At 40.4% G+C, this 72,089-nt stretch overlaps 4 protein-coding genes across 6 annotated transcripts in view; 3 read left to right on the top strand and 1 right to left on the bottom strand.

Moving 5' to 3' along the window:
* Positions 1–3,340, top strand: part of ehd3 (EH-domain containing 3) — an 18,496-nt gene extending 15,156 nt beyond the window's left edge. Inside the window, exon 8 of the mRNA XM_040017448.1 lies at positions 940–3,340. Within this exon, the coding sequence (XP_039873382.1) occupies positions 940–1,467 (528 nt within the window). The 3' untranslated portion in view covers positions 1,468–3,340. The remainder of the gene's footprint in view (positions 1–939) is intronic.
* Positions 3,341–15,014: 11,674 nt separating this feature from the next.
* LOC120724950 (C-C motif chemokine 3-like) lies at positions 15,015–16,098 on the top strand. Its single transcript, XM_040017488.1, has 3 exons — positions 15,015–15,186; positions 15,578–15,689; positions 15,807–16,098. Exons 1-3 carry the CDS (start codon positions 15,114–15,116, stop codon positions 15,916–15,918), a joined length of 297 nt encoding a protein of 98 aa, XP_039873422.1. The 5' UTR covers positions 15,015–15,113; the 3' UTR covers positions 15,919–16,098.
* A 5,829-nt stretch (positions 16,099–21,927) lies between these two features.
* On the top strand, positions 21,928–42,812 carry stum (stum, mechanosensory transduction mediator homolog). The gene is made up of 4 exons (XM_040017486.1): positions 21,928–22,849; positions 33,933–34,115; positions 37,072–37,080; positions 38,893–42,812. Exons 1-4 carry the CDS (start codon positions 22,639–22,641, stop codon positions 38,925–38,927), a joined length of 438 nt encoding a protein of 145 aa, XP_039873420.1. The 5' UTR covers positions 21,928–22,638; the 3' UTR covers positions 38,928–42,812.
* Positions 42,813–45,817: 3,005 nt separating this feature from the next.
* Positions 45,818–66,089, bottom strand: coq8aa (coenzyme Q8A, genome duplicate a). Of its 3 annotated transcripts, none has more exons than XM_040017435.1 (17): positions 65,935–66,089; positions 62,487–62,586; positions 60,366–60,445; positions 60,033–60,280; positions 59,758–59,950; positions 59,573–59,639; positions 55,622–55,696; positions 53,704–53,832; positions 51,413–51,498; positions 51,123–51,263; positions 50,788–50,869; positions 50,513–50,606; positions 49,221–49,362; positions 48,927–49,034; positions 48,748–48,813; positions 47,759–47,845; positions 45,818–47,578 (listed from the first exon to the last, which is right to left on the bottom strand). In XM_040017435.1, exons 1-17 carry the CDS (start codon positions 65,974–65,976, stop codon positions 47,282–47,284), a joined length of 2,037 nt encoding a protein of 678 aa, XP_039873369.1. In that variant the 5' UTR covers positions 65,977–66,089; the 3' UTR covers positions 45,818–47,281. The 3 variants fall into 3 exon arrangements, with proteins under 3 accessions (XP_039873369.1, XP_039873370.1, XP_039873368.1); XM_040017436.1 differs by lacking the exon at positions 65,935–66,089 and adding an exon at positions 65,544–65,916; XM_040017434.1 differs by lacking the exon at positions 65,935–66,089 and adding an exon at positions 62,705–63,461.
* Between the last annotated feature and the right edge of the window lie 6,000 nt (positions 66,090–72,089).

The raw sequence follows: 72,089 nt of genomic DNA, 5'->3' as shown, positions 1-72,089 counted from the left end.
TGATGAGGGAAATGTTGATAATTGGTCTTTATTAACTTGTTGTTGTTGTTATTATTATTGTCATATAAGATTGATCTTAATCCTTACTGCACAGAGAACTGTCAGCCTCTGATGTTGTGGGCCATTTTGTACATTTCAATAAGCTTCTCATAACGTTGTATACCACTCTGTATTTTGTGTTTCTCTATTTTCTTTTTTTGATCTTTGGAACAATACTCGATTTTCCTTTATGTACTTTAAGATATTTTGTGGCTACAAATGGGATGAAACAGAGTTCCATTGAAAGTAGAGTGCTAACTGAGTACTTTAACTCATGTACATCACTTGTGCAGCTATCAAGCAGTATGTCGGTAGATTGATCGCCAGCTCCTCCTGAAGTATCCTTGGGCAAGATATTACATCCATCAGAGTATTTTTGAATGTAATCAATCAGTTTGTCAATCCAATCTTTGTTTTGAACACATAAATAACAAGTATCAATGCACTAAAAATAAATAAACCCAAAATCATTGAAATCCATCAAATTCACATGGAAAAAACATAAAATGTTGACCATTTTATGTTTGAAAAGGAGAAGGAGGAAGTAAGGAAGTAAAAGTGTAGAAAACAAAAAGGGTATAGATTAATCTGTGTGAGTGAGGCTTGTAGTAGAAAGCACTTTGAGTGCTATAGTGATATAAGTACCAGGCTATTTACTTGAACTGTGTAATGCTTACCTAATTGTACTTGTAAATATTACTAAAGTGAAACTTTTATTGAAGCATATTTTATTGTTACTTCAGTGACTTAAGTAATTTTATAGAATACTTCTGGAACATTTGATTGACTACATCAGCATTCTTTACAGATGTGTATTTTAAAATGATCTTTATCTGTGCTGAGGGTATCGTTTATATATAGATTATAACCTAACTTGAGACAAACTTGTGTTTTTTCCAGGACCAACTCCAAGCTCAGGATCTCAACAAATTCCAGCCTCTAAAACCTAAACTCTTGGAGGCGGTCGATGACATGTTGGCCAATGACATCGCCAGCTTAATGGTCCTGGTCCGACAAGAGGAAACCCAGCGGCCCAACGCAGTAGTGAAGGGCGGTGCGTTTGACGGCACGTTGGACGGCCCATTCGGTCACGGGTACGGCGAAGGAGCCGGCGAAGGCATCGACGAAGCGGAGTGGGTCGTCGCTCGCGACAAACCTGCTTACGACGAGATTTTCTACACGTTATCTCCTGTCAATGGGAAGGTGACCGGAGCCAACGCCAAGAAGGAGATGGTCAAGTCAAAACTGCCCAATACAGTGCTGGGCAAGATCTGGAAGCTGGCAGATATCGATAAGGACGGCATGCTCGACGATGAGGAGTTTGCTTTAGCCAATCATCTGATAAAGGTGAAACTTGAGGGACATGAACTACCATCAGAGCTGCCTGGACACCTGGTGCCTCCTTCCAAGAGGAAAATAGCTGAATAAATGTAATTCAGATTACCCGTAATGACCTACTCAGCCCTAGAACCCATAGGTAGCCCCCTTCCCCAGAGAAAATGTTCTTTAATAGAAAAGGAGTCATCCTGTAGCAACAACAAGAACAAAGACAAAACAATTTAACACAAGTAGAGCTCATTTCAAGTCTTCTTCCTGTTCTGTTGCTGTTATCGTCTGATCTGTAGTCTTAATTTCCTAATTTAAGCTGCCAATGCATTCAAATGTATCTTCACGCGACTGAGACTGTTAGCATACTGGCTGCAAGCTTTGAGTAACAAAAAAATAAAAAACAAAGTGCGTTTACCTCTTCATTAGGATTAAACCAGATAAGATTAATTTTATAAAATTAAATAGCTTTTATTAGTGTTTCAAGAATGCAAACCATGGCTCTCAGCTTTACAGAATTAAAGCAGAATACTTGTTGGAGTAGGACAGGAGTTAGACATGTGCAAAAGAAGAAACACTGGAATATAAAGACATATATGTACGTTCAACTAAACTACTGGAAAAAGGAGAAATATTGCAACAATGTGAAGACAAAAATAAAGTCTTTTTCTGTTAAAACTTTACCTTTGGTCAAACCGATTTATTATTATGATGATTATTAGTATTCAGTTTACTCTAAGAAGTAAATCCAAATTAAATTACGTGTTTTTAAATGTAAACCAGAAGATTTTACATTCCTTGTACTTTGAGATAATGCGCACATACAGACAACAGAATGAAAACGACATCCTAAAGAGGAACAGGCCTGCGTTTCGTATTAAATGTGACGTGCTGCTCGACCTTTTGCTTTGGACGAAGGAACCTGTATGATTCCCATTAACACGTGCTGATACTGAGATTATAATAACAGACCATATTATGGGTGTTGTTTGGAAACTAGCGCGACAGCATGCTCTGAATAACCGCTTTGGTCGGACTTTCAATTTTGAATGGACACGCATCTATTGTTCTGTGTGGACACATCCTGGTTATTGTATGTATGTACAATGGTATCTGACCACATGTTATCAGTGTTATTATTTGTAGTATATACAGTATATATTCATAAGAGAAACATTATTAAAACTACTGAGGGTGGAGTATGTTAGTGGGTTATCAACTGAAAACTGATCAGTTATTCTTCACCTTCCTAAATAATGTAGTATAACCAAAAGTAATAGTCTGAAAGCACCGTTTGTTTTTATTGTGATGACACTAATTGACACATTTAACATTGTTCTATGTGTTTTTGCTGGAAACTTTCCATGTCACACATTGAAATTGTATACATGTAATAAATGTAATTCTTCTTTGCCATGTTTCCAATCCATCACTCTATTGACACACCGGTACCTGTGTGTGTGTGAGTGTGTCTCCTGAAATATAGCATGTTAGGACCATGTTCATGTTTGTTAACAGATGTTTTATTGGGTGTATCATTAGATAACCCAACTCAAATAAGTAAAACTGGATTCCCACATGGCAACAAAAAGCTTAAGCATGTCTTCATCGAAATGTTTCCAGCTCATGGCCGTTTTCTGACCCTCGTGCTTTACTGTGAATCAAATGCACATAAGAAGACTTACTGCATTCCATTAACTCGAGTTGGGAAATCGCACAGGCGTTATCCCGTTACGGCTCAAGTTTCGGAGGTGTGCAAGATTGGACTGTGGGGAAAAAAAAGACTTGGATGTGGATTCTCGTCAAATTCACAAGTTGTTTTCAGACCCTGTGTAAACACATTAAGTGGAAACACTAGCGTTACGGTATTTTGGCTGTTTTTATGCTGGTGATGCAGTACTTAAGTCTGTCCTTCACTGCTTTTCTGTCAATGTAAACAGGCCGACAGTGTAATAAAACTCATGTGTAACAACTATCTAAGTGTTGACTCTGTTTTCAAAAAGGAAATCATGTGCAGTATATATTTTGCACCCGCCCACCCAAGAAACTGAGGAAAAGATTTGGAAAAATGGCTATAAATTATTTTAGTGCAATTATAGCTGCAACACTGGAAGCCAGAAGACTCTGACATCATTTCTCTGATTTGCAAGTCCTCAGATTAATTCTAGTAAACTGAACTGTAACCAAACACGTGTAGATTTTTAGAGGAATTTTCATTTCAGAGGAAAAGTAGATCCTCTTTCAGGTCTAAGGTTCTGTGTATCAGAACATAAAGAAATAAAAAAATCATCTGGTCCTTATCAGGTATGGAAATGATTTAAATACAACTCAGAGGAACAACAACGCATTAGACTGTCGAAATACAGAAGGAGGGTGTGAAAAACAATGATTCATTAGCTCGTAGAACCACCTTTAACAGCGACAACTTAAAGTCATCGTTTTCTGTATGACTTTCTCAGTCTCTCACATTGCTGTCAGGGAATTGTAGACCTTTTTATACAGTTTGCAGGCATTTGTTTATGCACAGGTTTCTTGTAGTTGATGACTGGATCATTGCAACATCTTGATTCGTTTCTCCTTTGGCCGTTCTGTTGTAAATTTGATGCCGTGCTTGGGATCACTGTTCTGTAGTTAAGATCCAGTTTGGACCAGTAACATGTGATCTGTTTACTGGCCAACAGATGACATACTTTGGTCTACAGAGGAGTTCATGGCTCACTCGGTAAATGCAAGGCACCCAAATCCTAGTTGCTGCAAAAAAGGCCCCAAATCATCACACTTCCACCACCGTGGTTGACAGGTGGTGTGAGGTGTTTGCGCTGACATGCTGTGTTTGGTTATCTCCAAACGTGGCGCTGTTCATTATAGCAAAACAACGTCACTTTGGTCTGGGAGTCGTGTGGTTTGTTCAGACGCAGCTTTGCAAAGCTACGCCGTGTTGCCACGATGTTTTTAGAGAGAAGAAGCGTTCTCCTGCTAACTCTTCCAAATAAGTCCTACTTATTTGGTGTGTTTCTAATTGTACTGTCATGAACTTTAACAGGTAACATGCTAACCGAGGCCTGTAGAGTCTGGGAAGAAGCTCTTGGGTTTTTTTGCAGTTTCTTTGAGTCTTGCACAATCAGTCTTGGGGTGAAATGGGTGGGGCATCCACTCCTAGGACTATTAGCATCTGTCTTGAATATTCTCGACTTGTAAATAATCTTCCTCACTGTTGAATGATAGGTTTGGAAATGCCCTTATAACCCTTCCTAGATTGATGAGCACTTGCTCTTGTAAGATCATTGCTGATGTCTATCCTCCTTGGCATTGACTTAACACACGCCTGAATGCTTCAGTTCATCAAACTGTCAAAACTTCTACTTTAATCGACGTGCTCACACTTGCTGATGATGCATTTTTATCCTTTTCTAAAGCATTAATAGGGTCAGTATTTGTTGAATAAATAATATGGCCTGATAAGTATAACCTTTAAGAGGGTTTGCTTTCTTTTTCACATACGTTTTTCCAGAAACTTGAAAGGCTGATCTATGAAATGCATTCAAGGAATTCTATGAATGTACAAAAAGCATGTTTTTTAAGCCCCCAGCCAATAAAAAATAGGGTGGAAGAAACTGTACAGTATGGAAACTGTCTTTCTTTTCTCCAGGGGCTTGTTCTTATCTCGGATTCAGTTCAGGGAGGTTTTCCCTTCTATGTAACACCAAACACATGCTTAACTGGTGATAATGTCTTCTCTGACTAAATTCTTAAAAAGATTTTGTGCGGCACATGAGGGCACATTTCCAGATTGCTTTGCAAGTGTATCTGACGTGGACCACAGCGTGAGACGAGCTCCAAGTGACAGGAAACCAAGCATGGGACCACAGACATTACTCTATTATCTAGAGACTTCCATGTGTATGTATGTATGTATGTATGCGGTTTATGTTTGACAGGAAGCCAAAACATTCCTCTGTATTATGACTTAAATTTCTCCTAAAAGATACCACACACACACACATGCACACGTGCGCACACACGCACGCACATATACATATACCACATAAAGTGAAGATGCAGCTCTCTTTTCTCGCACACAGGAAGTTCTGTTTTTGTCCCCCATTTCCTGTCTGTTGCACCTTGACCTCCATCACTCTCTCCCTTTCTTTCTCATGCGCTCACACACACACACACGTGGATCCTTCACCGTAATATGTTTTCATATTAACATTATGTGTGTAGCTTAGTCTTGTAAGCGTTAACTTTTTACATTTTATCACCTTTAAGTACCCAGAGGGATGTTTCATGTTTAATAATGCAAATCAAACTGCATATGCTCTTTTTAGTGAATATTTTTAGTGTGTGAGAAGCACCCCTAGATCATGAAAAACACGTAATATATGACAGGCAAAAATTTGTGATCAGAAACATAAATAACTCTGTGTAGCCTATTTCAAGTCCACTATTTTTCTCTTTCCTGCAAATTGTGGACTTCTACGACTGGCTGATGGATGTGAACCAGAAATAGACATAAACAGGCAGGAAGAAGGAATCCAGTATTCCAAGAATGGCAAAAACATGCTGAAATGTGTTTGTCTCTGTTTTTGGTTCATTGTTTGTCTTTTTAGCAGGAAAGAACAGCGTATTCTGAGCTGATTCCCCTTGTTCTACTAAACATGGCGCATCTGTCAGCGGTGATGTATGAACATGCACCTGTGTTTGAGTACAGTGGATGCGCGTGATTGATGCCTATGTTTATCTGGTGGAGAAGCACGCATGAGGAAGCCGTACATCAGGATTCATTTCATCCACTCGAGCAAACCGGAAGAGCATTGGGTGGGGGTGATGCTCTTTATCTCATATGTCACAGAGGATGGTGATGTGAGAATTGCAGCCTTAATGTGATCTCTACTAACCAACATCTAATGGTCTTTAAAAGAATTTGACTCATGAAGACAAGAATAAAAAGTTATTAATAAATACTGAGGACTAAATGCATCATGTGCAGTATGCACATACAGTCTGAATACAACCAAAGTATATCAAATAAATATAAAGATGATACAATATTAAATAATGCAAAAGGATAACATAAACGCAAAGACATAACATAACATAACATAAAGACTACACCAGGTGCCACTCCTGTCAGCTAAGAACAGGAAACTGACGCTACAGTGCGTATAAGCTCACCAAAACAGGGACAACATAAGTCAGGAAAATATACACTGCTGTCTATCAATGGTTCAGGCCATTGATATTTTCATGGCTCAATTTGGGCCTAACTGCGCTGCAGAGTAACTGTCTTCTGATGGCTGCTTCCAGCATCACATCACCTCAAGCTGGTTTCTTGAACATGACACCTTTGGGATGAGGTGGAACGGGAGATTTACATCATGGATGTGCAGCAAATCTGCAGCAACTGTGTGATACTATCATGTCAGTATGTGAATAATTAAGACAGCTCTGAATGCAAAAGGAGGTCCAAACCAGTGCTGGTAAGGTGTACCTAATAAAATGGCCTGTGTTCTCCATGTTCATCTCTGAATGATCTCATTTTAAAACGCTACCTACGACTCTTGAGGTCAGAGGCCAAGTGCTCCTCGTTTCTGAAGGTTTGCATATCCTCTCACTCCTGATCTGAGCTGGCCTGGAAACAGGCATACTCATGGTAGCTGCTTCTTTTCATCTGCCAAGCATGAGATTCACCATGAGGACGCAACTTGTGGAAAGTTCACACTGCTATATCACACTGCTATATTCATCATCTCTTTGACCAGCCAATAGGAGTCACTATAGTGCTGTGACAGGGACATGATGTGTCACTGTTTCCACTGGCAAACAATGCTAATTTACAAACTGAAGTGTCTCAGGAAGCGTCGGTGCTGCTCAACAATGAGTATCTGAGACTCTGTTGGAGGGAAGCGCTCTCTAACACATCGGTCATTGTTTCCCATATGGTCAGATGGAGGCCTTGGAAGAGACCAAAACAGAAATCTTTCATCACCTTTCCCTGTAAGTGAACCAAACCAACAAATCACCAGATCCCTTAGGGTTCAGGGCTTCGGGTTTTTCCTTCAATTCTTTGATAGGTCACCTTTCTATAAAAAGGACCGCACCAGGGATCTCCCACTGTATCTCTCCAACCCTTTTTAGTTGGCACATCCACTTGTGAGTCATGCAGTGTGAGTGTGGCAGAGGGTGTAGCAGTCACCGGGTCGGCCGAGTGGTGACACCCGGCTGCTAATTGCGTTCGGTGTCCATGGGCACAAAGTGTGAGAAGCAAAGGACGACAGCAAAACAGAACACAGCCGTTCAACTTCGTTTTTGTTATTACTGAGAGTATTTTATTTAAATTCATTTAATTAATACAGGAAATCTTGTCTTTAAGCCGTGTGTCTGTCAGGTAGTGAATTTAAAGTAGTGATCACAGAGTCAGACATATGTACTGCCTGCATTCAGTGCCTATCTCTAACATAAAGATAAGGATGCACCAAAGTCTGTGAATGGCTTTCAAAAATACAGACAATGCTCAACACTTTAAATGATTTGATGTCATGTTTGTCCGTCACATGACAGTTGGTGTGTGAGTGTTAGGCCATGTCCACATTTTCGTTTGAAAACGCATCTTTTTCTCTCCGTTTTGGCCTTCTGTCCACACCGAGACGGCGTTTTCGGTCAAGTAAAACGCAGCGTTTTGAAAACGCTCTCCAAAGCGGATACATTTGAAACCGCCTTTCCGAAAACGATGACACATTTTAGTCATGTGATGCAGTCAATTGACCAATTAAACTAAGATAGCTGAGGGCATCACACAGCAGTTGTTTTGTTTGCTCTCGATTCTGACAGCCCTATTAAAGATTAATATCAGTCTGTACATGCTCCCGATAGCTTTTCTTCAAATTCTTTAATTCTCACTCGCTTTTGCAACTTTGTACTTTTGTGTTACTCGCAGCAACAACTCCACCTCATTATTAGTCCATTTAAAAAACTCGGTGCTTTTCCTCGACATTTTGCCACGACGTTTCAAAGAGAAAGTAAACAAACGACAGACAGAAATGAGGCAGGTCGAATCGTCTTGCGTTTCACGCATGCGCAGTACTGGAACGTAAGCGATTTCAGCCGTTTCAATGTGGACGTACAACCCTGTGAAAACGACTGAAAACACTAGTGTGGACGCGGACGCGTTTTCAGACGGGTAGTGTGGACGCAGCCTCAGTGTTATATGCATGCATGTATGCATATATGACTCTATGTGTGTGAGTATGTGTAGAGTATAATCCCAAATCCTGGTGACCATTCCTTGAACTCCCCCTGGCTTAAAACTGAAGCCAAGGACGGGGTGGACATCCTGTGAAAACAACCACACGCATGCCTTTTTTTCCCAAAAAATCTCTTCACGAACAAGTCTGACCTTTGACCTCAGAATCCTTTGGCCCTTGTGTTCCGGTGGACAAACAGCGGTTCAATGCCCGGCTCCTCTGGTCTGTATGTTGAAGTGTCCTTGGGCACAGGTATCAGTTAGTTATCAGTTTCACATTCTTTTAACTTTCCCAGGATTTCCAGCCCCAAACAATTCCCTTCCAGGAAGTTTCTCTGTGAGAATCTTAGATAGAAATGGCAAGGTGCGACTAGAGTCTTCTTGATCTGACGCGAAGCAGGACAAACCATTTTTAGCTTTGACATTAATAATCATAATGCCTCTGGCGGTCAAATACGAGCTAAATATGATGGCAAGTATGTAATAAATTCATTGATGTGGCTAAATCTGTCTCTCTGTGTGGAGATCTTGTTTCAGATGCGTGCCCACCCAAACTGTCTGTGGAAACAAAGGTTTGGTCAGAGTTACATAAGAGATGTCAGAATGAGGAATCCTCTGATATGATATCAGGGAACGTTATGTTTTTCAGAGACAGCAGGCACCAGACTGACTCAACTGCTGACAGCAGGTCTTATTTATTCAGGCGTGGACCGCAGCTAAACATCAGTATTGCAGTCACTTCTCACGTTCAGACAAGATTTAATGCATTGTGCCACAGTAATGTTTCAGTATTCCCACAAACTCAAACACATCATCTAAAGGCAGATATACACAGCTCCCTACAGATGTTTCTGATTCAGCTACTTTTACAGGCAGTTATTCTAATCATAACTTACTGTGTGAGAGTCGTATTGGCCGACTGTTTTTACATGTTAAGTAATGCGATAAAAATAAAATTCTTGCCATCTTTAGACCCACGGAGGTGTCTCCTGGCACTGCTTAGGCCTAAATTTACCTCAGAGTCACTTCCCACCAGTCGTCCCCGCCGCTCCACTGTAGTTCTGATTTATCCTTTAATTGTCTCATGGTGGGTTTGATGTCTGAGTGTAAAGCAGAGTGGGATTTCTTTTTCTTCCTGTAGGCAGACTCGTTGTCGTGGAGCACCACTACGCTGAGGGAACGCCGTATCCTTTGATAAATGAGCATCCGTTATCTGAAGCGGTCAAAGATCACCGTGACGAGAGGAGAGGATGTGCAGAGAGGAGAGGGTGTATGCTGATTCTTAAATGTTTTTTTTCCTTAACAGAGAAACAGGATGTGCACTGGGCAATCATACAGTAGTTTGTAATAAAATTACAGCATGGTGGTGGTCAGGGCCCGGTGGCGCCGGTGTCCGGCAGCCTCGCCTCTGTCGGTGCGCCCCAGGGTGGCTGTGGCTACAATGTAGCTTGCCATCACCAGTGTGTGAATGTGTGTGTGAATGGGTGGATGACTGGATGTGTAAAGCGCTTTGGGGTCCTTAGGGACTAGTAAAGCTATACAAATACAGGCCATTTACCATTTATTTTGAATGACTGAACTTTTAGCAGACCAGTCGCATTAAGTACTGACAGAAGCTCCATCGTACCTGTTAGATCTGCTTCTTCCAAATACAATAAAAATACAAATGTAGAAACAAAAATGTACAGTACTGTGCACACGTCTTGAGCCAGCCCTCATTAAATCCATCTAAAATTTTCTCTTCTTGACTGGGCTCATGTGTGTCATTCTTTCTATTTGTAAACACGATAGCTCACAAAAAATCTTGAGTTAATTCTTATAAAACTTTTGCAGAGGTGTAGAATGAGGTCATGTTAACAATCCATTAAATTTGGATTACATCCATTGAGGTCATTAAAACCAGCTTAATGACTAATTGGTTGTCATTGCTTATAACTTACATCGAAAGTACGGCGTAAAAAATTTAAAATATCTAGATATATTACTTTGCACCTCTGACCTCTTCTTCAGGGTCAAATAAGTTCTCATTTTCATTAAATTTTCATTATTTTATTTTTCAAACTTTTATTTGTATTATATTATTGTATTGCATTACAGTAACAGGTTATAACTGTTTATAGACATAACAATTTGAATAAATGTACAACTTTTCTGAATACATTTATTTTCTGTTTAAAAAAACACTATTTTTTAAATTGTCATTGTTTGTTTTACTAAACAATTAAATGAATTCTACAAATATACTAGATCCACATAGAAAAAAATATATTGTACTAAAAATAATAACACTACGTCAAATTATGACAAGTATATTAAAATGAGTTTCAATAATGTAAATAACAGAACTTTTTTTTTTTACTGCACTAAACATTTCTTAAAGTACCTTTTAAAATAGAAAAAAAAAATGAAATTATACAAAATACCCTTAAAAGTAAATACGGTCTTGTATTTATTTTTAAGATAAATACCATTGTTAGTCAGTGGTGCTAGTTTCAGTCATTGTGCCTTTTATAAGGTTGGGGAAACGTGGAGTCAGCTAACAGTGAAGAAGTCGGGTTACTGCCAAAATGTTTCTCCCACTTAAAACACGACATCCAGATGAACATAATCAAATTTCAGGGATTTCCTTACCTGAGTGATAATTATTTATCAAGACTTGTTTCTTTATATTTTGCTACTACTAACAAATACAATGTAAAATTGGTTCTTTGATAAGTTATCTGTTATGTGCAGACACAACATCGGTTGATCCCTTCAGTTTGTTGCCGTTTTGACGTTTGAATGATTTACAGGTCAGTCTTTAGTTGGAGGGACTGGACTGGAAATGAGTGAAAAATTAGCCAATGTCCAAAGACAAACTTTGAAAGGCTTTCAGAAAACCTGAAGAACTGTTGCCCAAGAGCACTTGAGCAATAGAAAGTTTGGCTTCTTGGAAGAAAAGTATAAACAAATGAGGGGTGGATCCGGACTTTTGGACAGCACTGCGAGCTGCGTAAAAATGTAAAAGAGCAAAGAAAAAACACCTCTACATATCCTCACTGCCACCTAATGGTCAGCAACACATCTTATTTTTAAGATAGGCGTTTATATATTTAATTCAATCCAGTTTTATTTATATAATGTCAAATCAAAACAGCAGTTGCCTGAAGCCAAGTTATAATGTAAGGTAAAAACCCCAACAATGAAACTACACATTCATCTGTTTTTGGTTTTTTTTAATTAAGTTTTTTTAATACAGATAATTTTTTTTAAGCAATCGCTTTCATTTGGATAAAAAAATTAATGTTCCAGTTTGAATGAAGCCAAAGGAGTCCTGGATTGTTTTTAAGTCCTGGTGTGTCGCTGGTGTTTGACTGTGTCGGTGTATAATACAGCAATGTAGTGGTAAAAACTGAATTTGGTGTGTGTCGTTTGGTGGTTTGCTTCTCTGAAAATAATTTGTATCTCAGGCCAACTGAGAACCCACAGATAATTCAGAGCAGGATGTTTGACATCGCTGTCAAAATGCTGAAATATGGCGACTCAGCACCTTACTCATGTTGTGATTTCCTGCATCTGTCCCTGTGTTTGTCATTTACTATATTCTTCTTTCTCAGCAGAAAACCACTGGCTTTGCTTCACTCTGCTTTTACCCATTTAGCATCTTTTTTCATGTCTGGGTTGTGATCAGTCATTCCTCTTCTTTTTCTATAAGTATCCATGCATTATTCTTTGCGACGCTTCCATTAAACCTCTTCTTTTCTTTGTTTATCCCCTAGAGAGTGGATTCATCTTGCAAGACTGACACCTTTTTTCAGTTTTAAAATAAAAGCAATCTAGCACTCTATCAAAATTCATAAAATCTATTTGTTTATAGTACCATCCATCATGTTCATGAAATATGGTAGTTTTTAGGTAATCTAGCTGAAATTTCAATGTTAGATATAGAAGGTGACTTTTGCAAACATCAGAATAAGACACAACCTGAGTTTGCTTTAAATTTGTCATACAGAACTTAAAAGATGCCTAACGAGGTAATACGTTAATGGCGTTACGTTACATCATGTCACACACTTTAACTTTGAATCGGCTAAATCACTTAAATCTGTTCTCAGGTGAACTTTGAACATGGAGACTTTTCCTGTCACCAAATCATAGGGGAAAACTCCGAGGTTAAGGTAGCACAACCTGTGGTGTTCATTACCTGTGGTGCTGGCAAGTCCCGCCTCTTCAATCCAATCTGCAAGCGGGCTTTCCGCTTCAGACTTTCCGTTAAAACCTCGCTGGTCTCGAATATCATGTCATGTCATGTCTTGTGCAGGTTTTCGGTTCTTTCCTGAGGAACAAAACCTTTCTGCACCGTCACCAAAAAAATAGAAACTAGACTTTGAACCGTTCCTGAGTCATCAAAGACTGAAGTTAAAAGTCTGAAATGTTTATGACTGTATTTCGTCTACAACAACAGGACATCATCTAAAGCCATTTTATATTTATGTCTTATGTTTTTACTGGTCACAAGCTTTATATGTACATCTACAATAAACCCTCTTGAGGCCTTCTAACTTTGATCCAGTGACTAGATACATGACAGTAAAATTTCCCCCGTGGTGGTTACAAATAAGTGAAATTCTATTGTCGAAGCAGATGTGTTACTCTACTGGGTTTCACACATGCACATGTATGCATTTATATTAAAATGCACTCCTGCCTGTTTCAAACCACAGGTTTCAGTTCGAGCTAGTGTAGGGTGCAGTTCTGCTGAAGTCAGCCTCGTGGGGGGTTTTCTTTTTCTTTTTTCTTTTTTTAAAATTTGTTTCCATCCCCAACTCATTAAAATTATACTAAATATATTCAGATTTTCCCTCTCGATATTTTATCTTTATCTATACATACTGAAAGAAACAAAGTATCTAAACATATTGTACAAATACAAACCCCAAACCACATTTTTATTGCGCAAACAGCTCAGACACACCGATAACATCAGCATGTGATCACCAAATATTGAGATAAAAATCAAACAATTAGTAATATGACTTGGCAGAGATGTGATTTGCTGATGCTGGCCTGATATTAAAATTTCCTTCACACATTAAAACCACCTCCATTATGATCTTGTCTCATGTGTCATAGCAGCTGTTTGATATTGACCTACTTTGGAGTTTCGGTGGCTATTTATTGCCTAAACTGTGCTGCTATCTCAGTAGAGAGCAGTGGACTTCCTGTGGTTTACAGGTTAGTAAAGTGGGGACCAGGAACTACAACATATGTATCCCATCGTTTCCTGTTATCTCTGAAAAACCTTTAAAACACATTAACAACTTCTAAGAACAGGATACGAGTACAAAAACCGGAACATTTTAAAATCACAAACCCATTCTTGTGCATACCTTTCAGTCCCACAGCACTCATCTCCACCCTAACAGTGTTTATATCCGGTGCTGCTTTATAATAATGTCACACTATTAAGTATTAGTAAGATATTAGTAAGGTGTTAGTAAGTGCTTAATTACTTCTCCTTAGTGTGCCAGTTATAAATAAAGATATGTTTATCCATTTGTAAGGGTTACACCATGTACAGCTATCACTATTACTACATCACTGCTAGTAATAATCACAATCTTAGTCATAATCATAGTCATAATAATATATCTATATTTATAAATCGCATGAGAAAGTGGAGTAATGCTTTATAAATGATGAATTAACCACTTACTAATACTGTAGTAATGCTCAATAGTGTGGCATTATTATAAAGTGCTGCCGGTGTTTGGATTTCAAAGCAAGAGTTTGCATTAGCATCAGTTTAGTCATAAATGCTGTGAATAAGCCAGAAAAAGGCTTTCTAATAGATGTCACTACGGTCAGAAAAGCTACAAAGCCGCTGGCAGACAGGTTGTGGTTGCAAAACCTGATTTTTTTTTTTTAGTTTGAAAGAGAGCCACTCTTAAAAAATACACTATAAATTTGATCAGGCCGGGAAACAACTTATTTAAGACATTTTTCCTGACACATTTATACCCAAATATGTGTAATTTTATCTTATTTTATTTTAACTCATCTTATCTTATCTTGTAACAATGAGACAAGCTTAAAACCGCAATGCATCTGCAGAATGCACAATTATGCATATGCTCAAGTACAGATACGCTCACACATACAGCAACATTAGGTGACTCAGGTGGAGAAGTTGTGTTTTCAATTTCAGAGAAACAGGTTTCAACCACAGCATCATTTGCCCTCCTCCCCCGATTCTTCTTTCCCCTGCTGACCACATAACCGCACTTTGTTTGCATGTTGGGGAGTTGCAACTCATATATTTTTGTAATGGAACTTGTTCTGCTACCTTGTACATGTTCTGCACAGAGACGCATGCACGTATGTGCACACGCGTACACATGCATATGATATCAGCTTAATAAAAGGGAGAGGGGCTGTGTGAAAGAAGACAGACACCGAGCTGTGCAGGTGAGCAAGCAGACCGAAGAGAAAAACAGAAACAAGCAGGACAACAACAAAGAAGAAAATGATGATGATGAAGAACCCCGTCATTCTGATGGCCTGCATCGTTCTTTTGTCGTCTCTCGTTACGTCTGACAGTAAGATGACTGCATGCTACTTATTTTTCTCGTAAAGGGCAAATTGCTCCTCCTTTTCTGTCTTTCAAAAGTCAAAATTTGGTCATTTGAACTTTTTTTAATTAAGCGTGATCGTGTTTGCTGAAAGGCCAAAAAAGGAACTGATTTAAAAAAGAAGTCTTAGATGAACAAAAGCTAAAATGAAAGACATTGTTATTCTTAAAAATACAGACAAACTGAACTGAGGCCTTTTAACACAACATTACTGCAACAATCATAGTCCTGTGATTTTGAAAAGTTCACAGACACACAAAACAGCCAACTGTAAAAGACAATTTTACGGTGATATAGTAACATATTTTTCCACTTGGATTTCTTTTAATAGTTCTTTATATCTCTATAATGTTTTCAGGCACATTCGGTCCAGAAAAATGCTGCTTTCAGTTCCTCCACAAACGTTTTCCAGCCAACAGAGTGACGAGCTTCGAATACACAGACAAACGGTGTGCAATGGAAGGCGTGCTGTAAGTGACTCCAGAGTTCAAAATAAGCAGACCAGTATATATCTAGTATGCTTACAGATATATTTAAAAAAATATATACAAGTTGTCAGTATCATTAATTTTTTGTCTCTGCTTTAGCTTAAAGACGGTGGGTGATAAACAACTCTGTGCTGATCCAACCATGCAGTGGGTAAAGAAAATCATTGAATCCATCCAGTCGAAGAATGCCACCACCCCAAGATCAGCATAACCGAGTGTGAAATGAACATTTTAATAACAGTATAACCAAGCAGATCTCTTGGTGTACGAATCTATTTTCAAACCATCAAATCTTCAGATTGATTTTCTTTTATTTGTCTGTGTATAAGCTATTGTACAGCAAAACATATACTGAAAATGCAAAATAAAAAAATAAAAAAATAAAATGAAATTTATTCTACAGCTTGTTTTTGTTTGCTTCTATTGTGAAATCCGAACTTTGATCTAAAAGAATAAAATCCTGCATTCGCTGGGTTAATACACACTGCATTGCCTCCAGTAAAAGTGAAGCATCAAAGTGTGATGTGGTTTCTGGTTGATGAAGCCACAGGAAATTTTAAAAAGGAAAAGAAAAGAAAAAAACCCGACAAAGAATAAAACTAAATGCACATATTAAAAAAAGTCAATTACATTACTTCGGAATTATTATTGTCATTGCTATTTTTACAAACTTTCTTTTAACCCTTTCTTTTAATCTTGTAATAAGATAAGATATTATTTCTGGCTGTGATGTATCTCTGTGGCCAGCAGATGTCGCTCTATTCTCTATTTCATTTCTTTGGCAAGGCTAAAAACCTTTCATAACCGCTACTGAATTTCTCCTTCTCTAAATGAACTGTGGCAAACAACGAATTGTTTAATCTCATCTGGGTTATGAGGATTGCATCAGCTACAAGCTTCTGCAGAGGTTTCTATTGTTAAATAACACTGAAATGAAAGACGATTCAATAAGAAGATATTCAAAAAACAATAACAACAACAACAACACTGGGCAGCTACAAACTAAAGCAAAACGGTCTTACTTTTCTGTCAAATCTCTGTAATTTTTCAAAACAAGATGACCTGAAATTCTCCCTTTGCCCCAGAATGACGCCTCGGATGACATCAGCGCAGTGACATCACCGGCCAGATTTTCTTTAAATAGTTTCAGACCCAGATTTTTATTTCCATGCCCTAATGTTTCTTCACATGAGTGCGCGCAGCCTTCTGAGCGTACGATCTGATTGCTCCATAAAAGCTCACAACGCGTGCCTTATTGACGCCACAGGTGACCCGTCAGGAGAGATGGCGTGATTAGATTTTGAAGGACCTTGCTGAATAATTTTACATATTAATAAGGGAAAAACAGAAGGGACGCGGGCCAGCTCGAGTGCTCCTTCTTTGCAATTGCGATGATGGTTTTCAAAACACCAAACTAATGAATCGGCAGCACAAGAGCTCAGCGTATTAGGGGATAAATGGCTGAACAGCTTTGTTAATCAGTGCTATATTTAAACCACGCCTCACATGGCTTTTGTCATGGTAATAAAATCCTCATTCAAGGGGCCAAGGAGGGAGTTATGGAGATGCCCTGTCAAATTTGCATGAAGCAGGTCTGTCAGCTTGACCTACCTGTAGAAAGTAGGGCAAGAAGTAGACAGCCTCAAGTTCTGCAATCACCAGTGGTGAATTTTACACAAGTGAAATTAGAGTTAAAGTACCAGACATCAGGAAAATGCAAAGTTACAGCACAGAAAAATGGCTGATATTTATCAGCATGGCGCACTTTAATTATTTACCTGCTCGCTATCCCAAACTGCAAATCTATAACCTCCAATTGCAGAAAACCTCGGAGGCTCTCTGAAGTTTTAATGAAAACCCTGAAAAGGATAAGCGGCAGAGAATGAATGAATGAATGGATGGATGGATAATAATTATAATCATATTATTATAAACTGAGAAAGTGGTTTATTTTGTACCTTGATGGCAACAACACATGTCAAAAAGTTGGGCCTGGGTCATGTCTGTGCAGCATCCCCTTATTTCCACAACAACCTGTAACATCAGTGAACTGATGCTGTGGTCTGGGGAAGGCCTCAGAGGGGACTGGCAGGTGGATCCCCACGTACTAATGAGAAGGAAATGCATTAAAAGGAGGAGGTGTGCCTGGGAGACGCAAATGAGAACAATGGGATTTTCCTACGAAACCATTTCTATGATTTATGGATAATAATCCAAAAATATCCAGTGAGCAGCAGAGGAAAGTGGCCAGACTCCAGCTGATAGGAAAGCAACAATAACTCAAACAACCGATCAATCATTACAACAACGTATCTGTGAACACTAGAATAAAGTATTTAAAGTTATAACTTCAAGAAGGCTTGAGTTTGTGCTTCCACTCGTGAAGTGTCTTAAGCCTGCATTATTTCTGAAAGCCAGCAGGAGGCGACTCCTCAGTGTTCATGGTAAAATGAGCCTACTGTTCACTTGATTTGCTACCCCAGTAAATGCTTTCCAGATGTGTTTATGGTCATAGCGGCTAGTTTCAAGTTCCTAAGTAAAACACATGTTTGTTTTGTAAATTATGGCTCCATGTAGTTTTAAATAAACCATGAATCAAGAAGGGTATGTTTTACTGCAGGTCCACCTGATTTTTTATATGCAATCCGTGGGTTTTTTTTAATGAAATGTTGTTTGAGGTCAAAGGTCACTCACTATTTTGTCTCCAAGACTTCATCAGAATGTTTCCCGACCTTCTGTGCACAAAATAGTGCAGTCCAACTCGCACTGAGGTATGACAGTAATAAAATGGTAACCTTGGGCTGAACACAGTGTGCCTATCTTTGCAGCACGTTCCTGCTGTTTCACCCAAACAATAAAAGAATGTTTGTTCATTAAAAGCTGAGTGAAAACTCAATCCACTGTGATACACTTGAATGAGGAATTCGTGCAGCGTTATGGGCGACTAAGAGGCGCAAACAGAAGGAAAACATGGAGACATAAAAGCCAGCGAGTCAGCTGAAGGATGGAGATGAAAGGTGGGAGAAAAGAGTGTGTACAGTCACCGTGGTGATCCGGTCTGAGGTGAGGAACACAATGGGATGATGGGATGCCATCAGCGGCATCAGCGCACACACGTGCATGTGCACACATGCATGGAACACACATGAAGACAGAGGCGTGTATAAATAGCTGGTGTGTCATGTCAGCTTTTCCTGACAGATGGGATCAACATAAATTAAGCCCTGAGAGAACAAAACTCTGTGTGTGTGTGTGTGTGTGTGTGTGTGTGTGTGTGTGTGTGTGTGTGTGTGTGTGTGTGCAGCAAAACAGACAAAGAAGTCAAGGTCCACACAGCTGAATGTTCAAGCAGCATTTGTTCATGACAAAAGTGTGACTGCATGTGGCAAGCCTATGCACCCCCCCCCCCACACACACACACACCAGGGTGTGCTGCAGGTACATGAAAATGAAAAAAGAGAGACCAATGATAGCAAACAAACAACTGACATCCTCCAAAGCAGATTTTATACACACACTGTTAAGTATTACTTGCAGACACCCTCAATTAGAAGGTTATTAACGTGCTCAGCAGGGAAATTAGACTGTAAATCACCCGTCTGAGGTTGGTCATTTATCACTTCTCAAACAGCTACATTTGAGAAGTGATAAATGAGAAAGCTACATCTTTCTGAGCTCCTGGTGTAACTTTTAAAAGCCAAAATGGCATTTTAAGATGGCTACTGAACACCTACTTTAGCTATAAAAATAAAGAGCACTTGTGAAATAATGTCCTGTTGGTTGCGAGGAAAATGCTATTTATTGCAAACTCCTTTACATTTTGAATGCAATATACTTACGGGAAAGTAAATGTTCAAAAACAGTGTTTGTGTGGCTGATGCAGTGTTATGATTTAGCTAGCGACAGGCCAAAGTGACCACGACTCCTGTAGCGATTAATGACCCATGACCGGCTTTCACCATCTCCCTGTTTTGTTTTGTTTTCCCCCTCAACTATGACAGGAGTCATGCAGCTGTGGGATGTAAGAAACAAAAGAACTGTAAGAAGGCTAATTTATTGTTATAATTAAAGAAAGATAACAAACCAAACTACATCAGTAGCGTGAGTGTAAGTCACTGACTGCTTTATTAGATACCACAACTCCTTGTTAATGTAAATACCTAATCAGCCAATCACGTACCAGCAATTCAATGCATTTAGGCACGCAGACATGGTCATGGTGACCTGCTAAAATTTAAACTGAACATAAGAATGGGAAAGAACGGTGAACATCTTATTTGATGTGGCATTGTTGTTGGTGCCAGATGGACTGGTGAGTATTTGCTGGGATTTCCAACACAACCGTCTGGAGGGTTTGCAGAGCATGGCCTCACAAAGAGAGAATATCCAATGAGTAGCAGCTCTCTGGGTGAAAATGACTTGTTTATGTCAGATGTCACAATAGAAAACTGAAAAAGCATTGTCTGGTTTGATGACTCATGATTCCTTCAGTGACATTTGGGTGGTAAGTGTCAGAATTTGGTTTAAACAACATAAAAGCACGAAGTTCAGGCTGGTGGTGGTTGAGGATATTTTCTTGGCACCCTTTGGGCCCTACTGCACTGCAATAAGCCTACTTGGTTAGTATTGCTGACCACATCCATCCTTTTATGACCACAGCGTACCCATCTTCTGATGGCTGCTTCCAGCAGGATAACACATCATGTCGCAAATCTCAAATTATCCAACAGTGGTTTCTTTAACATGAGTTTACTGCACTCAAATGCCCTCCCTGGTAATTGGATCTCAATCCAATAGAGCACCTTTGGGATGTGGTGGAACCAGAAATTCATATCACGGATGCGCCAACAAATCTGCATCAAGCTATTTATAGAGACTGGAGTATAACTGCCAGAATATCCTTATAACCTGAATCCAAACAGTAGTATTAAACTGTTGTAGCTCAAATGTACATTTTTCTTACGATGAGAAATTGTTTTTGATTACAATTGGCTCACTGTAAATAAATTGTGAAATGTGTTTTGTTTTTTTAAAACACTATTACTTTTCCTGTCATGTTGTCATGGTAATAAGCATACACCACATGCCTTTGGCTCAACAATCCAACGATGACTGAGTTCGTCGGTCCAGATTTCTGAGAGTCCTGGACTGTCAGACACATAATAATGTCGCTTTGCATAACCAAAACAAAAGAGAAAACTACAGCCGAGTCGGCAGTTACAGCACCGCCCGTGATTCAGAGATGAGAGGAAATTAAAAGTAGGGATTGAACTGAAATTAGTGGGAGAGATGGGAAAAATAGGAGGGGGATAGAGAGGGACCACAAAGTAGAGATCAATATCTTTTGTATAATTACCTTCAGCTTCCTGGGTTGCTAGGAAACCAAACAGAAATGAGAGAGAGAGACGTAGAGAGAGAGAGAGAGATGAAAACTGAGACCGAGATTAATTTCAGGCTTTCGCAGATTTGCAACTGTGTTTAAATAAAGCTCGCGCGAGCAGACTGGAGAAGTGGTGAAGAAGATGAGGAAGAGAAGTTGAAAAGTGAGATATGGGGGATTAAGTGGAAGTCAGGGGAGGAGTGGGGGGGTGGTATGTCAGTATTTCAGCTATTGCATGAATGATAGCTGAAATACTGACAGTGATTGTCTCTTTGTCTGAGCTCGCTCTCTACTGCCCTTGAGTTGTCTTCTTTTTTTCATCCCTCATCTGCTTTGTCTCAGCTTCCCGTCCTTCTCCTTTCTTCCTAGGTTTTGTAAACCTGCTGTAAACCCAGCTGTGTATTCACGGGAAAGAACAGCAGGTAGCTTTGAAAATGAGCGCTGCAATTACACAATCATTACACAATCCATCAGTTGTAATTATCTATATTACAGACTGGGGACATTTGTAAATGTGTGTCTTCTCTCAACCATTATCTGACGCTCACATAAAGCGCTCGTGGAGATGTGTGAACACATTAAATAAATGTAAACAAAAAGGACTGGGCTGTAATCAGTTGGATTGGAATTAAGCTGCAGGAAAATCGTGCAAAGGTTTTCTTTAGGGTCATCATGCAAGATAATTTAAGCAACAGTGTGTAATTTTTTGCATTAGCTTTATGGATCGACTTCATTCAGAGGCAGCAAATGATGGCACTGTTCCTTTAAATGGAGGGGGGCAGAGGGAGAGAAAACAGGGAGAGGGAGAGAGAGACGTAGTAGAAAAACGGGGGTCGGTGTGTGCGCTGTCTGCTCTCTGTCTTGGAGAGGTGTGTAGGATTAGCAGGATTTTACTGAAGAAAGAAAGAAAAAGAAAGAAAAAAGAGAAAGAAAGAAAGAAAATAAGAAATTGCAGCACATAGTTTGAGGACTTTACTGAAGATGTTGAAAATATTTTAAGGAGGCTTCCTTAAGGACACGCTGGACATGTATGGAAACAAACAGACGATGTCACTGACTTCTGATGATGGACACGGTGCTTTTTAAGGACTCACAGTTGCAGGATTTTGAAACTTCTGCTTTGTTTGAGACTTTTTTCCCTGATTTAAATTTACTTTTTCAGACGAATCTCTGCATCTCCCTCATATGTTCTTGAAGACAATTGCTCTCCTGAGACGTGGATATGTGTGAACATTTGTTAAGCTGACTTTAAAAATATATCTCATCTCAAATAAAATTAAATATGCATTGCTTTTCTATAAACAGTTTAACCCTTTTTGCCACAAATTCACATTTCTAGCTTGTTGCTGCTCCTGTTTATTTGCCAGTGAATGTGTCATAAGCTGTGATTGTAGAGCCAGCTGATGACATGAACTGCTGAATATTTAGCTAATCCTCTGTGGATACAACTATTTTTGACATTTATTTTTGCCCTCATCTAAATCCTAATCCAGGGGAAACAAATCTCACCCACTCACCTGAAGCTGCTTTTAATCTAAAGAGAAAAGAGAGATGGCACAGAAAGACGGAGGAACGGAGCAGGGGCGTGTCAAAACAGATGATAATCTGGGGACTAAAGCCATGTCCGGGGGCCCTACAGCAGGTGGAGGAGTGGTGGTGGAGGTCAGGGAGAAGAAAGGCCCTCTGAGAGCTGCAATTCCCACTATGCCTTTCCCCTTGGCGGTCATCTGTCTTTTTCTGAATACCTTCATACCTGGACTTGGTAAGATAAATCACACTTTCTTTTTCTTTCCTTTTCTAATTCCCTCTAATTTCACCTGGGTTTTGATTTGGTTTGGGGCTCAGGTGCAAACAGTCAGCAAACTCACAAGACGAGGTGTACAAATGTAAAGGCAAAAAGAAAAAAGAAATACTACATGAATTAGATCAGAAAACTCAGAGGAGTGAAAAAAATAGTCTCCCTGCTTGTATTTTCCTGGCTACTTCCATAAATGTGTGAGAAACGTGTTAAGAATAAGACCCCACTCACACATTGTGTTACAGTAAGAAGCTCACGGGCTCAGTCTGCCAGGTGTTAATAAAGTCCGTGCAGCTACATCATCACAGCAGGTAGACACATCCTCACTGAGGACACACTCAACACGTGTCATTTTCATACAAAGCTCATGTTATGGGAATCACATGATACACAAATCCATAACTAATCATCATATTTGTAAAATGGACACAAATTGCATTTTTTTTCTTTTAATATGTTATTTAGAAATGGGGTTTTTTCTTACTACAAAAGTGTATGAAAGAGCTGAATTAAGCTCCTGGAGCTGACAGCATAGTACTTGTAGATTTATCCAAATTGAAACTTTAAAAAAAGGATTTTATACATTTAAAGGCATTTCACATTTAGTTAAATCTGTAGCAAAAAATCCCAAAACAAGAAAACTAAAATATGAATTTAAATGACAACAAAGCAGCAGAGCTGAGTCTGACTCACTTTAATGTGTGCACAGTTCACCCACACATTCTCAGGTGTGTGATGAAGCCGGTGGTCTCGCTGTGTGTGTATTTCTAAGCAGACATCGACCGGGTTTGCAGCTCATTAGCTAATGGAAGGGTGTTTCTGCCTTCTGTTCTGCCTTCTCCATCTAATTCCTCCACTTTGTCACATTATGTAACATCTGGTAGCTAATGACACACAGATACGCTCATCGCCACTACATAACAAAGCCCACCGCCGCCGCCAGACTGATACACGCGCACACACAAATACAGATATAATGAGCGGCTGTCAACAAATTAATACTGCTACATAAGGCTTTGAAAGACATTTAGTCACACGCGTCCGCACCCCGGCATTCACACACAGCTGTTTACTCATCAGTTCAGTGGTTTGATTCAAACGCAGCAGAACGTCAGGAATGATAACACGGAGCTGATTTCAAGGAAAAGTAGAATATGTAGAAAGCAATAAAGTGAAAGTCACTACGAGGAAAAAGATTTGGTGACATGTGGAAAACATCAGTTATAAGGAACATCCTAGAGCTCAATTCACCAAATAACCAAGGGAGAGCCTTCCCCCTCCCCACATTTCCTCCCCCTCTGATCTAGTGGGCATATCTCATGGGATTCATACTCCTCCCTACTCTCGCCGTGTTTATTTGTTATACTTCCATCTAAAAATAGCCTTCAAATCCCAACTATTTTCTCACATTCATTCCTATTTTCCTCTCTTTTGACTCACATTCAGGAGTCTGTTTGCTGCCACCTTTCTTTAAGTGTTGAATTGTTGACTCCTCGAGACTGCCGCAAACATTACAACAGGGTCAGCAAACCCCCGCTGACCTGTCTTCCCTTTTCTTGACAGGAGCACAAAATTGATCCCTAATATGTGCGGAAAGCAGCACGGCAGCCCTTCATCGAAGAGCGTGTGTTTACAGTGTGTGTGTGCGTGTATGTGTGTCAGTTTGCCTGAATGCATTGACATTTCATTGAATAGCTGTTGCCATGACAACCCTGACTAAAATGAACACAATGCATGCATGGCAGTGTGTGTGTGTAGTTTGGCTCTAACTGACTGGGACTGAAAAGAGCGTCTCGATCTATTCAGCCTGCCGACAAAATAAAATTTAGAAATGTGTAATTGAATTTGGACATGAGCCAAAGCCCCCCAGACATTCATGTTCATGCAAAGGTACAACAGGTCAGGATAACAGGTGATACAGCACCTGGCGCAGTAGTAACTATTATTGGTATGACATCTCTGGCACTATTACTACAGAAACCTAAAGATCCGCTCCAGGTTTGTCTGATTGTTGGGGCACACTTGTCCTTGAGTCAAAAGCATTGAGATAAAGCAGCCGGCCTGCCTTGAGTCTTTCAAATGTGACAAAGTATGTCTAATAGTACTTCTTAAGCTGAATATTTAACATGTTACATACCATTTATTTAATCTCCACAAACAGATCAAGTGTAAAAACTTTGCACGGAACTGTGTAACAGTGGTGTCAAAGTCAAACCATTTCATGCATAGTAGGCAGTTCACATATCATGTGGCTATTGACTAGTAGGCTCAAATCTAGCCAGACGTGTTTCCTCAGCCTCTAAAATCAACGACTACACCTCTGTGTTGACTTTCAGGATTTAAACAGCCTCTGTCTCACAAGCCTACGTGATTAAACTTTGCATTAACCCCGCCTCTGCCTGCTGACATGTTAAGAACAAGAATCTTATATCATCCCAGCAATGTAACAGAGACTGAGTTAAAAACTACAGGCGAGTACCACACAAGCTGTTAGCAGCTTCAGTGTAAACTGATACAAGAGCTGTAAATAATTACGCACACTTACTGTGGAAGAAACTCCGGGTCACTGGTTGCATTACGATATTTGCCATAAGAGGAGAGGAAAGTGTGAAGCTTTAAAACACTTAAGTGAATATATGACTTAGTCCTCTCAGTGTGTGTGTTCCTGTGAGATTGACTGCATGTAATATTAGAGACACTGCAGTGTGTCGTTGCTGAGTTCTGTTGATATCTCGTGTCTGAATTTTCATGTGTTTACTTGCACTAAAATTAGCAGTGTTCCTCTCTTACTCCACTCAGTCTCACTTGTCTACAGCACTGGGCAAAAGCAATTTGCATGATTAATGCTCATAGTGCACACGTTTTCATTAAAAATACTAATTTAAAACATAATCCAGTAGTGTATGGGTTTTTTGTCAGTCCCATTTCTGCAACTGCATTACATTTTCTGATACTAGAAAAAAAAAACAACCCTCGATTAGCATTTTTTGGCATCTGGCAGCTTTTCCTCATTCTTTATTCTGTATTCAGTGGTCGCTCAAACTAAATTCTGTCACATAAAGAATACATTCAATACATTGAATTTGACATGTAAAACCAACAGAAATAGAGAATGTTGCATCATATTTGCAGGAAATGATGAATTAAAAAAAGAATTGGAGTTTGTGATGAATATTTTTTTTTAAAAAACAGGTACATGTTAACAATCGTTGTTTCACTCAGGTTGGCGTTCATTCTTGGTCTAATTTAGATACTAGAGATCGTTAGCTTGCCAGCTTGGGTCATTCAATTGGAGAGGGACTAACCGAGAGCTACATGCTCTCTCGTCACCAGAGCCGAGAACGCTGCTTGTTGTCATTAGCTTTCTCTAAACTGAGGACTTTATATTTGCTAAGACAGAATGTGTCATCCTCCAACAAATTCAAACGATGTATGACAAGGAAGAGAGCAGGGCGACAAAGCACAGGCTGACCTGGATATTTGACTTAGTTTCATGTTAAATATGTGTTCACAGGGCAAGCCAATTGAGCCAAAGACATGCTGTTTTGCTAACACTTTACTGGCTGCAAACACAAAAACATGTAAAGCTGCTTGAAGTTCTTTAGTAGTAGGTGGCTAGCTACTCTGCAAGGGAGGGAATGTTATCCATAGTTTTGTTATAACCCGTGACTTTTGAGTTTAAAAGCAACACTGGCAAAGGTGCGCTGAGTAACAAAAGCAATATGTCCAGTGAGGTGATACTCCTTAAAAGTCAGGGGCAGGTTCAGCCTAAAAATGCTTTGCAAATGGCTGCAGGCTGAAAAACATTTCACTGAAAGACTGTGCAACTGTCTATGAAGTATGTTTGTTTTTCCTTTGGTGGTTTTGTCAGAAGTGTTACCCAATCAGCAGCAACTATTTTAAAAATCGTGTGGTATCTAAAAGTCAGTGCACAAAATGAATCAGTTGTCACTGGTCTAACACGTGGGTGACATAACAGTGTGTTCAGTGCACAATTGCTCTTATTTACAAAATAAATAAATATATGGTACTTTTAGTTAGGGATTAAGTCAGCCTACTTCACCATTTTTTGAGGTCATTTGATAGAAAGAAAAAGAATATTGTACACAGAAATATACATTGATTCATGTCTAATTGTTTAGACGTTTTTTATTAATATGTTTTCTTTCTATCCACCCAGCCTGCAGATAACTGAAGAACCCTTATAACACGAGTAACCACATAAATTGTAACTGTTACTGAAAAATATTATGCGATTACTGTAACATGTTTCTTTGTATCATGTTACACTAACACTGGTTATAAACTAACATTCCAAGAGCTAATGTTAAGCTTGAGTGTCATAAAAAGCACACTTACTCTCTGATAGACAGTTTAATTACATTGAATGATAGTTTGCTAACTCTTCAGGTCTAGCAATGTTTTATCTACTTTAGAGAACCGCAGGTAAAAGAGGATAAGAGCAGCAGAGGCAATAAGCAGCTAACAGAGGCTAACAACAGATAAAAGAGGCTAAGAGCAGCTAACAGAAGCTATGAGCAGCTAACAGAGGCTATGAGCAAGTAAAAGAGACTAAGAGCAGCTAACATAAGCTAATAACAATTAACAGAGGCTAACAACACGTAAAAGAGGATAAGAGCAGCAAACAAAGGCAATGAGCACCTAACAGGGGCTAACAACAGGTAAAACAGGCTATGATCAGCTAACGGAGGCTAACAAAAGATAAAAGAGCATAAGAGCAGCAAACAGAGGCTAACAGCAGGTAAAAGAGGATAAGAGCAGCTAATAGTGGCAAAAACTGTAGCACTTACTGACAGAGAGGTTCAGTATATCCTCAGCAGGTCACCTCAATATCACTGTGATGTAAGTTACTGACTTGTATCAAACTCCTTCAACAAAGTTTTACGGCCTCCTTCAGAGTAAAAAAATACGTACACCAGCTACCCATGAAACCCAGTACAGGAGAGTTGACTGCAATCTACTGAGATCGAGTGGTGAGATTTAACAAATTGTAATTTTAAGGCACATTTTTTCTCAAGAAAATGCTGAATGCATTTTCTTTTCTTTAGATTTGAACTACCTGATGATCTTTCTTTCTCTCTTTTCCCTCAATATTTAATTTTTTTTAAAAAACAACAACAAAACTTTATCTAAGACTTGCAAACTATAGTCAATGGAAGGAGGAGTTTCACATCTATATAAAGGGGGAGCTTTTCCCTTTCCACCTGTCAGCTTTAAGGTGGACTGGCCTTAAAGGTGGAGTACCTCGATACTTAAGTGATACACCTGATTACTGGTTACTTTGAGTTGGTATGCAAGTACCATTTCATCTAATCAACACAGCTTTACAGTTCACATCCTCCGTTGTTTTCTGGTCCTTTCTCTTCCTTCCTGTTTTCTCTCTCCCTTTATGTCTGCTTCTCTTGCTGTCTTGACACTCTTACACTCCATCATTAACCTCCCACACTACCAGTGGGTGCTTTGTAGAGTTCTCTGTGTAATTATAGTAATTAGTCTGGGTAATATCTACTGACACACATAGACACAAACACGCATGTACGTACTCACAATATCCCACATGCGACATACAACGAAGCCAAGAGCTTTTCGCACCTAGAGGATTGTTGGATTTCTCTAGCAGAAAACTGAAAGATTTATTCTGACTTTATTATTGCATCAGCTCAACGTATATTGTTAAGCAAAGTATATTGTTAAGCACATATATTTGTTCAGGTTTTGCCCAGCTGCAATTATTTAGCGGAGTATTTTCCTTATAGTTAGCTCTGTGCTCTTTGATTACATGCTGACTAAAATGCTCTCCACTGATCAATTTACTGTTTTGATAGTTTTAATATGATCTAAGAATTAATCCAACATATAATAATTTTGGAAATATATTTAAAGTTATATCATTTTTTCCTTATGCAAAATCCTCTTATATTCAGGCAAGTGATCATTAATGCCAAAATGATAATTTGACTTAATAATTTGACTTAATTTAAACTTATTTAATCAATGTGGTTTTATTTGACAAAGTGACACACTGATAAATTCGAAGAGCCCAACTCTGCAGTTCTCATAGCATTTTAGTATCTTTCAGTTGACTGTTTTGGTTTTACATTCAGTTATCCTTCATCATCCTGCTTTCTCAGATTCAAATATTTCTTAATTTCGAAGAATGAACTTGTAGGTTTTGGTGTGCTGAGCCAAACAAATACTCCAAATTGTTTTGTTTTTTCAAAAGCGGATCTAATATTTAGTTGCATTGCTATTTGATAAATTATATTGGAACAGACAGCAAAAACTTCATTGGGAACACCTGTTCAACTGCTTGTTAAGACAAATATTTAATCAGCCAAACATATGACCAAGACAAGCAGCTAAAGTTCAAAGCATCAGAATGGGGAATAAAGTTTATTAAAATGATTCGGAACGTGGCATGTTTGTTGGTGCCAGTTCGGCTGAGTATTTAAGAAACTGCTGATCTACTGAGACTATCTCTAGAGTTTACAGAAAATGGCCTGAAAAAGAAAAAATATCCAGTGAGCAGTACTACTCTGTTGGGATGTGAGCGATGACTCAAAAATGCCTTATTGATGCCAGAGATCAGAGGAGACTGCTTCAAGCTAGGAAGTAAACAGTAACTCAGTAACTCTTGTTACAACCAAGGTATGCAGAAGAGCACATCTGAATGCACAACATGTCGAACCAGGAAACAGATGGCTGCAGCAGAAGACCACACTACTCCTGTCAGAAAAGAACAGGAAACTAAGGCTACAACTGAACAATAAAGGCTGCTTGGTCTGATCAGCCTTGATTTGTGCTGTCATGGCAGGTTAGCCCTGTGACAGATTGACAGCCTGTCAAAATGCCACAGCCTACCTAAGTATTGAAGAATTGAGGGGTTTTGAAGGTAAAAAAGGGTCCAAACTAGTACTAGTAAGGTGTACCTAATAACGCATCCAGTGAAAGCAACACATGTGAACAGTACCTAACAGAGACCGCTGACGTTGGAAGTCATGCAGAAGAAGTAAAACTAAACAGACCATAGAAATCCTTTTGTGCATGCCAAAACTCTGACGGAAGTGATGCGTAACCATTCAGCTACCAGCTGGCTGTCAATCACAGCTAATGTCTGGAGGTGGGCAGCACCTAAGGCAGCCAGAGCATCTGCTGGTGGGTGTGGCCTCTGTGACCTGAAAATTTCTGCTCCTGATCAGACCACGTCGGTCCTGGATGGACTCTCATTTTAGCCCGCTGTTGCTCTTTCTGCTCGAGGCTTTGAAATGAGCAAAGAAAATATGAGGGTTCATCTCTTCCTTTCCACCAATTTATGTACTTACTTATCTTACTTTTCTGTGACAGTCAAGTATAAGCCTTGTGAGAGTAAATATTACATTTTATGTCATTCAGATTCATCAGATGTGCTCGGACAATCCAGACTCATACTATTGCAGTGCTTCTGTTGAAAGATTCACCACGATACAACTGTCTCCAAACGCATAGTTAATGAAAGAGACTGACACTGGATGGAAATTTTGAAGCAGAGAGAGAGAGAGAGAGAGAAAGAAAATGAAACAGAGAAAAAAGTGAGAAACTAACTTATACATGAGCTGGCCTTTACTTTCTACTTAGAAAAAAAAAGCACACACAGCCGGCAGCCTGGCAGAGCCTGCTCCTCCCTCCCCCCACCTGTTCTGCTTGCTGTGTTATTTGAATTTCACCAATGTGACAAGAAATGGAGCTGGCAGAAAGGGAAGGGCCAAGGCCATGATGCACACAACGCCCACCAGGCATTTCTTATGTCGCATGCAATATTCACAGTATTTAGTCTTTACAAAAAGCCTGCGGAGAGCAAGCCCAAGCGTCAGCTGATTGTTTGAACAATTTAGGCTTTTTTAGGTCTTAAAAAGGTTCTTTGATGTTGTGACTTTGAGAAAATACTATACTATCACATATTCAGACACATAAGAGCTATTTTAAGCTCAACAAGAACTTGTGAGTAAATATGACCTAATTAAAATATGACATCTGCAGCATCTTTACTTTAAACACTGTGGGTCTGAAATCCACAAGTCTGCAAAATGATTTAATCTGAGCATTTATATTCTGCAAATGTCACAAGAATGGAATTTGTCTTCTGTTTATAGGTTTATTTTTTGATTTTAGTTTTTATGCACTCATTGAAAAACTGGACCCAGAAGTTGTATACGTGGATGCTCAAACTCGTGCATACAGTTTCACACAGAGCATTTACTGTGCAGGGGATGGTCTCCAGGCTTTCAGATAGCAGGATAAGGAGTGCGACTGGACTTAATTCAGACAGATAAGAGTTGAACATTGAGATAATCCTGTTTCAGCTCTATTACAAACAGCCAGTATATGTGCTTTTTCTCCAGGGCATAGACACATTGCTGCAATGGCCAGGTACCTGCCACCGGGAAAACCTTAAGTACTGACTCTCTCTCTTAGACACAGAAAAAACACCCCAAAACAAAACATAGAGAACAGCTTCTTTAGTCTAGCTTCAGTTATTTCTCTGTGGCAGAGAGAAACATTTTGCTCTTCAGGTGTGACTGGTTGTATCACCTTATACAGCTGCTTTTATTTCCATGCACATCTTTACTGTATACAGAGATCTGACGAAGTACTGAGAGTAAACAAGTAAATAAATCTGTTTTAATAAGTGTTTTACTACTTTTACTACGTTATATTAATAGTATTGATGCTTTTGACATCTTAGAAATTGGGCAGCTCTCAACTGCTCCTATAATAATAATACAAAAACAAAACTGAATGCATAAAATGAAGTGCTGGTTTTTCTTAGCCCAGAATGGGCCTCTGAGGGGGTGACTGCACATTTAAGCTCAATCATTTGACTCACTGCTACTGCTACACAGTAGCAGTGAGTCAAATTTCTTTTGTTAACAGTAATCTACCACTTTTCATTTCTGAAAGTTTGAATAAATATTAAGATAACAACTATTGTTGTACTTGAATTAAAAAAAAACCAAACAAACCCCAAAAAGGCTTTACAAAATCATTGTTTACGGTGATTTTGCTTTCTTAATTGGGATGGGACAAGGGTCCTGAAACTAAAACAAAAAGATGATTTTTCACATTTTAAGTGTTTCTTATGACACTGATTTAAGTTCAAGGCTTATAAGTTCCTTCTTTTGTTCATATTGGACCTGATGCAGTACAGCGGGGAGCAGTGTTGGTCAAGTTACTTGAAAAAAGTAATCAGTAACTAATTACCGATTACTTCCCCAAAAAAGTAATCCCATTACTTTACTCATTACTTATTTTCAAAAGTAATTAATTACTTAGTTACTTAGTTACTTTTTAAAAACATGATTTACAACCTGAATAGGTAATAAAGCGATAGATCTTTCAGCCCAATTCTACTTTTTCTACATAATCCAGCATACAAAATGTAATCAAATGGAAAAGTCTCTTTTTAAAACTTGTTTTATTAGTTTTAATCTTTTAACTTTATGCATCAAGCAAAAATTTAATTATATGCAACATTCTCTGACTGGAAGAAATTTGTTTAACATTTAAACTTATTTTCTGCACATTCCAGAACATAAAATAATTCTTTTTTTTGTGTTTCTCTGTGAGTTTCCCATCACGTGGTAGTGCACTCGGTGCTTGCTTGGAAGTTCAGGGGTTTTTTTCGCTGTAAAAAGAAGTTTTCTTCCCACGCACAACGGACACTAATGTTTTTGTCACTTTTTATGGAATCAAACTCAAAGTAAGGTCAGTACTTCCACACTTTAAACGCCGCACGCTCATACTCTCTCCCGCACTCGATATATGATCCATTGTTGATCTGCACACAGCTGTTGTCACGAACGTCGCACTCGCTTACGTCACTGTCATGAGACATTCTCGCAAAAAAATCACGGTTTTAGTAACGCAGTAACGCAGCGTTCCTACGGGAAAGTAACGGTAATCTAATTACCGTTTTTGCAATAGTAATCCCTTACTTTACACGTTACCTGAAAAAAGTAATCAGATTACAGTAACGCGTTACTGCCCATCTCTGGCGGGGAGTAATGTCATGACTGACAGCTGCAGTCACAGAAAATCTTTCTTATCTCTCTTCAGGGATTAAGTACAGATGCAGTGCTGAGAGGAAATGCAGCATTTACTGTCCATGACCGTGACTGTGTGTTTCAAACCAATAAAGAGAGATGTGATGTAATTTCTTTAAGAAGTCTTCAGGAATAATTCTCCAGGCTTCTTGAAGGACATTCAAAGCTGTTTTCCTGGATGATCACACACTGCTTCACTAATGTTGAGGTCCGGTTTCTGGGGAGGTCAGTCCATGACTGATACTTCCAGTTTTCCTTCTTTAGGTTAGCTTCTTGAGAGCTAAACTTCCACAGAGAAAATTTCTGATTCTTTGGGAATCAGCTTGTTGGTACAGAATTAACTATTTTATATCTGTCCAATTGTGTCATGTTTTGGCATTCATGCATAGATTGTTCAGGACTTTCCTGAAAATGAGTGGAAAAGCAGCCAATGTCCAAAGAAAACCTTTGAAAGACCTTCAGAAAGTCTGGAGAACTATTGCTTGAGACCCCTTAAAAAGTAACAAAACAATCTGGCTCTTCAGAACCAAAATGTTAAAAAATTAGGGGTGACTCAAGACTTTTGCACATTCATGTACATTTAAGGTCCTTTAAGTGTACTCATGCCCTGAATAGCTGTCTACAAATTACTCCACATGATTTTGTTGAAGGCTTATTGTATTCAATATATCCGCATTTGTCTCAAAGCACTAAGTTGTGTAAGTGCAATTTACCTGTGTGATGTTTCTATTTGAAACAATAAAAAAACCCGTTCTGGTTCATTTCATCCGGAGTCTGTTTTGGTCTCGCTGGAGATTAACCAGAATGGAAAACTCCTCAAAGGTTTTTATCATGTCGGACTATAAACATCGCAGAGATATTTGATAGCAAAGTACATCAGAGCTGTTAAAACAATAACTTCTTGGATTTTTTTGGTAACAGTATGACTTGTGGTGTTTTTCCCACAGGCACCTTCATCTCAGCGTTCACAGTGCTGTGCGGCGCTCGCAGTGAGCTGATCTCAGAGCGAGGTGTTTGCTGTGTATTCTGGCTCAACGTAGCGGCAGCCCTGATTCAGATCCTCACAGCTGTTATCATGGTCGGATGGATCATGAGCATCTTCTGGGGAATGGACATGGTCATCCTGGCAAGTCAGTAGCAGCTACTAGTGTCTGTGTTTGTCTTCCCCTTTGCTTTCTTTTCTCCACATGTGTCACATGCACTTTTAAAGTTAGTTTCAGCAAGCTAAACATAAGGTCCGGGGACCAGAATTGGCCCAGTAAAGAGTCCGATCTGGCCCTCTGAATGGTTCAAATAAAAAGCATAAATTTTGATTTGTTTTTTTCTGTGGATCATCTGTGGATTAACAGAAACTTTTGTTTAAAATTACAGGACAATCTGGGCAATGAGCTACTGGAACTTTTTTCTGTAATTTAACAGATTTTGTTCTTACCATTTAAGCACAGATTTCTTTCATTTAATACCGAAACATTTCTTTATCATGTCAAAAAAACTCAGACGTACTGTTGAAATTACACTTCTTTTCCTTATATTGAGTTATTTCATGGGTTAACTGTGTAGTTAAATTGATTTACACTGACAGAAAGGGGGAGTTTCACCGGTCTGGCCCAAACCAGCCATCACTGACGGCAACCAAAGCCCTCCCATGTGCTCCAAAAATTACTCTGTTTGCACTAAATGCCCTCCAGTAAATTATCTTTAGTTATTTAACACAAATCTGCGCTCCCTGACCTGCTGCTGTTAAAGCAGAACTTATTTTATTTCACTTAGAAAATATCAAAGCTAAATATTGCATCCTCAAGACGTGGCAGAGCCGAAAAATGAAACAACATAATTACGACCCATTTTTAAAGAATTGTATGATCAGCTGGAAACCAGGGCGCTCGGTGAGATTTGTTGCTGGTTTGGGTCTTTTCTGTGGTTTTTATTGGTGAAAAAAACAAAAATAAAATAAAATAAAGCAGGATAATAGCAGCATTATCCTTCAAGGCCTGTGTTGCAAAGGGATGCAATCAGTGGCTCTGGATTACAAAGTTGTTCAAAGGATTTTACATTAATCGTGCAGAAACATGAAAGAAAGAAAGATGCAGAGAACAGACATGAAAAGGTTGGGTAATTTTACCACCCTCTCTGTCAGGAACTCAGCCTCTCCTTAGGCACTGATGCATGAACAAGTGCACACACACACACACGCACAAGAGTCACCATTGTCTCAGTGCAGCCTTTGAATTATCCACAGCCCTGTAAGTGTCCTTATGTGAGGTAGCCTAATTGCTGCCTGCCTGCGCCACCAGAGTGTATCGATTCGCACACGCCTGCGAGAACGTGCGTGTTTGTTGTGCGCGAGGTACAGTAATTGTGTGTGTGTGGGAGTGAGCGGCCCCCCCGGTGTGTTTTTGTTCACTGATCCCCGCTGTTTTTCAGGCCTCTGGGCACACATCTTCTGCAACTGTTACTGTAAAAATCATTCTCTGGTAGCATGTTGAATATTCGGGTTTGCGTAAGATGACTGTTTCCCAGTTGGACTGAAATAATGCCGGCTGTTTATTTAGAAGATCAGTTGTTATTCAGTTATTCATTACCACAATACGCGATAGCTTTGAGAGTTCATGCTCGTATGGGTTGATTCAGCTTTCTTCCTCTATGCATTTAATGCCTCTGAAAATGTGGTCTCTGTGTGAGCTTCCTCCCTCTCTCCCTCTAATGAGCCTGTGCTGTATATGATCAGTTTCCTCTCTCTTCATAACTCCAGCTCCACATACATGGCTGCCGCCCTCTTCTTTTTTTCCCATCTATCTAATGATCGTGGTGTTATCTCCCTCCCACTGATCGCCTTCCATCTGCCTTTTTTCTCCATCCAGTGATTGTTCCTGTTTGATCTTCTCATATCTTTGCTTCCTCTCTTCCTCTCCTTCCTGCTCACTCTCACATAATTCCTCCCACTCGCTGCCCGCTCCCCAGTCTTCCTCGCCACCTCAGTTTCTTCTTCAGTTTTTGGTTTTCACTGGTTCCCGTCTCCATCTCTCATCCCATCGATCCAGTGGATGAGGGTCATGTTACTGTAAATGTGTTCATTTGATCATGTAATGTACCCTGCCACTCAGATGTTTGAGGTCACTTCCAAATGTCCTTGCTTTTAAAGAACTGGAATATCTACTTAAGCATACAGATGATCATTGTCAGCCACCACTGCTCCAGTGTTTCACGGGCTCAGAGTGCTCTCGAAAACAAGTTTTTCGTGTTAAAAGACCGAGGTTAAAACTGAAAAGCAGTTTTTTTGTTTGCTTGTAAGATACTAGCACGGCAGAAAACTGTTGCTCATCCCAACAGATGAAAGCTGCTCCAGATAACGACTGCAAACAAACAAACGCTGACCAGCTACATCTCGCTCTGCCTTCAGAAATGCTTTAATTCTTGATAATGGCAGATTCAACAACATGCTGGAAACAACCCTCGGAGAGTTTGGTCCATGTTGAAATGACAGCATCACACAGTTGATGCAGATTTATGGTATTGAGAGCTGAGAAATTTCATGCCAAATTCTTACCTGACCATCTGAAACTGAAACTCATCAGACCGGGCAACGTTTTTCAAATCTTCCGTTGTCCAATTTTGGCGAACCATAGTCTCAGTTTTCTGTTCTTACCTGACAGAAATGACAGCCGATGTGGTCTTCTGCTGCACAAGGACTAAAAGTCCTTGTAAAGTCCCCACCTGCACCACCCCTTTGATAACACAATGACCCTCTGGAACAAAGGAGTGATGGTTGCTGACAATGTACAAAAAAATACTGATTATAATATTTAATAAATATGAGATGATAAATAACTGATTATTCTGTTAAACAATAACTTTTAAACTAAGATAAAAACTCATTTTGTTTCAACAGTGAGGATGTTTACGTTACCCCCAAAACTGCTGCGTTTATTTGTAGCTCAAAAGGGTTTCATAGTTCATACTGAACTGTTTTCTTTGAACTACATCAGTGCTGCCAGCTACACACATCACCTTAAAAACAGTGAAACGTGTTCTCACTAACCGTCTCTTGTCTCTTTTCTCCCCCTCTACGCTGCTCCTTCACGAAAGTTTCTGATGGTAGGTGTCTCTTTTTTCCCTTCTTTTACAACCAACAGTCCCCCACTGAGTTAATAAAACTGCGGAGGATGTAGAAGCAAGTCAAAGAAATAGCGAACAGCGAGCTTTTTTTTTTTCTTCTAAATTTAACACAGTTATTGTAAGCCAGAAACAAACAGTTACCCTTAAAGGACTTCAACACAAATCGGAACGTTCTCACGATCTTGGCAGCAAGAGTTTGGCAACTCACTGCTTTCTATTTGTGTGACAACGTCCTGCTCATCAGTGGACTGAGCTGTCATGGAGCCTGGTCTGCTAAGCTCAGTAAATGTTCATACACATCCAGCCATGTTTAATCCGACATACCTGATTCGAAACTATGGTATCGCACCATGTAATATGACTAAAAGCTTAGTGACGGCTTTACTAACTGAGCTGAGTTTACCCATGGTGTGTGCGATTAAAGAGCTCCACAAGAATGCTCAGTTCTCATTCCCAGAGTTAACCATCCATTTTCTTAACTGCTTGTCCATCTTCAGGGTAAGGAGGGCTGGAAGGACCAGGAAAATCCCTGGATAACCATGCCTACCCATTTGGAAACACCATTTAAGCCAGGCTTGTCCAACTCCAGGCCTCGAGGGCTGGTGTCCTGCAGGTTTTAGATCTCACCCTGGGTAAACACACCTGAATCAAATGATTAGTTCATTACCAGGCCTCTGGAGAACTACAAGACATGCTGAGGAGGTCAGTTAGCCATTTAAATCAGCTGTGATGGATCAAGGACACATCTGAAACCTGCAGGACACCGCCCCTCGAGGCCTGGGTTTGGACACCGCTGATTTAAGCTAACATGCATGTCTTTGGACTGTGGGATGAAGCAATGTTAGACGCATTTAGAACAAGCACACTCCAGGCAACTGGTGGATTCTGAGTTATTTGTCATGGATAACAACATTAAACAAAGTCTGCATGCTTGTTCTACTAGACAAACCCAAGTCTGCTGCTCCACTCACATGACTCCCTCCTCCCACTTTAACATATATCCAACACACCGCGTAATCACAGTACTGCACCTAATCTGCCAGTACTTATTCTAATGCAGGGGGTATGGGCATACATAGACTCTTCCAGGAGTTAAGCTGCTGCCATCACTGCTGCTGCTGCTGCTGCTTACAGTGTTTCAACATCTTCCCCCGTCATCCTGTAGGTTTTGGGGGAGATTTGGAGCTTTTTCCTATGGGGGAAATAAGCATTACCTTTCCTCCCTCCCTGCAGAGATAATGCTTGGTTTATAGTTCTGGGTTAAATGTGCGGCAGACCTAAAACACTGCAAACTACACTATGCACCTTGCCAACCTCTGTCATAGGTCTATTTGGAAGTATTGTGCTGCATAAACACAGCACATTTGCTTAACTGTATTAAACATGCTTGTGCAGTATAGGCACATGCCATTATCTTGTTGCCAAAGCTCTGTTCTCGTTTCTATTGACTCTTATTTGCGCTTTATTATCTCCAAGCCCAGCATGTTCAGCTCACCTCCACCTGTGATGGCAAAAAGATGCAGAAACAGCTGTGCAAAAGTATCTCCAACAACAACAGGATTCAAAGCAGCCTGGTTTTGCCCCTCATGCCTCGTGGTAGTCCCCACCAGGGTCCTGCCAAGTTCCGCTTTCAATTTTGCCAAATTGAATGAAATGAGGAGTAAAATCATGACTGCTGTCAACAGTTCAAAATGAATGATTTGTAATTGCATGCGGGCATTTATAAACTTTTTTAAAAATGATAGCAGGGACACCAAATGATAGAGAGCCTTGTGTTCCCTCCCTCCTCAGGCTGCAGAGACCAGGGCATTCCTCAGGATGTGTGAGGGAAGCCGCTCTCATGCTAGCTGGTGGGTCGCACGGACAGCTTGACCTCTTTGACCTCCCCAAAGGTGACTTTTTCATTAGTAATGACCTTGAGCTGACACCGTGTAGAGGCCGAGATGTGATGAATGGATTCATTAATGAACAGTGAAGCGAGAGGCTGCCCTTCATGGAAATCTTTAATCGCTGGCTGCTGATTGGTCACATTTACGTTTGCCGAAAATTATACTTAGCATTTACAGCCACAAGAAATATAAGGGATAATAATGATATTAATAATGAATAAAAACTACATGTGTTGACTTTGTTGAGTAATTATAAAAGCGATGTTGGATTTTTTTTCATTGTTCTTTGATTTAATTGCCAAATATGGATAAAGGAAAATTTGTGAGCTGCTTGATTGAGCTGCCCCAGGACTTTTTATCACATGTTTTAAATGTTGTATCAGAGACTACCTTTAGCCTTAGCTTCTAGTGTATTGTGGCCTTTCCCTTACAGTTTTGTTATAATATCAAATCGCCAGTCTTCTCCATGTAATGTCAGGATATACAGTAACAGCCACAGCACTGTATGTCCATCGATCTTCATACAAAACAATCCCAAAACTCAACATCACAGCACATGAGCCCGGGCTGTGAAACACACGTCTTCCTGTGGAGCATGTCATGGTTAAAATACAACACCATGCTACGCGATATTCACTCAACTTTGAGTAAAAACTCATGACAATGGATAGAAAATCTGCAACCAGGCGATTATCTTATCCTTGATAATAAAGCTAATATGTTTTTTTGCTGGTCACATGATGTGCGTGAGCCTAAAAAAAACCTGAGAAAAACCGAGTTAAAAATGATTCATTCTTCCTGATGAATATTTGATTTGAGTTTTCATACCTCTTAAATGTGTAAATCAGTGCCAAAGGGATATAGCACATTATTCCTGCACTGTATCTAATTAACAGTCTCAAAATATCAGCTCCCACTATTAATCACTCTGGAAGACACACTGTCTGTCACATTATGATGAAGATAAAGTTACAGGCCCATGTTCGAACAGCTATTGTTTGTTAATTGATGAGAGTCGGTGGAAGCCGCCAGCTCCTCCCATTAGAAACTCCGAGCTCCCTTTTTGAAACAATCAGATCAGAAACATTTAAAGCTGATTAATTCACTGTTTCGTGTCACATGCAGCCAAACGTAAGTGGTGCGTTTGTGTGATGGATAGTGTGCAATATTCAAGAGGGAGACTGAAGAATGTGGTTCAGCTGTGTAAGTGGTCCTGAAGCTAAAAGGGGGAGAAATGTGCATCACTCTGTAAGTTGCGGTGGAATTGTTGAGCCAAATAAAGCCTTTCCCATGATACCCCATCAGCTTTCTCATGCACCACATCATTGCCCTATTTCCCTTAAAAAAATACCCAAGAGTATAACAAGTCAAAAAGGCTATAAAAAATAAAAATAAAGTAAATGACAATGAAAAACAGTGTACTAGATCAAAATTATTAAGTGTGTTGGCAGGAAATAATTAATAAAATCAGGTTCATTTATACCCTATTTCTTTCCCTGATCACTAAGACTTTAAATGCAGATACCTTCGAGGAAGAACATTAATGGCCGGCTATTGTACATTTTTTAAGTTATAATAGAGTTCTGTTTTTTCTTTGGCAAGAGCCAGGACTTAAGGGACTGCAAATGCTTACGTTTAAATCACCATCAGCTATTTTATGTTTAGACCTGATTCTTGTGGATGTGAAGTTTGGTTTCTCGTTGATGTGTGACTGAGAGCAGTGGTAGGGTTTAGCTGGGAGCGGGCCACCACAATAAAGACTCTTAAAGCGATGAATCAGCCCGACATTTGTCTTCAGTGTAGCTGTTAATGGTACTGACTGCAACAACAATCACTTAACTGAGTGGTGCAAGGTCAGTGTTGCTTCAGGATGTGTTTTACATTAATAGACTGCTTATAGAGATTACGATAGAAGTGATAAAACGACCTTACAATAGCAAATAAACAGCTGCAGTGTTACACTGTAAAGCTCAATCACTCACTGGCCATTTCATTAGGTTTACCTCACATGGCAGCAACTCTGTCCATTTAGGCATGCAGACATGGTCAAGATCAAGATCAAGATCAGAGAATGGCCAGATTTCAATGGCCAAACTGATAGGAAGGCAACACTAACTCAAATAACCTTCTCTGAATGCACTACACCTTAACGCACATGGGCCACAGCAGCAGAAGACCACTGGGTGCCACTCATGTCTGCTATAAACAAGAAACTGAAACTAGAGCTCACACTGGCTCATCAAAATTGGACATTAGGAGATTGGAAAAATGTTGCCTTGTCTGATGAGTCTCAATTTCGGCTGCAAAATGCAGAGGGTCAGAATTTGGCATAAGCAACATAAAAGCATGAATCCATCCTGCCTTTTTTAAAAGATTTAGGCTGCTGAGCCCCTGAGTACCAACTGAGCATTGTTTAAAGACCACAGCCTCCACAGTGGCCACAGTGTACCCGTCTTCTGATGGCTACTTCCATCAGAATAACTCACAAAGCCGAGGTCATCGATTTTTGAACATGACAGTGAGTTCAAATGACCTCCACAGTCATCGGATCTCAATCCAATAGGACGCCTTTGGGATGTGATGGGACAGGAGATTCAGCCAACAAATCCACAGCAACTATGTGATGCTATCATGTCAACATGGACCAAAATCTCTGAGAAATGTTTCCAGCAACTTGTTGCATTTGTGCCACGAACAGTTAAGGCAGTTCTGAAGGCAAACGTGGATCCAACCCATTACTAGCAAGGTGTACCTAATGAAGTGGTTGTGACTAGTCTACTGACTAGAGTTTAAACAATAGCAAATCTCACCAACAGCACTTTACTGTATTTTAACAATGGAATTTGTTTGCTGCTGAAAACAGTAAAAATGCTCCTCAGAGCGTTTTAAATACAGGTACGCGAATCATTTCTTATGACATATGAAATAGAAAAGTGGACTCGTAATAATACAAATTCATTCATCCATGTGATTTTTACCCCATACTTTGTAATGCTGATAAATCACTTTGAGTTTTTTTTTATGATATTCGTTATTTTAGACAAATGCCTTTTAGGAAGATTTCTGTATTTTAGTTGAGAACACCAATATTTTTATGTTTTAAATGTGCACATGTCGTACAGTGTTAGTGTGTGAACATAGAGGTAATGATAATGATGATGATGGTAATGATGTCTGTAATGGTGATGATATCTTATGCCTTACAATGGACTGATGTTCTCTCGCATGTGTTTCTGTATGTGTGGTGCTGGAGTTTCTTTTCATAGATCTAAATATGAAACGATTTTGTCACAATCCTGTTTTTTTTTTGTTTGTTTGTTTCTTTAGTGTGTTTAAGGGGGAACATTAAATAGATGTAATGCTTTTTTTTAAATTGTAGAACAGTATTTTTTTTCTGCATGAATCTTTGGTGTCAAATGACCACTTGCATAATTTATGATTGTGGCTTATTTTTGTGGCTTTGCTGCGTCGGTATTAAGCAGTTTGAGGCAAATGATATAAAAGTCTTGCAATTAAAAGTCATTTTAGTCCAAATATGAGAAACTTGTAACTGTATGGTGAGTGCTTTGTTGAATCAATATATGCCTCAGTCATTAACTACAATGACTTCTTGCACATTTATTAACTGCTTCCTACTAACCTAACAGAAAGACTTCTTGGTTATTCATCCTCTAAATTAAAGGTGTTTCATATTTGTGGAGTGTCTCACCTGCATTCAATCTGGTTTAATAGCTGCAGTCTCTGTTTTTCATCTGGAAACCATAAAGCAGCATTTATGCTTTACATTTTTATGTAAATAAATCATTTGTGGATGGACTTTCATTTGACTCGTATTTTTGAACGCGTCTGCTGGTTGCAGACCGTGACATGTTTGACATTTATCTCCAGTATAAACTTGATTGTTGAAAGTCTGTTTCATCCAGAAACTGCAGTAATGTGCAAAAGTCTTGAGCAACCCTGTATTACTGTATATTTTGCCCCCAGACTGTCTTGTCATTTTTAAGACCAGTGGCTCAAGAACTGCTGGTCTTGAGCAATAGTTCTCCAGACTTATTTTCTCTTTATGTTTGATTGTTAAACCATTTACCATTGAACTATGAATCATTCAAGCATAAAACAGGCACCAAACCCAAGGGAAGAACCAATGCTGTGTCTGCTTACAACGGACAATTTTGCAAAGATCTCATTTAAAGTTGTACCTTTAGGCACTTTATTAGTAAAAGTCTGCTGCAAAAACAGTTAGACCCAATTTCTTTTGTTGAATCTACAAAAAATGCCAAAGATAAAACAGTCTGACATAAAATTGTATTTTTGTAGTGATTCCCAAAGAGCAGCTGAAAACTGCATGTAACTCATGCTGTGTAGTGTGTCCTTCAAAAAAAAAAACCCCAAAAATCTGGACAATTAGAGAAAAAAAGAAGTGCAACGCCTTGTGCAATTTGGGGGGGGGGGGGGGGGGGGGGCTCTGTCTAAATAAATAAATTAATCTGGGTAAATTCCCAGATGATGAAACATGCAACTATTTTGCTGGTAATAACTGAAATGAGTAAAGAAAATCAACAGCCTATTTATGCAAGATAATTCATAATTTTATTGGGGGGCGGGGGGGGGGGGGTATATTGTTTGGGTCTGATTATTGGGGGGGGGGGTCATAACCCCCCAAACCCCACTGGAAATTACGCCCCTGGAACCACTGCAATACCATCTGGAAACCTTTTTAGCATGACAATGATCTCAAACACACACTTCATGACACATGACTATTGGTCGTGGATAGGCCTCCCCAGAGACCGGACCTCAATATTATTTAGGCAGTGTGGGAGCATTTTGGCAGACCAAAAGGGGGGTGCTCTAGTAATGTTACTAAAAATTAAATAATTAATTATTGTTTAAATTGCGCTTTTTAAAGGTATCTTTGGTTGGTCATCATCTGTTCAGGTTATTATAATTATTTTTCCTGGTCCAGCCCACTTGAGATCAAATTTGCTGTATGTGGGCCAGGAGTTAAAATGTGTTTACCAAATATGAGGTAATTTAAAGTTTATCTGATTTAGAGGCTGAGATGTGCAGGTCTTGATTACTTCATAAAAATTAACTCCCATGTTGCTAAAAAAAAAGAAATAAATGTGTCATTGACCTTCTCCACACTTACGAGGACAAACCTGGTGCAAAAACACGCTGAAGGAACCTGGTAAAGGCTGTGCAGTAAGAGCAGTTTGGCTTTTTGATTGTACACAGACTTGATTTCGGTCACCAAATAAGGATTTCTTACCCCTTGCTTTTTCTGACCAGATGTCTCTTCCACGGCATCCTACTAACACGCCCACCATCCTCTGTGTCATGTAAACACAGCCACAGTTGAGACAAATCTCTTTCAGCTCAGCAAGTTGGAGTGTCAGTACAGACATTCATGGCACTGGGATGAAGCACAGCACCTACGTGGGCTAGAAAAACGTCTTAATCCAAACATGGATGCTGGATGCCCGTCTTAACCAACTGCCACACAGCCAGGGTTTATAAAGTAGTTCTAAAACGTATTTTGAGTTTGATAGACAGGATGTTCAGATAGATTTTCTAACATTATTATACAGTATTGTGTGAAAGCCTTGAGGCACTCCTAAGTTTTTAACATTTCTTTTCATTTTTAAAGTGATCTCGAGCAATAGTTTTTAGGCTTACTGAAGGTATTTTTTTCCTCTGGACAGAACCTGAAAAATCCATGAAAAACATCAAAAATAACACCCTTTGATGGGGATAAAATAGCCTTTTTGCACTAACAAGGCAGTTCTCAGAGAGCTGTTAGCTAAAAACTTATATATCTCGGCATGCCATGCAGTGTGTCCTTGAGGAAGCTGGTATCTGGTAGACTGTACTTGACTAGATTTAATAAAATAAAACCCTGATCAAGCTTTCCATACCAATACTTAATTGTTGTATAATTTGTTTGGCTATTTTCTAACACACAATAAACACATGCTTCAGGGTCAGAGGTATAATTTATGACCTTTCATGTGTGCATTTATATGAATCTCTCATGCATACACTCACACACACACAGCATTCAGTGTCAAGTACATGCACCTGATTTAATCACTGCTGCTGTGTGTAATCTCTCCCGCCTCTGCACACCGGATATTTTTAATAAAGCAATATTGTACCTGCAGCCAGCTGAGTTCCATATAATTATCCGTCTGGCTTCAGGCTGCTTATGTTTTGTTTTCTCTTCAGGATGTTGTCGCTACTCCAGCGGCTGACCTGTCAAGTCGCTGTGGGAGAACACGGCAGCGCCGTGTGCTGGATATTTAGTGAATTACATCAGGTTCTTCGTGCACTTCACACTGAAAGATGAAAGCACCGGTTAACTGAAATTACTTGCAATAGGTTTGGGTTTCTCCAAACAAAGACAAAAAGTATCACAAAGAGGGCAAATTCATAGAGGAAGAGTGTGTCTATCTACACCCACTCGCCCCAAAGCAACTCACCTCCCTGTGCGCGGGTAACAGCATGATTTATTTGCTCGGATATTTTAAGTGTGCGGGTTCACATCGTCTGAATATTTCAGCGTGCCTTCTCATTTCCCAGGCTCTGTGCCAGTTCCTCCACTGCTGGCCAAGACGTAGCTAAATAAGGAAGATGACCTCCCTCCCTCTACTGTGTTTTCACTCGTTTTCTCTTTTAAAAACAGATTACAACCTAACCAAGGGGCCAGCACACATCAAAATCTGGGTTATACACACATATGCCTGGGTAACAGTGATAACTTAAAGCAGGGACCACGCACACACATAAACCCACACAGAGACACCCCGACCAGAGTAGCTCAAACATTTACTCTTTTCATATATTTTATTACAACGTTCAGTTAAGAATGCATTTCGATTACAAAATTGAAACCCTCTGCTCAGTGATGCTTAATATGAAATATAAAGTAGAGATTTCTAGCTACAAACCATCTGCTAGAAACATCAGGCACCTTGTTTTTTTCTCCCCCCCCATTTTCACACCATATCATCATATCATCATAACAGTATTCACACAGCAGATCACAGAGAACTTTCACAGTCACACACCAGTTAGGAGGATTTTTCACCCAAGGAGGCGTGGAGAGATTACCGACTTGCGGGAGCGAGCCGAGCCCACAAGCTGATCTTGTGCGTTATCAGGACGAGCGCTTCCCATCCAGGTAGTTTGTGAACATTCAGGTCCAGTGTTTGATGTGTGAGCTATGACCTGTTTCTTCTGGGAAACATTCATTTCTAAGCAGAGAGCAACATGGATCCATGTGGTTTGTTAGTTTCTGACTGAAAATAAGGAAAAAAAGCAATTCAGATTCAGGAAATCTGAATTATGTCTGACAGAATTTAAATTTTGAGCAACAATGATGCTAACTTGGCTAGTTAGTCCATATGAACACTGTATAAAACCCAATAAGAGGACAGAACCTATTTAAATTTAAAGACTTTCATCCTCCTGTGAATTAAGCTTGACTTAATCTCATGCCCAAAACAATTTCCCTTAGAAGCTACAAGCTATAAACAACATCATTTAGTACTGTCTGGCTGCATTAATACACAAGATCCTGCATACTACATATACATATGCTAAAGTCACACATTCTTGTGTGTAAGTGCTGAGAAATATCACTTTGTCACCCCCTTTAGAAAAAAAACAAAAAACAAAACAAAACAAAATGCTTGAATAATTCTCATCATCTCTATTTTTATTTTATAAAAAAAGACTAATTATCTGCAGTCTGCTTTTAGACCAATACCTATTATTTATAGCCATAATATCTAATTAAATGTGTTGTTTTTTTTTTAAAAAAGAAGCAGAAATACCTGCATTGTTATTCTGGCCTAAAATTAAAGCTTAGTTAACGCAATGCAATGTTGTGACATTTACGGTAAAGAGCAAACTTTACAGTGTATCCCAAAGCTCAACAAAACACAGCAACATAAGATGCAAGAATCATCGTGAAATCATCAAGAGATGCAAATTCAACCTTTTTACACTCAGTTTACACCTAAAACAAGGCTGCTTCTCTCCTTCACTCTTGTCTCTTACAGCTTTTTTTCTTCTGGCCTTAAACGCAACACGCACACCATGTTGCTGCTCCCTCTTTCAAACCAAAAATGATGGGTGTTGATATGTATGCGGGTCTTTTCATTGGATGCCCAACACGCTGGCGCTCGACGACAGTTTCCTTCCTCCGTTTTGGTATCTATGGGCACTTTTCTGTTGGCCCCCTTCCCCCCCATCCAGTCCATCATAATTCCAAACACTGATTGGTTTTATGCCGAGTCAGACGGTGGCGTGCGGCCTTCCCAGTACTTCTGATACGACATTTCGAACATCTCCCTGCACTGCAGCTGAGCATTCAACCGGGAGCAGATGAGGAACGAGCCGCCCATCTTACGGTGGAGCGAGTACGTCTCCTCTGGGGGCGGGGTGAGCCGGTGTTTGAGCATCACGGGGATGAGGTTGTGGATCCTCTCGGTGGTGGACTGGGAACCGAAGTCGAAGGGCTCCGAGGAGGCAAAAGCCTCGCCGAGGATCATCACTGCATCCACGTGGGCATTCACCATTGCCTGGACAACACAAGTAAAAAAAACAAAAGAACAAAAAAAATTTAATAAACCAAAACACATGCTTAACACATTATGTTTGCGCACTTTTACAACTCTCATTTACTTGTTTATGGCTACTCCACAGTGACAGAGCCATCATTTGTAAAGCAGAGCAGGCAGAAAAAGCTCAGAGATCATTACCTTGGACTCGTAACCGGTCAGGAACTTCATCTCGATAGATTTCTTTAGTACTCCCTCCCTGTTGCCCATGGCAGCTGAACGGATTATCTGCACAGGACACACACAGGTCGCACATGTCACTCTCTTTTTCTTCATTCAAATTTAGATTCGAATCTCTTGCGAGGATTTGGGTTGCCATGAATAATTAGGGTCTTTTAACACCTTCTGATTTGGCATTAAGATCGAGTTCACCAATCATCAGAGGCAAATGAGTACAAGTGTGAGTAACAAAATGTCAACATCAGCGAAAAAACTAAGACGTAAACCCTGAGGGGAGATGTACAACTACTGGAGCTTTATGTTGTCTCGTCTCTGGATTACTGCTAGAAATATTACAGCTGCACCTGCACTGTACTGCCAAAAGGATTCGCTCATATGAACTTGAGTGACAGTCCATTCTTAATCCATACGTTTTAATATGATGTTGGCTCCTTTGCAGCTATAACAGCTTCAACTCTTCTGGGAAGGCTTTAAGAGTGTTTATGGGATTTCTGACCTTTTTTTTTTTTTTTTTTTTTTTTTTTTTTTAAAGATTTGTGAGGTCAGACACTGATGTTGAATGAAAAGGCCTGGCTCACAGTCTCCACGCTAATTCGTCCCAAAGGTTGTTTATCAGGTTGAGGCTCTGTGACTCTGTGGAGGCCAGTCAAGTTCTTCCACACCGCTCATCCATGTCTGTATGCACCTTGCTTTGGGCACTGGTGAGCATCATGTTGAAACAGAAGGAGCCAAACCCAAACTGATCCCCCAAAGTTGAGAGAATGAAAGAAATTGTTCAAAAAGTCTTGGCATGCAGAAGCATTAAGAGTTACTAAAGTCGTTTAAGGCTTGATAATCTGAGATTAACATCCCACAGTCAGAAGATCAACACAGAAAAAGTTAGTGAAGCCCCATAAAGAGCATACATCATCACCATTCATGATGATTATATAGCAGCTGCCTGGTCTCACCTCTATGTAGACATCAGTGAAACATTGATCAAATCCTCTCGTGGCTCCAAAGTCCAACAGCGCCACCTAGAGGAGCACACGGCAGTTACCACTTCCCATTAACTGCCAACTTCATATTACTTATATTTACAGCTGAACAAACTTCATGACAACACACAACAGGTTGTACTGAAACTCACCCTGTGCGCCTGTGGATCATAGAAGAAGTTGGACCAGTTTGGGTCGGTCTGCATGTACCTGAACTCGAACAGCTCTCTGACACACAGAGTCAAGATGTTGAGGCAGATCTGAAAGAAAAGACAAAAGGTATACATTCAACCTGCTGAAAAGAAACACATGCCAGATTGTACTCGCTTTTGCTTTTTTGTGGTGTTTAGTGTGTTGACTGAACTGGGTTCCGCTAAGAAAGGAATGTCTGCAGTTGAGAAAGCCCCTCTGCACAAACTAACTTGTGTAATCATAACCATCCGTACCTCGTTCTTCAGCTCCTGAGAGAGGCTCTCGGCTTTGTCCAGGGGAAATCCAGGAACGAGTTCAGTAGTGAGAACATGGCGGCTGCTCAGCTCGTCTATCACCTCTGGTACGTAGAAGAACGGATGGTCCTTTAACAGCTCCCTGAGCCAGACATGAGCAGATACAAAAACACATGAAATACAACTTAAGAACACAACACTCCACATAGAGTGTTAAGTCTATATATAAAACTGGCTAGCAATCACAGTCAGCCTGACCTTGAACCCAAGCAACGGACATTTAAAAAGGGGGGTGGAATAAGCTAACTATATCTGTGTAACCCGAGTGTTTCAGGGGTGACGGAGAGCAGACTGCACAGTGCGGAGAAAGAACAGAAAGGAGAATCGGGCCATGATGTGAGCTCAAATACTCGATCAGTGCATCAGGGATTCTGTCGAGTATGATAGTGTGCTGTCACTGGCATGACAGTTAGGTCTACAGTCCACTTTATCCCAGCACATAGATTAATGCAGCCTTCCTTTTAACTTGGAAGTCAGACCTTGGAGCTGGGAATGACTGTCACACACGAGGTGACTGTGTTCCAGTGAGTACGAATACAGGCTCTGTTTTGCTCTGAAGCCAGGTGGCGCCATCACTAACAATACCTGGAGCACAATGCAATGCTGCAGCCTGGTCGGTTCTCTGTGCCTCGCTGAATTAGAGAGTCACAAATACAACTTCTGCAGCTTTACTGCCATTTATCCTGCTTGAATCACGCAGTTGGGGTTGGTGGGACTTCTCAGACTTTTGTAAGTGGCAAGTTCCACTTGAGGGGCTGATCATGACCCAGAATTCAAGATTTCTGATTTCCCCATTTCCAGTGTAATATAGCATTAGGCTCAGATTCCTGCACGTGAATTCATGACAGCTAGACCCTACACCTTTTATTTCTTAAAGGTTTAATCAGGTTTACATAGACTGAGTTTTAGAAATCCAGGATTTAAGATATGTTTATGAAATATGGAAACAAAGCGATAAGTTTTTCATCGGTCGGGTGTATTGCTAAATTAGTAGAAATTCAAATCCACTCAGAACCTCAAATTCGACCACAATCTGGGTGAAGACCTATTAGGTGATCACTAAAATCTGAGCAATGCCCCAGGAAAAGCAATTCTTGTAAATTGCCATAGCATGAGCTCACGAATCCTTTGGCCATATGAGCTAAAAATTATTTTCTTTAGTAATTTAATTAAAGGAAAAAATATTTCTCAAGCTTGGCTTTCAGATTACAACAACATTTGCTGCATAGTACCTGAACTTCCTTGCACACTGGGCTTCTCTAATATAGTCACACTCCAGGGCTAGCTCTTTTCTCATGACATCTATCAGGTGCTCTGGAAACAGACCTACAGACACAAACAAAACAGGACAAAAACATTGGGACTAGTCGTGGAAACAGTAACTCAGAAACAGGTAGAGAGAAGCAGACACAGGGAGATGAAGAGGATGCTGTGTGTGTGTGTGTGTGTGTGTGTGTGTGTGTGTGTGTGTGTGTGTGTGTGTGTGTGTGTGTGTGTACACACACACCTTCAGGCAGAGCATTGCTCATATTCAGCACCGTCATCAAATTGTTGACATCACTGTTGATACTCTGAGCCACACCAGGATACTGAAGACAACAGACAGAGAGAAAAACTTTCAAACACTTTGTTTAATTTGATCACACAATCATATTTACTATAAACAGTTAGCAAAGCAATAAAACTATTTTATTCAGTAAAAGCATGAGATAACTGGCTCACATGTTCCTCTGTAAGGAAACGCATCCATCTGATAATCAGATTATGCGTTTCCTGTATGCATGCAAGTTTAAGCGAGTGTTGACAACACGAGGACGCAGTGTCACATGTTTTTATCCTAACCTGTATTTTCATGGCCACCTCCCTGCCATCCTTCATCCGTGCAAGGTGAACCTGCCCGATGGACGCTGCCGCAAAAGGGCGTTCCTCAAACATTTCCAGCTTGTCCCTCCAGTTTGGGCCCAAATCGTTATTCAGTGCTTTCTGCAGACAGACAAGAGCAAGTAGGATTTTAGCATCACTGGAAAAAAAGTCTTCCAAAACAGCCAGGGGCAAGAATCACAATGTAATACAACTTAAATCATTAAATAAAATATAAGTTGCTGAGGAAATGGCATAACTATCAGTCTTACTGTCATTTGTTTGATTGGCATGAAGTCAGCACTCTGTCTCACACGCTCAAAAATCTTGGCAAGATGAGGATTGATGAAAGCGTCATCTGAAACATAAAAACATCTTGAGATCTTTAATTACGTTAAGTGGTTCTCAAACATTTTACCTGCCATTCCCCTCAGAAAAGCTAAAAAACAAACCAACGAAAAAAAAAAAAAAAATCCAAACATGCTCCTCTACCCACAACTTTGAGCAATCATTGAGCATAAAGAATGACCCCAAGTTCAACTCCTGTTAAATAAGGTCAGCGTGATAACATCAGCAAACCCATTTGCTTATTTTTTCACTGCCATATTGCGTTGCATAACGCAACCTGAGCGGCACCATTACTTTAGAAAAAACCCCAAAAAACATGAACGACACACAGGAGTGGGTGCTGAAACACGTACGAAACAGGCACCAGGGCCTAATCATCAAAGATCAAAGTAACATTTAGACACTGCGTGATGCAAAACCGATGCAAAAAAACATTCTCTCTCTCTCTGAGCCAGGGTGTGAGGGGCAGCTCTCCCTCTCTCTCTCACAGGCCAGTGCACAAACACAGATCCTGCTCTTAGTGACTGTAGTGCAGAACTGAATATGTGGATATGCCTCGCTACAGTCAGAGGACTCTCGTTGATTTAAGTGCAGCCGGTTGTGAGAAATCTGAGAGAAACGTGCATCAAATACAGACTGAAAAATGCAGTTTTCAGCTGACTGGCTTGTGGGTCACCTGTTCTTATCAGACGTGCTTTATTTATACTTGCAGCTTAGAGACGAAAAACTGAGTCAACTTAACTTTACAGACATGAGTTAATGATCAAAGGCAACGGTTTGCTAGCTGATTGTGAAGCTGTGGGTCCGCTTATAAACACAAGCTGAGCTGTCAAAAGGAAAAAAAAAATCACAGTGTGAGTGTGAGAGCAGTCGGAATATAGAGTAACAGCACAAATGTAATTGTGCAATTACTCAGCAATTTATCATAAACAATTAAGCCAGACACATCGATATAATGTGTAGATTAAATTGCTGTGTAGTTTCCTACTAAAATGTGTAGTAAAAGTACAGTTTAGTACTTTGTTTAATGGGACTGAAAATTGTAGATACTACATAAAGAGCACATACAGCAATCAAGCTTTAATACTCATAATAATTGCCTGATTTTACTGCTTGAGTACAATAAACCACATCATAATCATAATCAGCGAGTTAAATCAGACTCGCTGTGTAAACTGATAGATTGCCAGTGTCTAATGTTGGCTTTGGCCGGCGCTGCAGAAGATATATGTAACCAGGATTAAAGACTTTATTAACAGTTTCAGACCTCTCGAGGTTAACACCGTTTTGAGTGCTGTGCTAAAAGAGCACAATGGCTGAACAGACAATCATCTGCCCAGCACTGCATTCCTGCCATGGCAGATAAATGTCAGCAGAGGACAAAGACTGCAGGGATTTCTATCTTCTGCATATAGTCAACCGCAGACTACTATTATTATTATTATTATTATTATTATCATCATTTCCATTTCAGCTTTTTACATTTTCTGTGAAAAGAGCAGAGAGATTGTGTGTGTCCACCCACAGAATATTACATTAACCCCTGACCCAGCCACACTTCGAAACTGCAGTTTGTCACCACTTGAGAGACATGGTAACACTGCTCAACAGGTCTCAGCACAGTGGACTGACCTGGTCTTTTTTGAAGCCGCTGCTTTCCTCTCTCCTGCTACCGTCTTCATGGCTTATTATATTTACTGCACTGCACTGTTCAGGCAAAGATGGCACGAATACCAAAGGAAAAGGTCACCAAATCAAGGTTGGGCAGAGGTAGCAACAGAGCTAAACAAAGCTGTGATGACGGGTTTACTGCTGTTACCTGACACGGCTTCATTAACTCACTGGTTGTTTTGTTTACTGCCGCTGGCCTCGCTCTCGGATTATCTGTTTGTGTACAAGCACTGACCTAAATGCAGGTTAGAGCCAACACAGAGCCGCAGTATAAAGACAGCAAAAAAAAACTAAACAAAAACAAACAAGCTCACCAAAAAGTCCTCTGTCCCAACTCTTAGTCAGTTTACAAGTTCTCAGCTACTACAGCACACGGTCAAGCTAACCTGCACCACAATAATCAGTCTGAAAACTGTGATTTTATATAGAGTGTTTCCCTTCACATAATCCAGGGTAAGGAATGCTTTTTATTCACCAGCAGAAAACTTTAAAAAAAAAAAAAAAAAAAAATCTAAATTTCAATGCGACTATGTCCGTCTCTCACCTTGAATGCTGAGCATCTGTCCCAACTTTAATGCAGCTCCTCTGACTTTGCACAGAGTTCTGACAATGCGCTCAGCGTTGGCCTCGGACAGGAAAGGGCTCGAGTCCAGAACTGCTTTCCTGTTTTCACCTGAAGACAAAAAGAAGTATTACATTTGCATGTAGTGCATTTTGTTATGCATGTTAAGTGTTTTATCCAATCAGCAGGCCAATAAACAATAACTGTAAAATCATACTTACTTTTCTTAATTGTGATTACATAAAACGTTTCACAGATTTCATTAAGTATTTGTATGTATTTGCTTTTTTCCATACAGACAGATTTTGCACCTGAAGTGCCTGTTTGGTCATGTGACACATATTTTGAATTTAAACTTATCCCCACATAATTGTCTGCTCTCCTCTGCTATTTTTTTTTTAGCCTTTGAACATTTTTATTGAGGCTTATTTTGATAACTTGATTGATAATCTGCTCCAGAAAGATTAAAAAAATTTGCACTGACCATTAAAATACACAGTGTAACAAATGTAGGCCGTGCAGAAACTAAACATCAACAAAAGTGGCCACCGTGATAGTAGTCGTAAGGTCGTCGTGCCCAATTAAACTGTCAATTCTACAAATATATACGATCGCGGGATTTGTATACGCCATACAGATGTGGGCACTCACATTTATATGAAGTAGGCAATGTTTCTGCAAAGTGTTGTCAAGACTGGTCTGTGCTTGTGTGCACAGTCAGGTTCACAAGTTCTTGTGTCACATTTACTGTTTTTCTTCTATGCAGCAACACAATTAATTTAAAATAAGGCAACAAGGATTTGACTGAAGGACAAACGTTTTAATTCAAGGATTTAACAGAAATATTTCGTGCAACATTTAGGAATTATGGACAATTTTTAGAGAGTCCTTACATTTAAGCCTACCCCGTATTTGCAATGTGCAGGACTACTGTTGTGTATTTGTGACTTGCTATATAAGCTATATGCAGAACACTGGCAGTGCGTAAAAACAAAAAACAAAAAAAGAAGAGTTGAGCCGTCCTGCTAGCGATGCATGTGACTAGCCTTATCAAGATAGTCATCCTTAGCATGAATGCCTATCCTGCTTTTCCAGCTTTACTGCTAGAACACGCATATCTTGGGAGTGATGTTACTCGCAGCTCCAGTATCCGACTTCTGTGGTAAATGGGACGCAGCGCTGTGGATCTGACTGTACCAATGTGTGAGGGGTGTGACTGTGTACGTGTGTCAGTAGGTCATCAGGTAGTACGCTCTGGTACATCTGAAGCTGCCTTCAGAGGCTTTAATGAAGATTACACACACACACACACACACACACACACACACACACACACACACACACACACACACACACACACACACACACACACACACACACACACACACACACGTTCAGTGTGTGCCTGGGATTAAAGCGCACACAAAAATAAATAGCAACAAACAGATGCATAAATGCCACAGATTTACGCCTGTACGCTCTGTTTCAGCTTAGCCTGTGTTTCAGGATTAGCAGGTTGACGAAGCAGAGCAGGGACGTCTGTTTAGGGGGCAGGCTGTAAGGGAGATGGCCTAATTGAAGTGTGCAACATGTAATAACATGCAAGAGGGATTGGTGCTGAGGGCAATTCATAGGAATGCTGCTGCAAAATCTCTGCATGTTGTTACCATAAACCAAAAACAAACGCACCGTGAGGAGTCCTCACCACAACATTACTAAGATTTTTTTCTGTGTATACTACTGTTAAGAACAAGTGTCATGTAAAAAATGAATAAATATGCCAGTGTTTTAAAAGCAAACGGTGAGGTTTTCATCCATTTCTTAGCTGTAACATGTAAATCCCGCTCACTGCTCGAGCCACTTAGGCGTGTGTGCGCGTGTGCGCATTTCTGAGTGTTACCTTCTGCGCCGTTTTGTCTGATGCTCTTCTTGGCGAATTCTGCTAGAGCTCCAATACCCAAACCTACAGCCAGACCTGGTGCAAACACACAGAAAAACCAAAACACATACCAATGTATTACAACAACAAAGACCAATGCATTTTCATCATTAACACACAAATACAACACATTTTAAAGCACTGAATGCGTCATCTGATGATGTTGCGCTGTTTTTTTTTTTTAATTGATGAAAAGAACAAAACAAAGCTCACATCTACACTGACAGTAAAACACAAATCATGCAGCGTATGTATAAAAAAAAAATCCTTTCAGTAAATCAGAGTATGGACAGGCTGCGGCTTTAACGGGACCCTCACCTCTGCTCAGTGATGAGTGTAAATAACCTGACTAAACAAGGCCATCTGTTGCAACTGCTATCACTCCTATCAAAATAAAACATATGCAACAGAAAATGTGACAAAAATAGAAAGCAAATAAAGCCTTTGATCGTGTCAGTATTTGGCAATGGCTGCAGTGGTAACGGCTGCATCCAACACAGCATGTGGAAATAATGTCAAAAAAACCCTGAAAGCTTTTGGAAATCTCAATCATGTTAGAAATTAGAGGATTAAAAGAAAAAGAAAGAGTTTGCGCAAGTGGGCGGTTGTTTGTGAAGTTCCTCTGAGCTTGCTTCTAACTTACATAACTCAACGTTACATAATCAGTTAGTCAGCGGCCTCTCTGAAGCAGAGATGCAGCGGTGGACGGACAAATGGGGACGCGGTGTGCTTCAGTGTCATGTATACAAGTCAACTGAGCACTTATTCATCATTGCTTCGTGTGTGTGTGTGTGTAACTTAACGTGTAACTTTTCCTTTCCCAGTAATGTCATGTGCCTGTGTTTTGTTTCCTGGTTTAGAGAGGATTTGCAATGCACAGATTTAAACACTGAATATGAGGCAGCCGGTTACGTGACTGTACCTATATAACTGTATGATGTCAGCATGTGCAACTGTCAAGCCAAAGAGAGATCAGCATTTCCAGCAGCATCTCTGAGTGACATATTTTGTTTTCCAGACCACGCACAAGTGTCTGTCCATCATTCGATCTCAAGAAAAGCAACGTGTTTGCAAAAATGACTGCGGTGCTTATTCTTGTCAGTTTATTTGGTATTCAGAACCAAACTGCACTGTCAGCAAAACCTTTGGAAGCGGTGACTTGAAAGGCGACGGCGAGAGGAGGCCGATGCCACGCAATGAATCGGTTTGGTGCTTTTTGCCTTGTCTGACTTTGTTGCCAAATGTTGTAGGGGAGTGAAGGACGGGGTCGAGGCCAGGCTCATGCATCGCCTCCTCTTTTCAACACCTTCTAAATGTTACCGCTGTCAACATGCTGAATCATCTCAGCTCTCTACCTGTCGCGGCTCTCTGCAATTCCAACTTGTTTGGAATGAGCTGTGGCTAAATTCTGCAGTGTCGACGGTCCATGCTGACTTATGTGAGGCTGTTCATGTTTCACTTCTGTCCACTTTATATTCTCGCTCACATTTCTGGCTCCGGTTTGACTCTGTGCCTCCTGCTGACAGATCCATCATCTGTCTGAGGAGAAGTTCCTAACACAAAAGCTGCCGATCAGTTCTCTTAAACTACTTCTGAGGCTAGCTGCGAGCTCTTTGCTGTGCTTGTGTGAACATTAGAGCTTTGAGTAAGATTAGCACTGAAAAAACATCCTGTCGTGGCACAATTTGGAGGATTAGAAGAGACACTTGATATGTTTAAAGTTACTGACTGAATAATGTGAAGTATTTTTTATGTATTAAATGTCTCGTACTATTAATGTGTGAACAGAATGTAATCCAACATATAAAAGCTGATCTCCCACAGCGCTCTGTTGCCTCTGAAGTGTTTATGCTTGCTGCTGAGGTCTTTTTTCAGGACCTTGCCTCTGCTCTCAATGTTCAACACTAGCAACATTAGCTAATGTTAGCTTAGAAATTGCGTCCCCTAATCACCAACGTCAACAAAAAGGGTAAACTCACACTGCAACACAAACTCCACAATAAAAAAACAACACAAAAACAAAGAAACTAAATAAAACACAAATGTTGCTAGCAACAAGGTTAGCAAGAAAGTCATCCAACGTCAGGCAGCTAGCCTCTAGTGTTGTAAGGTAAGTCAACAAGTAGCAGGCTGATGACTTCAGTCATTTTCTGGAAGATAACCATTGAACCTTTGGCTAATGGTTAACTCACCAGCCACTTTATTAGACGCACTCAATTGATTACTAACACAAATGTCTAATCAGTCAATAAAGTCAACGACAGCAATCAAGATGACCTGCTTAAGCTCAAACTGAGTATCAGAATCAGGAAGAATGGTGAGTTAAAACTGGGGTTTTCCCCACACAACCATCTCTAGAGTTTACAGGAAATGGTGAGGAAAAAAAGAAAGTATGCAGAGAGCTGTAGTTCTCTGGCTGAAAATGCCTTGTTGATGTCAGAGGTCAGAGAAGAGCCAGACCGCTTTGAGCTGACAGGAAGGCAACAATAACTAAAATAAGCACTTGCTGCCACCAAGGTATGCAGAAAAGCATCTCTGAACGCAAACCACACTGAATCTTAAAGCAGCTAAGCTACAACAGTCTTAGATCACACCAGGTGCCAGTCTTGCAGCTACAAACAGAAAACTGAGTTGCAATTTACGTGGGCTCACCAAAAATTGACCAGAAGAAGACTGGAAAAACGTTGTTTGGTCTGATGAGTCTTGATTTCTGCTGCAGCACTCTGATGGTAGGGTCAGAATTTAGCGTAAACAACATGAAAACACGGATCCATTCTTGGATCTGTGCTTCCATGCATCATTAAATACCACAACCCACTTTTGGAATGGGGTGGAGCGGGATCATTTGCATCATGGACGTGCAAATCTGGAGAAACTGTGCGATTAGATCGTCTAATTCTAACCAGAATGTCTAATAAATATCTCCATCACCTTGTTGCATCTATGCCGCAAATAATTAAAACAGTTCTAAAAAATAAAAACAGGTCCAACCTCATACTGGTGTGCATAAAAAAGTGGCAAGTGAGTATATTGTAAACCAGACAGAGAATGTTAAATTTTAAAAATCAATTTTAGATTTTTTCTTTAATGTACATAACTGAACTGCATTAATTTATTCATTAAATGTGTCACAGACAATAAATGGAAAACTGTGAACGTGGTGAAATAGTAGATTAACAACAGCCGTGTGCACTACAAAGTCAAACACATTTCATTCCTTTTATGGCTGCACGATTGCAGAACTCCCTTTCAGGCTGCCGGTGTCTCGCTGTGCCAGCTTGTAGCTGCCTAACAGGGCATGTTTTTATCTCAACAGGAGCAGATTAGTTAAAGAAAAGGCTGAGGTAGCTTGACCTCATTTCTAGAGGTTTTTGTTTTGAGTGCGGCTCCAACGTCTGACAAGCATGTTACACACATTTCTCAATGTCTTGTTTCCTTCGGTTCCTCTAAGGGCTTTGTTTTTGTATTCGCTGCCATTTAGAAATGGCCTTATGTAGTCACGTGAATTTATTAGTACTGTCTTAACACCAGTGACCTCATCTAAAAAGGTAAGTGGGAGGTTAAAAGATTACAAGATTAGGTGACTAGAATTTTACCAACTCAGTTTTTATATATTATTAAGCACAAAGAAAGCTCAACAATTAGACAACATTTCACCAACACAACTAGATCTTTCAATTAATAGAGACTCACTTTGACTTCTGTGTAATCAGAAAGAACACACTCTGTTTTCAAATATTAGTTTGAATGTAGGATCCAATAAATGTCATCTGGACCATTAAAAGCTGAGGTCCAGCCACACAAAGCTTTACTTTGCTGCTGATGTATATGCAGACTTGCACGACTACAGATACAGTCAGATATTAACATCCACTGAATCGTCCATGACTCAGACGCAGTGTAATGCTGTACCTCCAAAGTTGGCCAATCTGCTGATCCGGGTCACCGGCACTTTCCTCTCTCTGGCTCTCTCACTCAGCTGAAGAAGACACAACGAAATGTGACTTTCCATTAAAATTTGAAACCAATAGCAGAAATTAAGCGTTTAAACGAGTATCTTTGTGTTCAAGGAACAGGAAATGAGAAAGAGGAATTACCATCTGTTTATGTGGTTTTCCATCAGTCCCCTTGCTCTCTCGAGCTTTCTCGATGTCTTCGGCCGTCAATCCCCCCATCGTGGATGGGTCCTGATGGTAGCTCCTGAACTGACTGACAGGATGCTGCAAGTAAAGCTGCCTCCACACATGTTTGTTCATTCTGTGGTTGTAGAGCTGACGTCCACTAAGAAGTCTGCCACAGAGAAAGCAAAGAGAATTACCTTAATCCCCCATAACCGGCAGCAGTGATTCGTTTATGGCACAACCAGTCTTACCTCACATCTTGGTGGTAGGATCTGGTGTTCCCACTGAACTGTTTGCTGGGGTCTTTGTATCCTTCAAATACTGAGTGTTTCCCACTGGCATGCTTCGCCCCTGTTGCTGCGTCATCGCTGCTTCCTGAGTGATCCACTGTGAAGTCTGCACCTTCATCCCTGAACTCTGAAGTGTTGAATGCGCTGTCATCTGGAGGAAAGTCGAAGTCGGACTCTGAGGAATAGCTTTGCTGCTGGCCGGACATTTCCTTTAGAGACAAATGCATACATTTAAAACAAAGTCAAAGTACCGTTATGACATTTATTAAAATACACAGTATTATCTGCACAAACCTGGATTTTTACCATGGCTGCCGAGATGCCTTGCTCCGCAGCTGATTGGACACTTTGGACAGCAGCGCCTATTCCTGGGGCTGGTTATACAAATACAGGAAACTTCAAGTTGTTTTCTGCTAATAATAAAGCAACTATTGTGTTAATATTTTATAAACTTCATTATGAACAATGCATCTTAGTGTTCTGGTTAAGATTAGTCAACTGAATATTGCAGAAGGCCCTTCGTTCCTGTGGCCATCCAGTTTCCTGGACCAATTCCTCCTTTTTCTTTATTAACTGTAAAACTTTCATTTCTTTTAAAACTTGAGCAACAGTTACAAAACAGCTTTAGGATGTCCTTTTATGCAAGGCTACTGTGCTGTTATTTAGAAAATGATTCCAAAGTCGTCAATCATAAAAACGATTCTGTTTGCCCTCAGTGGACAGCTTAATGCAGACACACCCCAGTGTGTCACAATCTGAGATCCACTGGTGGGAAGACTACAGCCCAATCGATTTATCGGTGGGTTGATTTTATTGTATGATACTGGCTATTTGCTGATTTATCAGTGGCGGCATTTATATTACTAAACTGAAATAAAAGTAAAGAAGAAATGGAGAAACAGCCTTCAACCATGTAATGAGTGTTGACATTACACAGTTTGCCCACCAGGGGGCTCTCTGCAATGTCCTTCAACAGCCAAATAACAACCAACTAGTCTAAGCAGAGATGGGCGGAGCATAAACGTGGTAAATAACTACACGCATTAGGGAAATCTGTTAATGTTTCATGTGCTGTTTTCATACGGATCATGCGATGACCCTGACAGGGTTAAATACACTGCAATTTAAAAAAAAAAAAAAAAAAAAAAAAAAAAGCAACAGCAAATAGAAAAACAAAAACAAGCACACAAAACACAACAGAAGTGTTTGGGGACATAATAATGTGACAGAACAGCTGAGGAAGTGACAGAAATGGACACACTTAAAAGAACAGAGGGTTCGTCAGTGCTGTGATCAAAAAAAAGATGCAGGTAATGTGTGTTTTCATTGCATGACTCATATATATATATATAATACTGTAGACACATGTTTGCTATTAGCTATCACTTATCCCTTCCACAGCTCTTCTGTCATGTTATTGTTTCCCCAAAAACGCTTTTTCTTGTTTTCTTAAGTTGCAGTGCGTTTGGTCTCTCAGGGCCACCGTAGAATTATCTTCACCCATCTCACCTGATCCCTAGCATCCTCCTCTGCCACACCAACCCTCTACGTGTCCTCCTTCACTACATCCATGAATCTCCTGTGAGGTCTCCCTCTTTTCCTCCTGCCTGGCAGCTCCATATTAAACACCCTTGAACATCATCTGCACATGTCCAAGCCTTGCCTTTTTAACTTTGTGTATAAACCTCTCATTTTGAGCTGCCCCTGATGTGCTCATTTCTAATTATGTCCATCCTGGTCACTCCCAATGAATGTCTTAACATTACATTACATTACAAGTTGGGCTCCAAACCAAACAAGTACTGAAACACTAACAAAAGTTCTTTAGCTGCCTGAAAATTAGACATGCCACGTTATAGAACACTCGCTATTTGTTATCAAGTTGTAGATAGAAGTCAGTTCAAGCACTTACAAACATTTACTTATAACTTTGTGACTTTTTACACTACAGTACAAATGAACTTCCTGTCAACACGTTTTGGCTATAAAACTGACACAATTTGAATATTTCATTTATCAGTGACAAAATGCTTGCTACAGGGATGTCAGGATTTCTGTGTTCTCATTCTGAACCCTGCTGGTGTCCAACATCTGTGTCTACTTTTGCCTCCTCAAACCATTTTCTTTTCTTCCTTTAGCTCCTGATAAACGCTGAGCTCTGGGCTCCTTATCCTATCAGCAGACTCGAGAAGGAGTCACCTTCACACAAAACACAGTCAATACAAAGCAAATGAATTGGTTTTCCTCCCAGAGGGGAGGGGATTTAACTGGGCTCTGCCTCATATCATTTGAATGAAAGTCAGTTTTGGGGTCGCTGCAAGTCCCACACGGAAATGTCTGGTTTAGTAAAGTGGGAACATGACTACCAAAGAAACAGAAAGATAAAAGCACAGGGAATATTGTTCAGAAACATACCTGTCCCACTGCGGAGGGTGTTGGTCTGAGTCTCTACGACTGCCTGGCTCAGCTTAGCCAGGCCTCGCATTAGCAACATCATATCACCTGCCATGATGGACTACAAACAGAAGACAGAAAGACAACAAAACAGAGAAAAATGTGGGGTGAATGTCATCCTTCGATTCCCCTGGAAGCTCCAATACAAAGCAGTCGGAGATTTTAATGTGTCAGTTCACCTCTTCAGGGAAGATAAAAAAAGACCATAGAAACAAAGAAGGCAAATGGAAAGAAATAAAACCCGTTGTCAAGTCACTGCCAACAGAAACACTCACAAACATACACAGCTGTCACATCTTGAGAGGACTTTAATACTCTGTCTAAAAATACCCATGACCCCCGATCCCTGTTTGGGCACACGGAGGCACAAGAAAGGGAAGGCGAATGCTTGTAAGCTGTGAGTATGCGTGCATGTGGTCCAGGGCTGCATCTGAAAATGTCACTGGAAACAAAACGGGAGGAGAGCAAGGGATAAATCTTTCAGCTATTTCTGTGCACGAGTGAGCGTGGGAGCACGTGTTGAGTTCATGCTCGAGGCTCACCGTCATATTTTATGCCGAGCGACGGGACGACGAGGCTGGTTTTCTATGAATCTAAAAATGCCGCACCTTCCTTTCAGGAAACAACCTGGTTATGTTTACAGGCTGTTACAGCTGTTGCTATTAAAATGCGATGGCAACGCTTGAGAGCAAATCTCAAGATTGAGTTAAGACACGAATAAAACTTGGGTTTGTTTCAGGCTTATCTAAACAGCAGAGCCACCGCTGCATTCCTGCCTCTTACAGCTTGCTGTCTGTTTTTGTTACAATATTACAGGTATTGCTTTGTGGGCGTGACAACAGGCTGCAAAACAGCTCGGCGAGGATTTGGGCCAGTGGAGAAAGCTGCTGGGGCTGTGGCTGAAGGAATCTACGCAATATATCAATAAGCGTGTATGTGAAGCAGTGCACATACATCGCCTGAGTCAGAAGTGGGTCATCCATCCTCCTTCAGGGCTGCTCTGTTTTCAGATGGTGGATACTTTGTGACACAAGGAACCAAGAGGAAGGGGAAGAAATGAAGAGTTTGTGGAAAGACGTGATAGGATTTATTCTTTTTTTTTAGATCAGTAATATTTGCACTGGAATAATCATGCTTGAGAAATCTGAATGCTCATTTTCCTTCACAGTGTTTAAGATTAAGTTTAAAGATTAAGTTTGAAAGTTAAAATAGCTATAAAGGGTACAGCTAATTCATCTCGTTTTTAAGGTCATTTCAGTCTTTGATTTTATAGAAATACAACACTCTCTTTCCAATTACAAAGCTGTGCCATCTTAAACTTAACTTCCCACAATGTGCCTCTTCCAAGATCTCTTACTTGTTTATTTAGACCTAAATCTGTAAAAGACAAATCTCCTACTGTACTTAGATTCCACGGTTATAAAATCAAGATTCAGAAACACTTCAGGGTTTTTTTCTGGCTTAGGATGTGCCCTGGTCCACATTCATTACAGTGCCGTTGATTTTTCTCTGGCTGTGACTAAGATGTAATTTTATTGCCAAATCTAATCGGCTGAGCAACTTCCCATTTGCCAGAGTCGGTGTGTGGCCTGTGTGTGTGGGCCCCGAGCCCTCATCTCCAGAGGAGGGAAACTGAAAGGTATGATTTTGGTAATAGCGTACTGACTGTGTGGCAAATATGCACACCTAAGCCGCAGCTGTTGTCTGCTGCTCAAGCTGTTGTCTCACCGTTATGGAAATAGCCCAAGCAGTGTTAGTCAGCGTCTGAATCCTGCTCAGTCCACCTCATGGCTTCCTGACAGTCTACCATCACTTGCCCTTGACAAGCGTTCCTGAGCCAAGAGTGGGAAATGTTTCCCGTTAACTTTGCAGTGGCGTCACAACCGTTTATGAGGGAAACGTGAATAAACTCACGTCGCCCTGCGAGACTCCTGGAAAAGAAGAGTCTCTCCCATTTTAATAAACTGCACAATCAAAGGCAGTTCCTGCATTAAAAATAATGCAATCACAGCCAGCTGTTACACTTTTATCTGTTAGCACTTCATAGAGGCTTAGATTGACCTACCTCACTTTTATGTGTACATAATCTGACATGGTAAAATGGGAAAGCATGCTTCTCTATTTTATTAGATTTTTGGCCAAATTAATGCTATTAGTTATATCACAAGAGACCATGACACACATTATAATATATAACAACTAAAACTTTTAACAATAATATAACATCGAGGTGATGATGGGTACTGGGACTGACATTAAAAAAAAAGAAAGAAAAAAAAAGAAACTTCTCAAAAATTATAATCGTCCATAGTAATAGATGTGTTATATGTTTTTAGAGTGTTTGATTCTTGAAATGATTGCTCTAAAATGTTGTGCAGATATGAAAGTTGTACAATTACTACAGGAAACTATTAACCATAGTTTCAGTTAAAGGTTAACCGAAACGAAAACACGTACACGAGTGTCAACAATTGACTTCCGTTTATGCCAAATAAGCGAAATTTTATTTTTCCCGCAGTACCGGAAATAAACATATGCTAGTCACTAGGTGCACGCTCTTCCAAAAACGTATAAATTTGGAATTAAGCTTTAACACACGTTTTAACAGCGTAACGAGACACTACGGCCTCTCTTCTTTCAATGCAAGGGCACAACAAACGACAGTTGTCCTTTTAAAACTCCTCCTAACTCACTTCCTTGTAGGCGACCGTGCACGAGACTTCATAACAACAAACTCGTGCCACGTTAAGGAGTTAAAACTAGCATTACGGCTGCTGCGAATAGCCTGCGCGGATTTCCAAATGTCCCCAATAAATTAGCGCTCGGTCTGCAGCTTGACAAAGTTTGTACAAGTACGGGGCAGCCATGGTCATGGCAGGCACGTCAGCACGCCGCTGCGCAGGATTTTTCACGTTCAGCTGGTTTGAGGCTGAAGCGACGAGAAGCGGACGAGGCCAACCAAAAATATACTTGACTGCGTACATAATAATTAGCAGCTAATGCACGATAGGTACTCACCAGCAGCTGTCGTGTGGGCTCTTTGCTGGTTTCCCCAAGTCTTATCAAATAAGGTGGCCCGCCTGAGGAGAGTCAAAGCAGCCGATGTTTATTTGAGCTGCAGCAGCACTTTCCCGAGGATACTCTTTATCTTGGGAAACGGTGTGCTAACAGCAGGAGCTAAAGGTTATTTACTAGCCGCCCTCCTCCTCCTGCTGCTGCTGCTACTGCTGGTAGCGTTTAATCCAGTTTGTCTCCACTCTCCCTCTCTCTCCACCATGAGGTCAAACCATATTTACCAACTTCTCAACACCAAGAACGGCGCGATGACGTAACCCGCTCGTGTGTCGTGCAGCGATAATGAGGAACGCACACACTAAGTCGAAATTTACCACATACAAGAAGGACGTACCAGAGTCCTTCTAGACTTTGGGGGGCTGGAGGGGCGGGACATGTACAACCACCATGTTTATTTTTCGGGGGTCCTCCTGCTTTATTATCAAAAGCTATGTACTGAAGCTAAATTGACATAACTTTAGCTTTACAAGACTCTAGTTTTTCTCCTCCCTCGCTCCGTCCCGCTCTCTACTCCTATTGGTCCTCCGCCGTCTGTTGACAACACAAGCAACGGTTGTTTGACGGGAGGCGGAGTTTAAAGGCGCGTGCTGATTGGTTTATCACGGAGAAAAACAAAGTGACGGTTAGATGTGACCACCGCCTGATTTGTAGCTGAGTTTACTGATAACAAGTTTAACTTTTACAAGGCGGGGTGGCGATAATTGACACAATAAAATCGTAAACGGTGTGGATAAAAGACTAATTCCACAAAGGTGTCAGCTATATAAACAAAAATACAGCCCTCGATGGTGAAATGGGCCTGTGCTTCCCTCTACTGTTGGTAAGAGGACGGTACCTTACTAGAGCGGCCATGTTTAATTAAATTAAAAATGTTCTGATTAGACCATTACATTGAAATGTCTAGCAGAAGAAAAAAAAAACTTCGAAGCAGCCTTTATTCACAACAGCAACAAAAAAAACAACAACAAAAGATGTATATGTATATTTCGTTTTAAATTACAGGGATGTTATTGTTTTCCCTGCAGTTTAGATATTGGGACAGCAGAGGGCACCACAGAGCTGCACAGCTCCTGTGACATTATGTAAACAAGTTGTATTTAAACCGCTTTCCTAGACTAAATAAATTCACTTGTCCTCTATAGTTAACATGTGTTATATGAGACCAGGATGTAGACAAATTTTCCAGCTTGCATTCCAGTGCAGAATATGGGAAATAAGTTTGCTGTGAAACTTAAGCCAGATTTTGTGACACAGATACACAACAGATGAAACGAAACAATTTTATGCCCCCGAAGTTCAGAAAAAATTGAAGAATTGAAAAACACTCATAGAGGCTTAATTTTTTCCCCCTAACCTTAATAGAAGAGGGAGGGGGAAGACCCCCCACCTCAACCTCTCTGTTCAGAAGGTCCCATGAATCATTGACTTTCTTTCCCACATGCTCTGGATGTGGCTGCTGTTGTGGACAGGTGTGATTTGAATTACCCTCATGCAAACACAACAACTAATGTGGTCAAAGAGAAGCAGTAGCTTGAGGTCGCTGTTGGCTTCCTGAGGTCTGGGCCACAGGGAAAACTATCCTTGTGCTGTCAGCTTACATACCAACCCATAGCATACTTCCCATAGACAGACAGAGTGTCTTTTGACCTGTCTCCCTCTCCTCACCCCCAATCAGTCACAACAGATGGCTTCCTCTCCCTGAGCCTGGGTATGTTGGAGGTTTCTTCCAGATTTTCCTTCCCACTGTCACTAAGTGCTTGCTCATAGGGGGTCATGTGTATGTTGTTATTGTAGGGTCTTTACCTTACAATATAATGCACCTTGAGACAACTGTTATTATGATTTGATGCTATATAAATCAAAAGATAGATAGATAGATGGATAGATAGTAGGGGTGCAACGATATTCGTATCGATATTGAACCGTTCGATACAGTGCTTTCGGTTCGGTACGCATATGTATCGAACAATACAACATTTGTAATTTATTTTATCAATTTTCCTTCTGACGATGCTGTCTGTGTTGAGCGCTCAGTGAATCTGTGTTCGACTACTCCGCCTAGGCTGCACTGTCGAGCGCAGATCCACTGAGCGCTCAACACAGACAGCATAGTCAGAAGGAAGAGCGCAGGGCAAGCTAGCGAGACAGAAGTTAAGCTCTACTTGCAACATTCAGATCTGGCGTTTGGAATTATTTTGGTTTTCATGTGAGGTATGACCCTGAAGGTAAGCGAGTCATGGACTAAAGTAAAACAGTATGTTGGATGTGCCATGCAATGCTCAATTACATTGGTGTGAACTAGTGTGTTAGCGCAGTTAGCTCGTTAACGTGTTTGCTGTCTAGCCCCATGCACGGAGCGATCGGCGGTAGCTCGTTAACGGAGATTTGCCGTGTTGTGGCGTTAAGGTCATTTCAACGAGATTAACCTGAAAGCACTAGTGGGAACACAACGAATATGACTGCACATTTACGCCGACATCATCCTAGTGCAAAGACAAGTGGAAGCAGACAAAAAAAAGCAAGCAAGCATGCTACTAACTTTAGCCGAGTCATTTAGACAGCTGTTAGCACATGATTCTCCTTATGCTGCTGAGAATATAGCCCAGAAGAAGCGGATAGTATAGCTTTTATTTTGGAAAGAGCCATTTCTCTGTAATAAACTCTCTTTTCCAAAGATGAGTGATTCCTCAATCAGATACAGGGCTGCAATATCGCTAGCCCGACGTCCCGGAGCTAGCGATTTTTTCAGTCGGGCTACCAAAATCTATCTCTTCCCTGCCCGTCGGGCTATTGTAGGAAAAATATATGTCAATGCTTTTGCATTCTTTCAGAAATGTAGCTGGGTAATTATGTCATTGGCATCGGTGAGCCACTGTCAATATGTGACATATTGAAGTCGCGTTTGAATTTGCGCTTGTTTTTTTGCTTTCACTTTGCAATCGTGCGAACTGTGTATAGAGAGCGACAGCACTGATGTGTGAGTGATGATAATTTGTGCACCAATTCCTCTGACATCGTCTTATTAATCGTTAGCTTACTATGCAAACATGACAAGTGAAATCTCCCGCAGCTTAAACATGTGAGAGGTTGATCGCGCAGAGAATCGCTGAGCTTATGTGAGTGAGCGTGTAAAAGCATTTCAGTTCTGCTGAGCCAAATAAGACAGGTCAGGGTGAAGAAGTGACAGCCAAAGAAAAGCTTACCACAAAACGGAGAAGTTATGACAAATCAGACTATAAGGCAAAAAGAAAGTGCAGCTTTATGGTTTCATGGACAAAAGAATTTCTGTGGCTGCAATATGACGAGCTAAATAACCAGGGCTGCACATAAGTGGTCCGCAGGTGCGCATTCGCTGTCAAAATAAAAAACACGCACAAGGGTTAGGGTTAAATTTAAAAACTGTACTTTTGAGTTAAAATATATATTTATAATTTTAATAAATGACAAATTAAAAATGCATGAACATTTTTTTTGTATCGAAAAAATATCGAACCGTGACACCAAAGTATCGAACCGAACCGTGAATTTTGTGTATCGTTGCACCCCTAATAGATAGATAAACTTACAAAGGTTCATCGAAATCCCAGATGGACACATTTTTCTTTCACCCAAAATATTTTTTTAAAGGAACATCCCAAATAAATACAGAAGCACTTTCATATGTTGACGTGACCCACTCGTGTGTCGTGCAGCGATAATGAGGAACGCACACACTGTTCATAATCTAAGTCGAAATTTGCCACTTACAAGAAGGACGTACCAGAGTCCTTACTTATGTACCAGAGGCGGAGTTTACTCTTGAAGGACAGAGCTGACCACTTTGAGACACAGCTTGCCAAATTTCAAGAAATAGAACTTATCAATAAATATAAACAGCTTTCCTGCTTGGAAAGTTAGTCGCGCCACTGGAATCTTTACCTTTATGGCATGGAGGAAAAAGAAAAAGAGGACATAAGAAAGGAAGCAATTCAAGTCTGCCAAGCTCTCCTACCTACGGTTTGACATTCAGAATGATGTGTTGGTGAGGAAGTCCACACCCCCTCACAATGACTACTGGGCCTGAACACCTCCCTCTGCAACTGGATCCTGGACTTTTTGATGGAGAGGCCTCCAACACCACCACACTGAGCACTGGAGCCCCTCAGGGAGGTGTGCTCAGCCCACTGTTCTTCACTTTGCTGACTCACGTCTGTGCAGCAATGCACAGTTCGAACGACATCATCAAGTTCGCCTATGACATGACTGTAGTGGGTCTCATCAGCAAGAACGATGAGTCAGCATACAGAGAGGAGGTGCAACATCGAACAGACTTGTGTAGATTCACCAACCTCTCTCTCTGAATGTGGACAAAACAAATGAGATGATTGTTGACTTCAGGAGAGCACAGAGAGATCACTGTCCATTTAACATCGAGGTCAGTAAGAGCACCAAATTCCTTGGCATCCACCTGGAGGAGAACTTCTTCTGGTCCCTCAACACCAGCTCCATAACTAAGAAGGCACACAGCGTCTCTATTTCTTGCGGAAGCTGAGAAAAGCCCATCTCCCTTCATCCATTATCACCACGTTCTACAGAGGGACTATCAAGAGTGTCCTGAGCAGCTGCATCACTGTCTGGTATGGTAACTGCACCATATCGAATCGAAATACCCTACAACGGATAGTGAGAGCAGCTGAGAAGATCATTGGAGTCTCGCTTTCCTCCATCACAGAAACTTATAGCACCTGCTCCATCCGCAAAGCCACCAGCACTGTGGAGGACCTCACACACACTCTTCACCCTGCTGCCTTCTGGAAAGAGGTACTGGAGCATCTGGGCCCGCACTGCCAGACCGCGGAACAGTTTCTTCCCCCAAGCCAAGGGGTAGGGAACGTTAGTCCTCGAGAGGAAATGGAAAATGCACCACACGAGGAAAGATAAGGAGAAAAAAAATAACTCCCCCCAGACTGAGCTCCAACAGGGAGATCAGTTTGAGAACAGAAAAAAACACCTCTGCACATAGCACATGAAAAAACTCTTAATACACCAAAGAAACACATGACAAGCAACAGGGGTGGGTAAAGGGTGCAGCATCGGAAGGGAATAAGCGTCGAAGGCATTTGGAAAGGGAGGGGGGATGAGTGTGTGCATATCAGTGTATATGTATGTGTGTGCGTGTCCAGAGTTCAGCTGAGACAGTGTCTAAGTAAAGTAAACAGTCTTCCAGCCAACCCAGGTGGCCTTGCATGGAATGGGAAGGAACAGACTAAACACAGTCGTTATCAGGGTGTTTTTGTTCGGCTCCAGCCTTGCGACCGCAGCTGGCGCCGAAAGGGTATCCGCATGAAGTGATGGTGCTTTTCACTTTAGTGCGAACAGCTCATATGAATTTCAAAGCAGTTCTACAGTCCAACACTGGTCTCTCAATCTCTCGTTGGAGATCCGCAAGCTTCACCATACTTGCGTTCTGTGATGTTGTCATTTCTTGTGCTCAAGGAGCCGATTCTGAGAACTCACGACAGTGTGCCTCCCCGAGATGTCATCCAATTTGCGAGCGGGCCCTTCCAAGATGTAATCCAGTCTGCACTCAGAAGTCTTATTCTGAGTATTCACGGCAGCCATAAGCTTCTCCAAGATCTTATCCGTGCTGCACTCAATGAGCCCATTTTGAGAAACTCACGCCTCTCCCATCGTTCCAATCCCAGCGGGCAGCCTTGTGGGGGTTTGAACAGCCGGTTCCGCTTTCTTAATTCTTCGATAAGTCAGGGTCAAGCCAGCTCCGATCCGCCAGAACCCTGTTACCATGATTCCGAATAGGTAGATATCTTCAGCACTCAGGCTCATCCAAGCCCAAACTTCTCGTTGAGAAAGGGGTGTCAATTGCATTTAGGGACCAGTTGATCCAATCCATAATTCCTCTTTTAGGTTTTAGAGAACAGACTGTGAGAGAGTGTTCCAGGGAAAAGTAATACAAAAAACACGAGACTAGACAAGGACATAAGAGGCTAAGCAGGGAAGCTAAGGGAGAGGAGGAGAGGAGAAAAGTGCGACCGCCTTCGTCAAGAGCAAGAGCAGAAAAAGCTAGCTTAAGCTAACAAGAGCACTTAAAGCACAAGTTGGGGAAATCAAATATGCTAAGATACTCAGAGATGGAAATTTACTGGTTGGTTGTAACACAGAAGTGCAGGTGGAAAAAGCAAGGAAACTTGTGGGGGTGTGCAAAGTCAAAGTGAAGAATACTGTAAGAGTAGGGGAAAGGAGAACTAATGGAAGTAAATGAGTTATTGAGGGAGTACCGTTAAATTTAACTATGAAAGTACTAGTGGAGAATTTAAAACTAAGGAATGGAGAATCAAATCAAATCAAAATATATTTATATAGCACATTTAAAAACAACAATGTCGATCAAAGTGCTTCTCAAATTAAGAGCAAGTAAAATAATTTACCAACAGTGAGACAACTGCAACACAAGACAAACATAGAAGCCTGCCAAATGATAATCAACTAACT

The sequence above is a fragment of the Simochromis diagramma genome, unplaced genomic scaffold (assembly GCF_900408965.1).
Source record: "Simochromis diagramma unplaced genomic scaffold, fSimDia1.1 OVJJ01000802.1, whole genome shotgun sequence".
Taxonomy (NCBI): Eukaryota; Metazoa; Chordata; class Actinopteri; order Cichliformes; family Cichlidae; genus Simochromis; species Simochromis diagramma.
This window is presented reverse-complemented; position numbering and strand designations above follow the sequence as displayed.

What these genes read in the sequence shown, in the direction of transcription:
- stum (XM_040017486.1), top strand. Translation starts at nt 22,639, where the DNA reads ATGGCACAGAAAGACGGAGGAACGGAGCAGGGGCGTGTCAAAACAGAT. An exon ending in TACCTTCATACCTGGACTTG is followed by an intron (nt 22,850 to 33,932) that starts GTAAGATAAATC and finishes TTTTTCCCACAG; the next exon opens with GCACCTTCATCTCAGCGTTC.
- coq8aa (XM_040017434.1), bottom strand. Translation starts at nt 62,806, where the DNA reads ATGTTTGTGAGTGTTTCTGTTGGCAGTGACTTGACAACGGGTTTTATT. An exon ending in CACCCTCCGCAGTGGGACAG is followed by an intron (nt 60,446 to 62,486) that starts GTATGTTTCTGA and finishes TTGTATAACCAG; the next exon opens with CCCCAGGAATAGGCGCTGCT. An exon ending in CTCAGGAGCTGAAGAACGAG is followed by an intron (nt 49,035 to 49,220) that starts GTACGGATGGTT and finishes CTTTTCTTTCAG; the next exon opens with ATCTGCCTCAACATCTTGAC.
- LOC120724950 (XM_040017488.1), top strand. Translation starts at nt 15,114, where the DNA reads ATGATGATGATGAAGAACCCCGTCATTCTGATGGCCTGCATCGTTCTT. An exon ending in GTCTCTCGTTACGTCTGACA is followed by an intron (nt 15,187 to 15,577) that starts GTAAGATGACTG and finishes TAATGTTTTCAG; the next exon opens with GCACATTCGGTCCAGAAAAA. An exon ending in TGTGCAATGGAAGGCGTGCT is followed by an intron (nt 15,690 to 15,806) that starts GTAAGTGACTCC and finishes TCTCTGCTTTAG; the next exon opens with CTTAAAGACGGTGGGTGATA.